General features: G+C 44.3%; 4 protein-coding genes and 1 long non-coding RNA gene across 10 annotated transcripts; 1 reads left to right on the top strand and 4 right to left on the bottom strand.

Annotated features, from left to right (window-relative positions):
* The first annotated feature begins 23,925 nt into the window (after positions 1-23,925).
* Positions 23,926-29,121, top strand: LOC123189908 (uncharacterized). Of its 4 annotated transcripts, XR_006496044.1 has the most exons (8): positions 23,933-24,025; positions 24,119-24,224; positions 24,866-24,915; positions 27,414-27,656; positions 27,729-28,013; positions 28,087-28,169; positions 28,250-28,423; positions 28,919-29,121. It is a non-coding gene; the product is annotated as an uncharacterized lncRNA (long non-coding RNA). The 4 variants fall into 4 exon arrangements; XR_006496042.1 differs by having other exon boundaries at positions 27,729-28,169; XR_006496043.1 differs by lacking the exon at positions 24,119-24,224 and having other exon boundaries at positions 23,926-24,025; positions 27,729-28,169.
* Positions 24,335-29,075, bottom strand: LOC123189907 (very-long-chain aldehyde decarbonylase GL1-7). The gene is made up of 10 exons (XM_044602425.1): positions 28,973-29,075; positions 27,793-28,016; positions 27,412-27,644; positions 26,647-26,866; positions 26,069-26,450; positions 25,887-25,994; positions 25,521-25,721; positions 25,333-25,431; positions 24,859-25,029; positions 24,335-24,711 (listed from the first exon to the last, which is right to left on the bottom strand). The coding sequence occupies exons 1-10, from the start codon at positions 29,030-29,032 to the stop codon at positions 24,550-24,552; spliced, it is 1,860 nt and encodes a 619-aa protein (XP_044458360.1). The 5' UTR covers positions 29,033-29,075; the 3' UTR covers positions 24,335-24,549.
* Positions 29,122-31,770: 2,649 nt separating the features above from the next.
* LOC123189906 (very-long-chain aldehyde decarbonylase GL1-7) lies at positions 31,771-35,509 on the bottom strand. Of its 2 annotated transcripts, none has more exons than XM_044602423.1 (10): positions 35,380-35,509; positions 34,978-35,201; positions 34,674-34,906; positions 34,109-34,328; positions 33,545-33,926; positions 33,361-33,468; positions 32,913-33,113; positions 32,656-32,799; positions 32,316-32,486; positions 31,771-32,162 (listed from the first exon to the last, which is right to left on the bottom strand). In XM_044602423.1, exons 1-10 carry the CDS (start codon positions 35,437-35,439, stop codon positions 32,001-32,003), a joined length of 1,905 nt encoding a protein of 634 aa, XP_044458358.1. In that variant the 5' UTR covers positions 35,440-35,509; the 3' UTR covers positions 31,771-32,000. The 2 variants fall into 2 exon arrangements, with proteins under 2 accessions (XP_044458358.1, XP_044458359.1); XM_044602424.1 differs by having other exon boundaries at positions 32,701-32,799.
* A 3,517-nt stretch (positions 35,510-39,026) lies between these two features.
* Positions 39,027-42,191, bottom strand: LOC123189905 (actin-related protein 2/3 complex subunit 2B). Of its 2 annotated transcripts, XM_044602422.1 has the most exons (12): positions 42,071-42,191; positions 41,846-41,950; positions 41,577-41,681; positions 41,367-41,433; positions 41,058-41,265; positions 40,820-40,965; positions 40,665-40,742; positions 40,455-40,581; positions 40,289-40,380; positions 40,126-40,182; positions 39,834-39,885; positions 39,027-39,475 (listed from the first exon to the last, which is right to left on the bottom strand). In XM_044602422.1, the coding sequence occupies exons 3-12, from the start codon at positions 41,633-41,635 to the stop codon at positions 39,279-39,281; spliced, it is 1,083 nt and encodes a 360-aa protein (XP_044458357.1). In that variant the 5' UTR covers positions 41,636-41,681; positions 41,846-41,950; positions 42,071-42,191; the 3' UTR covers positions 39,027-39,278. The 2 variants fall into 2 exon arrangements, with proteins under 2 accessions (XP_044458357.1, XP_044458356.1); XM_044602421.1 differs by lacking the exon at positions 42,071-42,191 and having other exon boundaries at positions 41,778-42,040.
* A 5-nt stretch (positions 42,192-42,196) lies between these two features.
* Positions 42,197-45,942, bottom strand: LOC123189904 (protein BREAST CANCER SUSCEPTIBILITY 1 homolog). Its single transcript, XM_044602420.1, has 14 exons — positions 45,680-45,942; positions 45,395-45,448; positions 45,244-45,314; positions 45,058-45,165; positions 44,672-44,940; positions 44,439-44,544; positions 44,292-44,353; positions 44,077-44,177; positions 43,722-43,908; positions 43,517-43,611; positions 43,298-43,427; positions 43,035-43,200; positions 42,677-42,795; positions 42,197-42,591 (listed from the first exon to the last, which is right to left on the bottom strand). Exons 1-14 carry the CDS (start codon positions 45,757-45,759, stop codon positions 42,286-42,288), a joined length of 1,854 nt encoding a protein of 617 aa, XP_044458355.1. The 5' UTR covers positions 45,760-45,942; the 3' UTR covers positions 42,197-42,285.
* Between the last annotated feature and the right edge of the window lie 24,603 nt (positions 45,943-70,545).

Here is a 70,545-nt window from a genome sequence, read left to right as displayed (position 1 = left end):
TGCTGTACTTCCTCAGCGGATTCAAGAGTTGAGACGGGCCCAAGCAAGAGCCGGAGCAATAGCCGCTTTGAGTCGGGCCAAAGCCTGGTTACCAGAGCTAGACCCGGCCGACATCGCTCTTGGGTATCCAAGTTTAAAGGAGGATGGCACTCCATTTGATGAAAAGGATTTCACCACCTGCGTGAGGGGTATACGCCCTGTGGCCACTCAAATTGGAAACGACACTGACCTCACCAAGTATCAGCTGGGTTATGACAAGAAGAATTGGAGAATCCCCAAGCTGCATTATGACGATGTCAGCTTGATCCCTCTAATCCGTAAGCACACCTTTGCCCCTGAAGTCGACCCAACCGGTTTAATAGATGATGAAGCTGAGTTTGAGGCCTTGAGTGGCATTGACTGGGCCTCATCATCCTTCCAGGACAAAGCAGCCGGCGGAGAGGCGGAGAAGGATAACCCGGAGGCTTCAAGTCAACCCCAAGAGTAGATTGCCAGGCGCCACCTGCTTATGTCATTGTAGAAAAACAATGCCGCATCATTCAGACTCGGGGAGTCTTGTAACAGAGTAGAAAATACTTTGAGTTTTTCTATGCCTTTGCGCACGCTTATGGCCCTTAATACTTGCATAAGACGCTGTCACTATGCACTTTGTAGTTTATATGAATCTGTTATGTCCCTTGCAGAAATGTCTTGCATTGCCCTGTGATGCTTACGACTGCTTTTCTGGCTTATATAAGCCAACCCCTGAGGGTAAGTTTAACTCCTGAAAATTGGCACATAAAAGTTCACCTGGTGCTTAACAACCTGATCTAACCAATATTAATCCTGGAGGATTGCAATGTATTCCATTGTATTTTCAAGAGGGTCGCAAGATATCCAATGTTGATACTTGTAAAATATGAGGAACAAAATTCAAGGGTTTCTGATTCAAATACGATCAGTGAACCGTTCCAAAGGGGTTGAGCTAAGATTCGGATACGATCTATTAGCCCTCAGTGGTTGTGGCGATGCCGATCAAGTGGGTATCGACAGCTATGTTCTCTTTGGTTCGAATACGACCTATGTTTGAAAAGGAAGCCCCCAAGTGACCATAAGAGTTGTTTAATGACGCTGATTCGAATACGATCCACGTCAGACCCAAAGGGGTTAAGCTATGATTCAAATATGATCAAGAAGCCCCCAAGTGGGTTTGGCAGTATGCCGATCAAGGGGTATCGACAGCTATGTTCTCTTTGGTTCGAATACGATCTATGTTTGAACAGGAAGCCCCCAAGTGATCACGGCTAGATTCAGATATGATCATAAGTCAGACCAAAGGAAAGCCGGATTCAGATGTGATCCGCTTCTCCTTGGTTATCTCCACCACCTGACAAAGCAAACACATAAACCTTTTTTGGGAGTGGAGAAAAGGACAGAGGTCCTGCTTTATTGCTTTATGTAATATACATAGTATAAGTATATACACATTAGAGCCGATGGCTCAAGTATAATAAGGCCGAAGATGAGCGATATTCCACGACCGACGGGTCTCCTCCTCCGACTTACGTGAGTCTTTGTGCTCCCGAACGTCGATAAGGTAGTATGATCTGTTGTTCAGATTCTTGCTGACCACAAAGGGTCCTTCCCAAGTAGGGGATAGCTTGTGCATGTCAGATTGATCCTGGATGAGTTGGAGCACTAAGTCGCCTTCCTGAAAGGTTCTGGACCTAACCCGGCGGCTGTGGTAGTAGCGCAGGTCTTGCTGGTAAATTGCCGAGCGGGCTATTGCCAAGTCTCGCTCTTCATCCAACAGGTCAAGTGCGTCTTGCCGAGCTTTTTCATTGTCTTCCTCAACATAATCCGCCACACGGGGTGAGTCATGATGGATGTCACTTGGCAGGACCGCCTCTGCTCCATACACCATAAAGAAAGGCGTGTAACCCGTAGATCTATTAGATGTAGTATTGATGCTCCAAAGTACAGAAGGTAACTCCTCCACCCAACAACCCGGCGTCCGCTGCAAGGGGACCAAGAGCCGGGGCTTGATACCCCTCAAGATTTCTTGATTAGCTCGTTCTGCTTGACCATTGGATTGAGGGTGAGCCACAACTGAAACGTCAAGCCGGATATGCTCTCGTTGACAAAACTCTTCCATAGCTCCTTTGGAGAGGTTAGTGCCATTATCAGTTATAATGCTGTGTGGAAAACCAAAGCGAAAAATCACCTTTTTCATAAACTGGACCGCCGTGGCTGCATCACACTTACTGACTGGCTCCGCCTCCACCCACTTTGTGAACTTGTCAACCGCCACCAAGAGGTGCGTCTTTTTATCCTTAGACCTTTTGAAAGGCCCGACCATATCAAGCCCCCAGACTGCAAACGGCCAAGTAATTGGAATCATCCTCAATTCTTGAGCCGGCACATGGGCTCGTCGTGAGAATTTCTGACATCCGTCACATTTACTGACCAGGTCTTCTGCATCAGCATGAGCCGTCAGCCAATAAAACCCATGACGGAAAGCTTTGGCCACAAGAGATTTTGAGCCGGCGTGATGACCACAATCGCCTTCATGAATCTCACGAAGGATCTCCTGACCCTCTGTAGGTGACACGCAACGTTGAAACGCTCCAGTGACGCTGCAATGATGTAACTCGCCATTGACAATTGTCATGGACTTGGACCGCCGGGCGATTTGTCTTGCCAAGGTCTCATCTTCAGGCAACTCTCCCCGGGTCATGTAAGCCAAATAAGGCACTGTCCAATCCGGGATAACATGGAGAGCCGCCACCAGCTGTGCCTTCGGGTCTGGTATTGCCAGATCTTCCTCTGTAGGTAACTTAACAGAAGGATTATTTAAAACATCAAGAAAGGTGTTAGGCGGCACCGGCTTACGCTGAGATCCCAGCCGGCTTAAGGCATCAGCCGCCTCATTCTTCCTTCGATCAATGTGTTCCACCACATAACCCTTGAAATGTCCTGCCACAGCATCGACTTCACGATGGTAAGCCGCCATAAGGGGATCTTTAGAGTCCCACTTGCCTGACACCTGTTGAGCCACAAGGTCTGAGTCTCCCAAGCATCTTACCCGGCTCAAGTTTATCTCTTTGGCCATCCGGAGACCATGGAGTAGGGCCTCGTACTCAGCTGCATTGTTAGTACAAGGAAACATAAGCCGGAGCACATAAGAAAATTTGTCACCTTAAGGGGAAGTTAACACGACTCCGGCCCCCAAGCCTTCCAACTGTCTGGACCCATCAAAGTGAATAGTCAAATAAGTGTTATCGGGCTTCTCCTCAGGTGACTGTAGCTCTGTCCAGTCGTTGATGAAATCCACCAAAGCTTGAGACTTAATGGCAATGCGTGGTACGTACTTCAGACCATGAGGCCCGAGCTCAATGGCCCACTTGGCGACTCATCCTGTAGCCTCTCTGTTCTGAATAATATCTCCCAAGGGGGCAGAGCTTACCACAGTGATAGGGTGACCTTGGAAGTATTGCTTCAGCTTCCGGCTTGCCATGAACACCCCATAAACAAGTTTCTGCCAATGAGGATATCTTTGTTTTGACTCAATGAGTACCTCACTCACATAATAAACTGGCCGTTGAACCAGATGTTCCTTACCAGCCTCCTTGCGTTCTACCACAATTGCCACACTAACGGCTCGTGAATTAGCAACCACATATAACAGCAAAGGCTCTTTGTCAATGGGAGCTGCAAGAACTGGCGGCTCAGATAACTGCCTCTTCAAATCCTCAAAAGCAGCATTAGCAGCATTACTCCAGACAAAGGTGTCTGCCTTCTTCATCAGTTGGTACAGCGGTAGGGCCTTCTCACCTAACCGGCTTATGAACCGGCTTAAAGCGGCAACACGACCCGCCAGTCGCTGAACATCATTGATACATGCCGGTTTAGCCAAAGAAGTGATTGCCTTAATCTTCTCCGGATTAGCCTCGATGCCCCTGTTTGAGACCAAGAATCCCAAAAGCTTGCCTGCAGGCACACCAAATACACACTTCTCCGGGTTAAGCATCATTTTGTAAACCCGGAGATTGTCAAAGGTTTCTCTGAGATCAGATATCAAGGTTTCCGCCTCTCTGGATTTCACCACTATGTCATCCACATAAGCATGAACATTGCGCCCAATCTGATTGTGGAGACAATTCTGTACACACCGTTGATAAGTCGCCTGGGCACTCTTGAGCCCAAAAGGCATAGACACATAGCAGAAGGCTCCAAACGGAGTGATGAAAGCCGTCTTCTCCTGGTCCTTAACTGCCATCTTGATCTGATGATAACCAGAGTAAGCATCCAAAAAGCTCAAACGCGCACAACCCGCCGTAGCATCAATGATTTGATCAATACGGGGGAGAGCGAAAGGATCAGCCGGACAAGCCTTATTTAAGTCCGTGTAATCCACACACATCCGCCAGGTGCCATTTTTCTTGAGCACGAGCACCGGGTTAGCCAACCACTCCGGGTGAAAAACTTCGACAATGAACCCAGCCGCCAAGAGCCGGGCGACCTCTTCTCCTATAGCTTTTCGTCGTTCCTCATTGAATCGCCGCAGAAACTGCCTGACCGGCTTATACTTCGGATCAATATTAAGAGTGTGCTCAGCGAGTCCTCTCGGTACACCCGGCATGTCAGAAGGCTTCCATGCAAAGATGTCCCGGTTCTCACGGATGAACTCGATGAGCGCGCTTTCCTATTTAGGATCCAAGTTGGCACTGATGCTGAATTGCTTAGATGAATCGCCCGGAGTAAAATCAACAAGCTTAGTCTCTGCAGCCGATTTAAACTTCATGGCCGGGTCATGCTCCGTAGTCGGCTTCTTGAGAGAGGTCATATCCGCTGGGTCAACGTTATCTTGATAAAATTTGAGCTCCTCTGCTGCACAGACAGACTCGGCATAAGCCGCATCGCCTTCTTCGCATTCCAGGGCCACCTTTCGGCTTCCATGCACAGTGATGGTACCCTTGTAACCCGGCATCTTGAGCTGTAAATAAACATAACACGGCCGAGCCATGAACTTGGCATAAGCCGGCCGCCCGAACAAAGCGTGATATGGACTCTTTGATTTTTACCACTTCAAAAGTTAACTTTTCCACCCTAGAATCATGCTCGTCTCCAAAGGCCACCTCTAGCTCAATCTTACCCATAGGATACACCGACTTACTAGGCACCACTCCATGGAAGACGGTGTTGGAAGTCTTTAAATTCTTGTCAGTTAAGCCCATGCGCCGAAAGGTCTCGTAATAGAGGATGTTGATGCTGCTACCTCCATCCATGAGCACCTTAGTAAATTTATAACCACCAACCTGCAGTGCCACTACCAGGGCCAGTTGACCCGGATTATCAACCCGGGGAGGGTGATCCTCCCTGCTCCAGACAATAGGCTGTTCTGACCACCTCAAGTAACGAGGGACTGCCGGCTCAACAGAATTCACCGCCCTCCTATGAACTTTCTGATCATGTTTACACAAACTTGTGGTGAACACGTGATACTGCCCGCTATTTAGCTGTTTTCGATGGCTCTGATAACCCGACTGCTGCTGCTGCTGACCTCCTTGACCAGACTGTTGTTGATTATAACCACCCTGGCTTCCCTGAAAACCGGATCCTGAACCGCCGCCCGGGCCATGAAAGCCGCCAGCTCCTGAGCCGCCGCCTGGGCCTTGATTGCCATCAAATGTATTAGAATTCTTGAAAGCCTTCATGATGGTGCAATCCTTCCATAAATGAGTCGCTGGTCGTTCCCGGGTGCCGTGTTTCGGGCAGGGCTCATTGAGTAGTTGCTCAAGAGACGGACCTGACCCACCAAGCCGAGGGGGTGGCTTTCCTTTGCGCTTCTGATTGTTACCCTGTGCATTGGCCACAAATTCCGGGTTACTGTCCACCTTACGCTTATTGCCTCCTTGACTCGCCGGGTTATGCTGCTGACCCTTTCCATTACCGTTCTTCTTTCCCTTCCCTGTCTTTTCCTCGTCATATGCGGGATCCTTGGTACTATCAGAATCGGCATACTTGACTAAAGCCGCCATCAGCGTCCCCATATCGTTGCAATCACTCTTAAGGCACCCCAGTTTCTATCTCAGAGGCTCAAAGCGGCAATTCTTCTCTAGTATGAGAACTGCTGAGCCGGCATCCATCTTGTCAGACGAATGTATTATGTCTTTGACTCGGCGCACCCAATAAGTCGTAGATTCACCTTCCTCCTGCTTACAATTCGTCAGGTCCACAATCGACATAGACTGCTTGCAAGTGTCCTTGAAGTTCTGGATGAAACGGGCCTTTAGCTCCGCCCATGACCTAATGGAATTGGGTGGCAAACCCTTTAACCAAGAACGGGCCGTTCCGTCCAACATCACGGTGAAGTATTTAGCCATCGCTTCATCACTAACCTCCAGTCGCTCCATGGCCATCTCGTAACTTTAAATCCACGCCCCAGGCTGTAAATCGGCCATATAATTCGGCACCTTTCGAGGTCCCTTGAAATCCTTGGGCAGACGTACATTACGTAGAGCCGGTACCAGACAAGGAACTCCTCTGGTTCTAGTAGCAACACCCGCCTCAACGGAAGTCGTCGGGTAAGCCGGTGAGTCCTGTTGGGCTGCTAGCTGAGCCGCTAGCTGAGCCGCCCGCTCGTCCTCCTGACGTATCCGATCCTGAACCGGGTTATACCCGCCGGGCTGGTTCCGGCGCTGAGCGCTACTTGACAAGGCCTCTGACTCCATGTGTCTACTGTAACTCGGGCTCTGGTTTTGACGAGGCGGAGCTAACCAGGGCGGAGGAGTTGAGTGAATCTTGTCCCGGCTGTAGGAGTAGGTCTCTTGCTGAGCCAGGGCTGTTTGAACAAGTTCCCTGATCCTCCGGGTTTCCACCGCTGTCGGATCATCACCATCTACTGGGAGAGCCGCCAAACGTGTTGATGCTGCGATTAAGTTCTCCATGGGGTTGGAGAAGTGACCCTGTGGTATTGGTACATAATGGGGCGGTGCCATATTACCGTGAAGAGGCGCCGTCACTAGAGGCTGGACTGGGCCTCCCGCTCCGGATGTCATAAACTGATTTGCACCTAGCGGGTTACTTGGGCCGGCCCCGGGTGTAGCAAAGAGATTCCGAGGATCATAAATCTGAGGTAAACGGGACCGAGTTTTCTGATGTCTCCTCCTCATTACCTCATTAGATGCGTTCAAGCTCAACGTGAGCTGAAAGGCCTCTGCCTGAAGTTGTTGCGCCCGTACGTCCAAAGCCGCCTGCTCTGTGGCTAATCTAGCATCTTCAGCCGCTAAGGTTTCCCTGGCCCGGGCGATCTCATCACGAACCTGTGCCACCTCTGCCTCATGCTTAGATTGGTTTGCAGGGACGATTGTTGCAGTTAGCAAGGCCGTAAGTTTATCCATGAGATCCATTAGCACCTGAGCCGGTGAGCGCACAGGGCCTCCTGCCCCGGCTGCTCCTAACCCGGATGTTATCGCCGCTGAGGCCGTAGAATTTTGGCCGGGTTGAGTACCAGCCATGAAGACTCCTGCCCAGTTTGGCGACTCTGAGGGGTCCGGAATAGTGCTGCCATCGAAACAGCCCCCAAGCACACCATCTTGAACTTGATACAACGAATCTGTTGAGCCGGCGGACGAATCACCGTCAGAGAGGACGGCCGGCTCACCATCACCTTCAGATCCTTCAGAAAGTTCACCTCCGTGGATGCAACCCACAAAGGCACGCTTCACGACGGGTTGAGCTCGGACGGGTTTCGCACGCTGAGCCGTCTCGACGATGTCGGTGCAGCTGTCCGGCTCAGGGCCCGGCTCACCAATCCGGCCGATGAAGACGTGAATTCCGCCAAAGGGGACCCGGTACCCGTACTCAATTGAGCCGGCATCGGGGCCCCAGCCTTCGTCGTCGATGTAGATCTTGCCACGACGACTCTTGGTCATCCGGCCAACTGCATATCCCTTGAGCCCTTCGAAGCTGCCCTTCAAGAACTCAAATCCACCATGCGCTGGCCCCATGATGGGCGCCAACTGTCGTGGAATTGTCACGACAGATGTCCTTTTGCAAGAACTTAGTCGTGGAGCCATTGCAACTAGGAAGCTTAAAGGGGTTAATCGGGACAAGGACACGCGAGGTTTATACTAGTTCAGCCCCTTACGGTGAAGGAAGGCCTACGTCTAGTTGGGTTGGAATTGCTTGAGGTTTCGATGACCAGGGAGCGAGATACGCTATGCCTGGCTCTTGATCAGTTGTTTCTCACCCTAAGCCACTGGCAGGTTGTCCCCTTATATACACGGGTTGACACCCTGCGGCCTACAGAGTCCCGGCTGGCTCATAAACAGTGTCCGGCTCGGCGACTAGTTACTTCTACCTTACAGTACAAGTTATACCATCATGGTGGCTTATCTTTACGGGCCTCAGAGTCGCATGTGGGCCTTTAAGCCTTTTAGTGAACCACCACCTTCATGCCTTGGTCTTGGACTTCTGATGAACCTCTATTTGCGTAACCCGGCCTCTCCTAGATGGCTTACACAAATAGTCATATCCCCAACAGTAGTCATGTGAATTTGGTATTCGTTTGATATTTTGATGAGATGTATGTTGTCATCCCTCTAGTGGTGTCATGTGAACATCGAGTACATGACACTTCACCATTGTTTGGTCCTAGAGGGAGGCACTGGTAAGTAATAAGTAGATGATGGGTTGCTAGAGTGATAGAAGCTTAAACCCTAGTTTATGTGTTGCTTCGTAAGGGGCTGATTTGGATCCATATGTTTCATGCTATGGTTAGGTTTACCTTAATACTTCTATTGTAGTTGCGGATGCTTGCAATGGTGGTTAATCATAAGTGGGATGCTTGTCCAAGTAAGGACGGTACCCAAGCACCGGTCCACCCACATATCAAATTATCAAGTACCGAACGCGAATCATATGAGCGTGATGAAAACTAGCTTGACGATAATTCCCATGTGTCCTCGGGAGCGCTTTCCTTTATATAAGAGTCTGTCCAGGCTTGTCCTTTGCTACAAAAAGGATTGGGCCATATTGCTGCACCTTATTTACTTTATTTACTTGTTACCCGTTACAAATTACCTTATCACAAAACTATCTGTTACCGATAATTTCAGTGCTTGCAAAGAATACCTTGCTGAAAACCGCTTATCATTTCCTTCTGCTCCTCGTTGGGTTCGACACTCTTACTTATCGAAAAGGCTACGATAGATCCCCTACAGTTGTGGGTCATCACGCACACGGCTAGGCAATTGTCTGAGGTGTACTAGGCGCCCCCTCCTCATATATATAGGTGGGAGGGAGAGGGGAGAGGCCAAGGGGCGCTCCAAGTAGGTTTGAATCCTACTTGGGCTTCTGCCCTTGGCCGCGCCCCCTGCCATGTTTGTCGGAGGGGGGAGGAAAGAGGGGGGAGAGGGAAGGAATGGGGAATCCTATTCCACTCTTTCCTTTCCTTTCGCTTCCCCTCTTTCCTTCTCCTCCTAGACCGGCCCATATGGGGGGCGCACCAGCCCCTTGTGGGTGGTGTGTTTCCCCTCTTGGCCCATAAGGCCCATATCTTTTGTCGGGGGTGCCCGGAACCCCTTTCGGTGACCCGATATGTACCTTGTACCCTCCGGAACACTTCTGGTGTCCGAATACCATCGTCCTATATATAAATCTTTACCTATCGACCATTTCGAGACTCCTCCTCCTGTACTTGATCTCATCCGGGACTCCAAACAACATTCGGTCACCAAATCACATCACTCATATAATACTATATCGTCATCAAACGTTAAGCGTGCGGACCCTATGGGTTCGAGAACTATGTAGACATGACCGAGACACCTCTCTAGTCAATAACCAATAGCGGAACATGGATGCCCATATTGGCTCCTACATATTCTATGAAGATCTTTATCGGTCGAACCGTTATGACAACATATGTAATTCCCTTTGTCCGTCGGTATGTTACTTGCCCGAGATTCTATCGTCGGTATCTTCATACCTAGTTCAATCTCGTTACTGGCAAGTCTCTTTACTTGTTCCGTAATACATCACCTCGTGACTAACTCCTTGGTTGTTTGCTTGCAAGCTTATGATATGTATTGCCGAGAGGGCCCAGAGATACCTCTCCGATACTCAGAGTGACAAATCCTAATCTCGATCTATGCCAACTCAACAAACACCTTTGGAGATACCTATAGAGCATCTTTATAATCACCCAGTTATGTTGTGATGTTTGATATCACACAAGGCATTCCTCCGGTATCCGGGAGTTGCATAATCTCATAGTCGAAGGAATATGTATTTGACATGAAGAAAGCAATAACAATAAAACTGAACGATCATTATGCTAAGTTAACGGATGGGTCTTGTCCATCACATCATTCTCCTGGTGATGTGATCCTGTTATCAAATGACAACTCATGTCCATGGTCAGTAAACCTTAACCATCTTTGATCAACGAGATAGTCTAGTAGAGGCATACTAGGGACACGGTATTTGTTTATGTATTCACACATGTATTTAAGTTTCCGATCAATACAATTCTAGCATGAATAATAAACCTTTATCATGAATAAGGAAATATAAAATAACAACTTTATTATTGCCTCTAGGGCATATTTCCTTCACCATGTTCTTCCTGCTTTACAATTCTGCATTACATCTCTAAAATCAGCATCATGCACATATTGATTTTTGATGGTCTCCAAACCAAATATTTTGAAGTCAGGTTGTGAAAGCATAGTATAGCGACGAGACAATGCATCAACAGTAACATTTTCTTTACCCTTCTTGTGTTTAATAACATAAGAAAAAGTCTCTATGAATTCAACCCATTTAGCATGTCTACGATTCATTTTGGCTTGACTTTTAATATGTTTCAAAGATTCATGGTCAGAATGTATAACAAATTATTTAGGCCATAAATAATGTTGCCATGTTTCCAAAGTCCGAACAAGAGCATATAATTCTTTATCATAAGTAGAATAGTTCAGACTAGACCCACTCAATTTTTCAGAAAAGTATGCAACAGGTTTGCCATCTTGTAATAACACACCTCGTAATCCAATTCCACCAGCATCACATTCAAGCTCAAAAGTCTTATTAAAATTAGGAAGTTGGAGTAAAGGAGCATATTTCAACTTATCTTTGAATACCGTGGAGGCTTCTTCCTATGCGGTACCCCAAACAAAAGGCACATCCTTCTTTGTAAGCTCATTGAGAGGTGCAGCAACTGTTGGGAAACATAGCATGCAATTTCAAAAAAATTCCTACGCTCACGCAAGATCTATCTAGGAGATGCATAGAAATGAGAGAGGGAGAGTGTGTCCACGTACCCTCGTAGACCGAAAGCGGAAGCGTTTGAGAACGCGGTTGATGTAGTCGAACTTCTTCTCTTTCCGACCGATCAAGCACCGAACGTACGACACCTCCGAGTTCTGCACACATTCAGCTCGATGATGTCCCTCAAATTCTTGATGCAGCAAAGTGCCGAGGGAGAGTTTCGTCAGCATGGCGGCGTGGTGATGGTGATGGTGAAGTGATCCGCGCAGGGCTTCGCCTAAGCACTACGTGAATATGACCGGAGGCGTAAACTGTGGAGAGGGGCACCGCACACGGCTAACAACTGTTGATGTGTGTTCTAGCGGTGCCCCCCTTATATATATATATATATATATATATATATATATATATATAGGTTGGAGGGGAGGATATGAAGACAATTGGGCGCCCCAAGTAGGAGGAATCCTACTTGGGCGCCTCCCAATTCGGCCTCCCCCCTTCCATATTCATCCGGAGGGGAAAGGAAGGAGGGAGGAGAGAAGGAAGGGGGAGGCCGAATTGCTCCCCTTCCTTTCTCTCTTCCCCTCTTTCCTTCCCCCTTATTTTGGCCTACATGGGGCGCACCAGCCCCCTAGGGGCTGGTCTGTCCCCTTCTTGGCCCATTAGTCCCATGTAGTTGCCCGAGGAAAGCCCGGAACCCCTTCCGATGACCCGATATGTACCCGGTACCCCCAGAACACTTCTAGTGTCCGAATATCGTCATCCTATATATGAATATTTACCTCTCGACCATTTCGAGACTCCTCGTTATGTCCGTGATCTCATCTAGGACTCCGAACAACATTCGGTCACCAAATCACATAACTCATATAATACAAAATCGTCAACGAACGTTAAGCGTGCGGACCCTACGGGTTCGAGAACTATGTAGACATGACCGAGACACCTCTCCGGTCAATAACCAATAGCGGAACCTGGATGATCATATTGGTTCCCACATATTCTACGAAGATCTTTATCGGTCATACTGTAATGACAACATACGTTATTCCCTTTGTCATTGGTATGTTACTTGCCCGAGATTCGATCGTCGGTATCTTCATACCTAGTTCAATCTCGTTACCGGTAAGTCTCTTTACTCGTTCCGTAATACATCATCTTGTAACTAACTCATTAGTCACATTGCTTGCAAGGCTTATTATGATGTGCATTACCGAGAGGGCCTAGAGATACCTCTCCGATACTTGGAGTGACAAATCCTAATCTCGATCTATGCCAACCCAACAAACACCTTCAGAGATACCTGTAGAGCATCTTTATAATCACCCAGTTATGTTGTGACGTTTGATAGCACACAACGTATTCCTCCGGTATCCCGGAGTTGCATAATCTCATAGTCGAAGGAATATGTATTTGACATGAAGAAAGCAATAGAAATAAGACTAAACAATCAATATGCTATGTTAATGGATGGGTCTTGTCCATCACATCATTCTGCTAACGATGTGATCCCGTTCGTCAAATGACAACACATGTCTATGGTTAGGAAACTTAACCATCTTTGATTAACGAGCTAGTCTAGCAGAGGCTTACTAGGGACACGGTGTTTTGTCTATGTATCCACACATGTATCAAGTTTCCGGTTAATAAAATTCTAGCATGAATAATAAACATTTATCATGATATAAGGAAATATAAAATAACAACTTTATTATTGCCTCTAGGGCATATTTCCTTCAGCAATGGTGCTGAAATCTCTCACAAAACGCCTATAGAATCCAGCGAGGCCAAGAAAACTCCTCACTTGTGTGACCGTTTTGGGTTGTGGCCAACTCTCAATAGCTTCAATCTTGGCTTTTTCAAGTTTAATTCCCTGTGGAGTAACAACATAGCCAAGAAAAGATACTCGATCGGCGCAAAAGGTGCACTTTCCAAATGTACCAAACAAACATGCATCACATAGAGCAATAAAAATAGCACGTAAATGTTCCAAATGTTCCTCCAAAGATCTGCTATAAATCAGTATATTATTGAAATAGACTACCACAAATCATCCAATGAAAGCACGTAAAACTTCGTTCATTGATGTCATGAAAGTACCAGGTGCATTAGTTAACCCAAAAGGCATGACTGACCACTCATATAATCCAAACTTAGTTTTAAATGTTGTTTTCCATTCATCTCCCAATTTCATACGAATTTGATGGTATCCACTACGCAAATCAACTTTGGAGAATATTGTAGAGCCACTCAATTCATGAAGTATATCATCTAGCCTAGGAATAGGATGATGATAAGGAATAGTAATATTATTAATGCCTCTACAATCAACACACATACGTGATGTACCATCCTTTTTTGGCACTAGTCTAGTAGGAACAGCACAAGGACTAAGAGATTCGTGTATATAACCTTTGTCGAGCAGCTCATGTACTTGATGCATAATCTCCTTCGTCTCCTCTGGATTGGTACAACATGGTGCATGGTTGGGTAGTGATGCACCGGAAATTAAGTCAATCTAATGCTCAATCCCTCGAATAGGTGGTAATCCTGGTGGCACATCTTGTGGAAAGACGTCAGAGAACTCCTGCAAAATGTTAGTGACAGCAGGAGGCAAAGAGGAAGGCACGTCCTCGAATGAAAATAATGCCTCCTTGCACACAAAAGCATAGCAAACAGATTTGCTGAAATCTAGCTCATCAATATCAGATTTGGTGGCAAGTAAACATGAACTTTTTAATTTAATTTCATAAGCAACACTAGATGGTTTATTATTAGGCTTCATTTGTTGCTCAAATTCTTTTGCCACAATCTGATTTTCACTCTTATTTTTCTCCTGTTTTGCTTTATTAGCTCTATTAATATCATCTTTCAAAATAGAATCAGGAGCCATAGGAAGCAAAGTAATATGTTTATCCTTATGAACAAGAGTATACTGATTGTTTCTACCACGGTGTACATAATTTTTTATCAAATTGCCATGGTCTACCAAGTAATAAGGAACATGCTTGCATGGGTACCACATCACAATCCACACAATCAACATTTGTAGAGATACTAAAATGCACATGAACAGTACATGTTACCTTAACCTTGTCGTTGTTGTTGAACCATTGGATGTAGTAAGGATGTGGATGTAGTCTTGTGGTGAGAGATAGCTTCTCCACAATCCCATGCTAGCCAAGTTGTTGCAACTCCCTCCATCAATGATGACGCAGACAGAACGTTGCTTCACAACTCCCTTTGTATGGAGCAAATTATGCCTCTGATTTGGCTCAGCTTGTGTTACCTGCACACTCAAAACACGTTGAGCAACTAAACTTTCATACATGTCAGCGTCTTCAGTAGCCATGTATTGTGTCCCATGCTCAGAATCATCTCCACCGTGTTCTTCACTTGTAATAAGAGCCAAAGTCTCCTCATCATAGTCACTAGTAGACTCATACCCACCATCCTTAGTAGCAATCATCACACGCTGAGATTTGCATTCTCTCGCATAATGACCTCTCACCCCTTACAACAACCACAAATAATACCACTCGTGTGCCCTATTGATGCCATGAAAGAAGAAGAGCTCTGTGTAGGCTCGATAGGTGTGCTCTTGATAGATAGTGGTGGTGGTGCCTGATTTCTTGTATCACAGCTGGAGGTGGCAGCTAATGGTGGTGTCGGTGTAGCAGAACATGTGGAAGTAGAGGATGCACGCAGTGTCCATGATGAAGTTTGACCTGCAGTAAAGTTAGTCTGCGCCAATGCCCGTCGATCCTGCACTTCACGTTTAGCTTTGCAAGCAAGATGGAATAAACGAGTGATATTATTATATTCCTTGTACTCTAAAACAGTTTGAATCTCTTTATTTAATCCACCCATAGAACGTGCAAGCATAGCTTCGTTATCCTCAACAATACCACATCTAATCATGCCAGTTTGTAATTCCTGATAATACTCCTCTATAGAATTTTTTCCTTGTCTCAAACACTGCAGTTTTTGAAATAACTCACGTTGATAATATGGTGGAACCCAACGAGTATGCATAGCAATTTTCAAAGCATCCCAAGTAGTAGGGATATTATCATGATATAATCTACAATGTTCAGACCACCAAACAGAAGAAAAACTAGTGAATTCACAAACAGCAGCAGCAGCAACATGTCTATCCTCAGGATACAGTAAGCATGTGAAACGTTGTTCGGTTTCTAACTCCCAAGTAAGATATACACCAGGAATGTATCTACCCTCAAATGGTGAGATATTCAATTTTATTTTAGGAATATGGTCATAATCTCGTACCTAAGGTGGTGTTGTAGCCCTACCGTTGCAATTATATGCATGAGGTCGACCTGGTGGTGGTGGTGCTGGTGGTTGCACGTAGTTCTGATTTTGATCAACCTCATCCTCGTAATAGCCCTCCACCTCTGTAGTAGCAGCATGAGCTACAGAAGCATCAACGGCAGTAGCAGCGACACCAGAATTTTGTCCTGGCTCAAGAGGAACACGGCCCGCTCGGCGGAGGGCTGTTTCGCGACATGGAGGTGGTCGTTGTTGTTGTAATGGTGTAGCAGATGCAGGTGGTGGTTGTGGAAGACGCGCAAGTACTTCATCGAACTTGGCGTCCAACTTGGTGTCAATTGTCTTCTCAACGTCATCAATCCTCTCTGGTGCCTTTCCAAAGCTGGCCATGACGTCTTCCACCTGTTGACTCAACATTTGATGAAATTTATCATGAAGCTCCTTCTTTGTCATGTTCTCCCAGTCAATCTCGTCGGCTTGTGGTCCTGCCATGGTTAGCAGCAATAGAAACACACAATAATATGCTCCTACAGACTACTAAAAAGTGGTAGTGTGTCACAAATCCATCAAGCAAATCTCAAATTCTTATCAGTTCTTACCCAATAGCAGGTGGCGATCGGCAATCGTTGTAGTCAAAACTCTCAAAGCTTGGATAGAGGGATTACCAGGGAGAGTCAAACACACGACGTAGATGTATGTGGAGTTGGGAAGGCTTATAATATGGTAGCAAAAAGGGCCAGCAATAATCAATTCAGAGATGCAAAGTTGAATAAACGCTCAACGACGGTACTATGCTGGTCCTAGGCTAGACCATGCTAGAGATGCGAGCCTAGAACACTAACAAAATCACGGCGCTGCACATAAACAAGGGAGGAGCACACTCTGAATCTCTCTTTTATTTTTCCTTTTTTTCACTTTTTTGCACTTTTTTCCTCTCTTTTGTTTGCTCCGCAACAATTTTTTTCTTCGAGAAAGTCTATGAATCGCCTAAAAACTGCCTAGCCAGAATTTTCCAAACTTAGTTTTTTAAAACTGGAACTATTTTTCTTGTGCGCGTGGCACGGAAGTTGGGGAATCCGACTTGTTCATGACTCGTAGTATCGCGTGCTCTAGGAATCGAAAATAAAGGAACAAATACTGGACTCGGACTAGGACTGGTGGTGGAGATGAATCTGGCGGAACTCGGACTGGTGATGGTATATGACGATGGTATATGTGGATTCGGATTGGTGGTAGTATATGAACTCGGATTGGTCGTGGTATATGGACTCGGATCAGTGGTGGTATATGGACTCAGATTGGTGGTGGTATATGGACTCGGAGAAGTAGCGGATAAGCGGTGGTGGTATATGGCAGGGGCGATGATGATGGTGCGGCGGCGGCGTGACAACTTATGAACAGAACTCGAAACTCTAAAGAACTGGACGCTAAGACCAACAACTTGACACGATGATACAACCGCAAATTCAACAAAGCAAAATACTAAAAAGACTATGCAATGGCTCAGACTGGTTCGGATATGATGAACTAACCCTAATTTTTTTGGCTTTTTCGTGGACTGTAGGTATGAAGAACAGACTCGATCTAAACTACAAAAAACTGTAAAATCTCACCAAGCAACCTGGAAATCTGATACCACTTGATAGAGACGAAGGTGTCCCGATTTTTCGAGAGATAGCTATCGTTTTTTCTGGGAGTCGACTTTGACGATCCGACTACGAACGTGCGAAGACGTCGCACCTTAGCAATCGCTAAACCAACTTCCGAGGGGTTATTGAGTAGGCCGGAGCACGATCAACCTGACCACGAGGGTCTATTTCCCGCGAGCAAACAAAGAACAAGCAAGAAACTGAGATTGCAATCTGGATATTGCGAATAAAAGAGAAAAGTTTTATTAATGAAGGTAGGGTGCTGTGACATCTTGGTCTGGTCGTTGAACATGAACGAAGTACGAGAAGTTGCGTCTATGGCGAAGTTTAAATCTAAACAAAACCCAAAGTCTAAATGGCGCCCTAAGGGTTGTATATATGGAAGAAGAGGGGGATTTCGTGGACCTTAAAGGAGGGGTATGAAACCAACCCTAACTGTTGTTTCCCCACACATACAGACTCTAAAAATAGCCTATACTCAAGTATTTTGAAATTACATGGGTCTGGCTCAATAATAAGGTGACGCATCACCTATAATAGCCTCTAGACGAAATTTAGGAAGTGGCATGTTGTATATTTTGTCCAAGCCTTCATGCTCTTATTATGGTGGCTTCAAGTTTCTGAAATCATCACTTGAAACTCCATTCTTGTTCCCCTGGCGCATGCCATCATCCCCATGCTTGAACTTGCTCCAAGGTTCATCTTTCTTGTCCAAGCTAGGCTCTTCATTTATAAGCAAAACAAATGTATCCAATTTAGGCAGCATCATATTCTCATGAACATTACACTATTAGGAAAAGGGCTATAGATGAAATGGATACTAATGACGCACCTGACATGTGGTGCGCCACTACAATATAGCAGTGGCGCACCATGTGCAGGTGCGCCATTAGTGTGGAAGACACTAATGGCGCACTAGATACATGGTGCGCCATTAGTATGCGCACTAGATACATGGTGCGCCACTAGTAACAATTTTTTTTCATTTTTACAAACATACTAATGGCGCATCATGTAGACAGTGCGCCATTACTAGTTAAAACTAGTAATGGCACACTGTCCACATGTGCGCCATTACTAAGTTTTTCCCCCTAGCTATTGGCGCACCGCCAGGGGGTGCGCCATTAGTAATCTTCCCCCTGGCTAATTCGCTCGATCCATTCGTCCCTCGCTCCACTCCCCCCCTCGCTCCACACCCGCTCCGACGACCCCCGTGCCCCGCCTCGCCGCCGACCCACTGCGCCGCCGCCCGGTCTCCTCTGCCCGTAAGCCCCCCTCCTCCTCTGCCCGGCCTCCTGCCGCACCCGCCGCCGCCCCACCCATTGCGTCGCCGCCCGGTCTCCTACGCCTCCACGATCTCCGCGGTGAGTCCCTCAACCGTTCCCCCCTTCGATCCGCCTCCATAGGCCACCGTAAGCCGCCGACGTCGACCTCGCGCTCACCCCATAGCCGGCCCATGTGCCCCCGGGCTCCTCTGCCGCCCTACCAGCTGCTCCTGCCCTTGGGCACGCATCCGCCTGCGCGCCCCTGGCCATCCCTCGCCCGTGCTTGTCCGCCCATTGCCGCTCGCGCGCGCCCGTGCTGACTGTTGTCGCGCCGCCCCCGCTGCTGTTGTTGCTCTGCTGACTGCACTACTGCTGTTGTTGATGTTCGTTGCTTGGCACTACTGCTGTTGTTGATGTTCGTTGCTTGGCCGCTGCTTGCTACTGCCTTGGCATTGCTCTTTCCCGCTGCTGATCATGCCGCTGCTGCTGGGAAGAAGAGTAGGAGCCATTGTTGCTGTTGTTGTGCCTTTGGTCAGCGCCGAGCATGTGGTCCATGGAGTAGCAGGGTGGTGAGCTTGGTGTTTGCAGGTGGTGCTGGAAGGAGTAATCCTGGCCATTGGCCTATTAATCCTGCGGGCGTGCGTGCGGCGGCGGCTAAGTCAGAGAGTCAGGCCAGATGGTTGGATTGCCTTCTACATAGGCAGCAGCATGCATAGGCACTTGACATGTTCTGAGTCGTTCCTTCAATCCAATGCTCCTCATAGGATTAAGCAAAGCCAATTAAGCAAAAAGACAACACCATCATAGATCACACATCCCTCAAGGAAGAACCACTTTCAGCTATCCATGAAGAACCACTTTCCTGCTTGTCTGCAAAGTGGTTGTTGGAGTCCAGAACACTTAAATAGTTAGTCAAATGAATTGCTTGCTTGCTACTTTTTTAGCTACTATTTTATTAAAAAATTATTGGATTTTATATCATATATATTGTTGGCATGTATTTCATATGTTCTGTAGCATTAAGGCTACATAGCATGCCATTTTTGTGCCTTGTATTAATTGCTTTCCCTACATGTTTGCAGGTTTAAGTGAAAAAAGAGGAAGAAAGGAGAATCAGGGTAGGGTTTCATGGCTAGAAGATATATTGCTGGGTTTTGTCTCCGACCATCGTGTCGTGATGATATTGGGGGGTTTTGTCTCCGACCATCGTGTCATGATGATATTGTGGGGTGTTGTGGGGTTGCAGCGGGGCGGGGTGGGATAATGATTTTGCAGGTACCCCGAGAGGCCCTTGAGTTTGTCAGAATGTTGATTAACTTCCGTTTCGGCAAATTCGGGTACTCCATATGTCCTATTTTCAGCAAAGGTCATGCTGAAATTTTCCGTGAATTTTAGCATGACTTTGCTAACAATAGGACATATGGGGTACTTGCGACTAATGCATGGGCCTGGGTATCTTAGTACTTAATTAAGTAGGATCAACTGCCTCTTGTGTTATACATATAGAAGTGTGATATGAACTCATAGTTATTACTAATGTCAAGAGATGATGTAGTTTTGAATTATGAACGTAGGAAATGTCGTCATCGGACGACGAAAGTCTCCCGAGGGAGTGCGGCTGGTGCCACGACGATCAAGGTCTGTGCGACAGGCCTCACCTGGACGATAATCGGCGCTTCAGCATTAAGCTCGAGGAGACCTTCGAAGTTGAAACGATACACAACGACGACAATTGTTTTTTTCATAATTAAGCATGACTTCAACTATTTCAACGTGTAATTTTCATCTTTTACAATTCGAGTATAGCTTATCCCATGCCATGCAAGACGCTATGTCTTGGAGAGGATGGATTTTGAATACCATGAAATTTCTGAAACAAAGAAAATTCACCTAAGGACTCATCACGATGTGGACTTTGAAGTAAATCTGTATAATTCTGAGAGCGTAACCCATTTTGGTTGCAAATATTGGGAAGCATTTTGCAAGATGTATGGTTTTGATGAGGGTATGCTTATCACCATGGATCTTGGTAATCCTGACATCGACCAAGACAATATGGACATTTGGGTCCTTGTTGATACGCCTCCAGTTCTACCGCTATGTGAGTTTCTCAAACATAGTTATTAGCTAATTTATATTGTTTATTTCAAAATAGTTGACAGCTTATTTTTATTGTTCAAAGAATGTGTGGGAGATGGTAGACAAAACCCACTACACCGATGGCTCCGAATTAACAACTTACAAGGAGAAAAATCATCTGGTCGGATTTTGTACTGACATTGAGAATTACAATATCCACAATCAAACTCCTCAACATTATGGTCAATACGTGCCACTAGTGCATGTGTTCAACTACGGTAACTACCATGGAGATACCCTGGTAAGATTTTTACTATTACGACATCCATGCATCTTTTGCATATTTCTAAAACTAGTACATCATTGCTAACTATGAAGTTATTACTATGTTTTTCAACAGATAATCCCAGAGAATTGTGTGCCTCATTTGATGTATTAGAAAGGTAGTCTCAATGTTTTGAACATACAGCCAGGTCATCCTACGAATCTTAACTGTCCATACGAGATTTCTAAAAGAAGTGGAGACATGAAAATCAAAGGATGGAAAAAATGTATGGACAGTCGTAAGGAGGTTCTTGGAAGCAAAAGGAAGCGAAGCGCAAGAATTGGAGACAGGATGTTCTCCATTCTCCATAATGGAGAGTCGGGGTCTATATTGTTTTATGCTATTTTACCTTCAATATGATATTTAGGTCCTGCCTAATATTGATAATCATGTGCTAAGAACAATTAAGTAGGGTTGGTTCGATGACTATCAAGATGATGATCGTATAACTTGTTATTAATAACAAGTAGAAGTTGTATGATGATGATTAGTAGGACTTGTTAGGATTAGTATTACTTCCGACAAACTCGTTACTCGCGGTCTCGAGACTTGTAATGTTCTATCTTTGTTCGGTCTTTTGAATTCGGAGACTAATATGATGAATTGTATTCGGAGACTAATCTTCTATTGTATTCGATGAATCTGCTCTTGCTGTGTGGTGCTGTCTATATTCTGTCCAATAATATATTTTGCAACCTGTGCAAAAATCAGAAAAATAAAAAAAACCTAATATTCATACTAATGGCGCATCACCCCACGGTGCGCCATTAGTATGTCAGATACTAATGGCGCATGTTGGTCTATACTAATGGCGCACGGCATGGTGCGCCATTAGTATATAATACTAGTGGCGTGGTACTAGTGGCGCACCAGTAGTGCGCCATTAGTAGGCAAAACTGGTGCGCCACTAGTAGGCCTTTTCCTAATAGTGTTAGAATCGTTACCAAGAAATGAAAGTACCTGGTAATTCAATTAGCGTGCGCGAGCTCTAGTAATTGGTCCAGTATGTATAGCAGCAGGGGCTGTGGATGCAACAATGGTATCGATGTCCTCATCATGTGCTTATCACCGTCATAGGGCTTGTGATCTTGTGTCTCCGACGGGTCTTTTGGGACCCGCTCAATTTAGGTTTCAGGTGAATCTATCTGGATTCGGAAGGTTGTCGTGGACTTTGGAGTTTCTATAGACCCTTATCGGTGTTTTTTTCTCCAGGTCGGCAATTTTCTCTAAAGTGCATCGATGACTTTTCGTCCGGTGCTTCTACAAGCTCATGTGTGTCAAAAAGTTTGCTCCGCTGAGGCGAGGCCCTGAGACGGCATCGAGCTATGCTCACGGCGCACCGCCGGTGGGTGCAGGAGGAAGAAGACTTCTGCAAGCCTAAGGCTTTGAGTGTAGTTTTTTTTCTGCGTGAGTGCGTCTGTAAGGTCATGTGAAGCCTAATATATGGTCTTAGGCTTTACGCATAAAATAAAATATACTAGTATGTAAGTTGTTTAGTGAAAAATAAATTAATAAATAACCTTCCTCCCTCTTTACATTTGTCAAGGGGTGTTGGTTCAAATGCATACAACACCCCTCTCTCCTCATTTATTCTCTGCCACACATAACACAATCCATACGACGGATTTTACAAACGGCTTGCCATACAAGAATTGGAGATGGCCTTATAGTTGAAATAAGTATTGCAACTATAGATATCCGATCGGGCCAAATTTCATGGGTCGACATGTTAGCTTGCGTGCCCGGCACGTCATGGGCCCAACTCGACATAGGACTAAACCTCCCGTGCCTGTCCCGTGGCACGACATGTGTCATGCTCGTCTGCCGAGGAGAGGCTCGCTTATCGCATGGCACGACCCATTTAATTGTTTTCCTAATTTTTACGAGGCTATTGCCCCAAAAGGCCAAAAACAACTCAAAGGCCAAAAACAAGAGACCAACTAGTTGGCGAGTGCTTCTAGGGGTGGGCTGTGAGTGTGCCACTTGACGCGCTCTTAGCCGCCGTCACTTGTCACGCTCTGGGCGTTTTCTCCAGATTTTTTTATTTTTCCGCACCCATTTTTGGCTTTTAAAACGATTTCCCCTTTTTTTTGATATTTTGGTTTTTCATCGGTCTTCCTTAGCTTTTGGACCAAAAAATAATTATTTTTTTGTGCAAGAGGCACATTTTTGCTTTCGCGAGAGGCCCGGCCATGCCTCTCGGAAACGAAAAAACGCGTCTTTTATTTTTTTTCTTCCGTGAGAGGCATGGCCATGCCTCTCAGAAACGGGAAAAAAACACTTTATTTATTTATTTTTTCCCACAAGAGGCATGGGTTTGCTTCCGCAAGAGGCATGGGCATGCCTCTCGAAAACGGAAAAAGAATGTTTTTTTGTTTTTTTTCCTTTCACGAGAGGCACGTTTTGCTTCCGCGAGCCGTGCCTCTCGAAAATGAAAAAAAAACATTTTCTTTTTTTTCACGAGAGACACATTTTTGCTTTCACGAGAGGCACGGTCATGCTTCTTTTTCTTTCAGGAGAGGCACGATTTTGCTTCCACGAGAAGCACGGTCGTGCCTCTTTCAAAAAGGAAAAAAAAAGTGCTCCCGGTTCGGATTTTCCGTCCGGTTCTTATCGTTTTTTTCGTGTAAAAAAAATTCGTCAAAACTTATCAACATGGGATTTAATTTTGAAGATCTCGACGCAAGGAATCCAATGGTGAAAACGGTTCAAGATTTGGAGGCACGATTTAAGAGATAAAACGTTTTGAATAAACGGATGAACGGAAAAAAAAGAAAAACTCACAGGTTGCGGCAAGTGGCGCTCATGCAGTGCGTCACTTGTCGCAACCTGAGGAGGTGGAAGTGATCTTTGAAAGGAGTACCCCTTAATTAGTGATTTCGCAAAAATAACCAAAGGTCAAAAAAGCACATGGGCCAGCCTACACACGTGTTGTGTCGGCCTGCCCATTTCAGTTAATGTGGCGTGCCAGGCCCGTTTACGGCTGTGCTGGGCCGGGCCTGCAACCACGCCCCAGGCCAACCGAAACCGACCCGATAACCCCCAAGTCCTCGTCTCCACTCTTCTTTCTTCGTCATGCTCTGGCGTCAATGGGCGGTACTGGCGGGGATTCGGCTGGATCATCGACGACCATCTTCGCGAGCCCGCGCGACCGACTGCAGGTTCACCAATCCCCACTCCTCGCCCTGATCTCGCCTAGCTAGTCTTTCAATCGTCGCATAACTGATAGAGACAACGCCCAATGCCGAACATAGGTTCACATTTTTGTGGGATATCCGGGAGATTAGGGCTTGGGGGCGTGGGGCGGTCAAGTTACTACCCAAATCTAGAAGAAACACCAAGGCTGATAAGAAAACCGAGGTGCGTTGGATCTCTCTTCGACTTGCCTCATTCCATGGCCATGTACATAGTTCGAATGCCCCCCTCTGAATATCACTGATAATGCGGCACATGCTTTAATGAGTTCCTGCGAGTTAGTAATTCATTTATTCATGTATAGTACTGTATAAGATACTGTAGTACTCAACCATCGATACCGTGCTCAGGGATTTCTATACAGACATATGCGAACCCTGCTCACTGAAGCTAGTAAGCAACTAGGCTTATCTGACGCCCCATAACACTGAACCTCAGATTCGCATCATTATTGAGTAACATATCTGCCAGGATTCAGAAGAATCAGGCTTTACTCTTTAGACAGAGGAGTGAATCCGTGCTTAACAGCTGCCGACCAGACCTTCTCGATGTCCATCATATCATCTCCGCACTCGTGCATGTCCCAACCTTCTAGTGCGTGTACCATTCCAGCAACGCGCCATGCGCTCATCACCCTTCTTGGAAGCCAATTCTGTTCATAAAAAGGGAGTAGAAGCACATGTCAGTGTCAATCACATTATCTGTTTCAGTCTTGGATAGGGAGTTGCGTATGTCAAAAGATCCTATTTCGCCTTTCTCAAAATTACAGAACAACGTAATGAGAACATTTCATTAATACCTCACAGGTGTGGACATTCTGCATTGCCTCTGGGATCTTCATTGCAGGGTTGCTCAAGTAAGTGCAATCCTTGCGTATCTTTTTAAGGGGAAACTGTGATGTAGGAATAAAAGTTGCTCCTTTTGGTGCCCCCATTTGTTGCTTATCATCTATGATATCTCCTATCCAGATCTGTAGCAGTGAAGAAGTAGTCATTGAGTATATTGCTTTTCAGAGTGTTTGTTCCTATTTTGCTAGCTACATAGATTTAGAGTGTAATTTCTTGTCATTTGCTGGTAGATGATACTACAGCATAATGTGTGCTACACTGCTACTGTTTTCCGCCAAAAAAAATTGGGTGAATTAGTTCGACAAGGTTTATAGAAGCATTCACAGTCAGGTCTAATATCTCTACTAGTTATACCCCCACTTATGATATATCCACTCTAGGAAGCTTCTTGACGATTTTCATCCCTTTCCCCAGATAACTTTTACCTGTGGTGTTTCATCACTGGAGAATTTCAGATAGGCAATACTGGTATCTGGAAGTCGCAACTTGAGCATGTCATATTCCTTCTTTTGATTCATGATTACCTACACAAAATTGCATATAGAGTGAGATCAATTCATACAAAAAGTGATCTGCTAAACGAAATCAACAAAAATAGCAGGCTGATAGGTACCTGGACACCTCTTTCGCATAATGCTGTAGCTATTGCTTGTTCTACCTTAGAACTGCCTCCACAGAGAAAAACTCGCTTTGTATCTGAAGGAATGCTCTTGAGAACAACTGCTGTTGCTAAGCCACTTCCATCAACAAGTCGAACTCCTAATTTTGAATATTTATGTGTAAATAGTTCACCACTTCCATTGAGTTGTTTTGCCTGGAGCCAAGAATACGAGGGTTAATATCTTTGTGCTGACCATTTGTGTGAAATTAGAATGTGTTTGACTTTTTGCAACATGTCACTTAACATGCATCAGAAGCTAGTGTCATGTGGAAGCAAGTACAAAGAGGGAGTTGCGCAAGAAAAGTTCGGTCATCATGCCTGATTTAAGAGTCCAAGACTGAACACTTTGACCCCTCTTCCATCCGCATCTAATATTGCCATCTCAATTAACTTGTTGATGGATTCCCTCTCCCTAATCAGGCCATACTGCACATGGAGAAAATCCTATCAATTTGCAACTATTAAGCCATAAGATTCATACAACGCGGAAAACCAATTACTTGGAAGTTGTATCTTGGTATCACCCATGTTTGCATCTTGAACTTCTTCAGTTTGAGACTTTCGACGACAAATGCAGCGGATCCATAAACCCATGCCAGTACCATTGACAGCCATGCCATTGGCCATATCATCCACATATACCATACAGGGTTATCTGAGGGTTTAGAGGCTATAGAGGCAATCCCAACCCTTAGATGATAAGTTGATTGCAAGGTGGTCATATGCGTCAAGTGAACAACATCTGGTGTTTCCTCTTTTCCAATCAGTGTTCTCTCATACAGCTCGTCAGTTGACTTGTCCATGGTGTTGTATATGTAGTCATAGAACGGCATAAACAATGAGTAGTTTGTACGAAACTGTGTATGATGGAGAGAATGATACCTGTGGAGATGTGAAAAATACCTTTGAATAATTAGGTTTGTAGTTTTATGAAGCTATGACTAACCATTTTAACTTTTTGTGCATTGTTTGTAGAATCGACTGGTAAATTTTGTTAAGAATATAAGGGACCCAAATTCTATCACCTAATTGCATGTTAACATGATTGTAAGGTTGAGCTTAAAATGTTTGTACTTACGATGGAGTATACATGAGATACTTCAGAGGAGGGAAAACTTGGAAGATCCACTTTGGGAGCATCTCAAAATTGCAGTGTCCCATATTATTCATGAAGTCGATGTAAGCCAGGTATAGGACAATGCCCAGGATAGAACCATATCCCATAAAAATTGGTATCAGCATGGGGATCGAGAATAAGAGGAAGTAAGCTAAGATTTCAGCAAATGGATGAACGACAGCTGCCAATCATATGGTAAAATTTCATTAGGTTAAAAGAGAGTTGTGCATTAGCTTCATAAATACCACATCAACAAGCTTTCTGCAAAACAGAACACTAATTGTTAACGTAGCAAGCACTTGGCGATTCATTAAGCAATAGAACATGTAGAGAAATCTGAACTGGATTTTTTTTTTTTTGGAAAGACCAAGATGGTAACACCTTATTTCCGAACAATATTTTTAGTCTCAGAATGTTGTCCATGAGACTTCTATGTTTTTCTTTGGACATATCTATGCTTTGAATTCCTTATGCTCCTGGAATCAGAATGGATATTGTAACATGTGCAGATGCTTTCAGATGTCACTTATCTTAAAAAAATAGTGGTTTTGTCAGTTTTTATATCACAAATTGGCCAAATTGTTTGCTATGCATAATCTAGACACTTGTGAACTTAATGCCACTAGTGATGAAATGCTTTTTTGTGTGTGGTCCACTGTTTGTTCTTAAAGATGGTGGAACTATTCATCATGATGTTAACCCTCTATTCTGAATGCTACTACTTACAGGTTATGGGCTCTGTGACGATGGAGGCATGGTGGTGTGAGTGGTAGCGAGAGTAGAGGAAATGGTGGTGCAGCGCCCTGTGGAACCAGTAGTAGAGAAACTCAACAGGTCCTATGTGAAGCAACGCCATGATGATGGCTCCCTTTGTTTCCCACATTGGCATGAATCTGGTACTCGGTATGGCTGCATAACCCAAGTAGAAGAACAGCCCAGAGAGGATGATCTGGTCATCCCTGTACAGAGTGGTAAGGACAACTTAGCATTACACACAGATAGCATATTTTAGCATTCGATTGTGATGGACCATTGTATTTCAGGTATGTGCCAGTTAATTTGAGTGTGATAGAAGTGAATAGCAGGATGTGCGCATATATGACTTACCAGGATCTCTCCCGGTCCACCTGCTCGAATTCAAGACCGCGGTCAACGATGATGTGCTTCCTGCGTGCGGTTTGGTGGTGAGACAAGCTGATCCAGATCTGGTTGTGGATCATCCTCAGAAGCAGAGCTGGTAGCATGGCGGCGTATGCTGTATCCATGTCTCCCCACCCACTGGTGACCACCCTGTGCGCAGTGTGCAATGCCGCAGGTGCGAAGACCAGGTACTGCTTGCAGTGCATGGTTAGAGTATCATGTGACATTGAGGGATGGGAATTAATCAGCGGTGTATAGCAGGTGGTAATCAGATCTTTGATTGTTCGGAAGCTATTGCCGTGGCTTCAAGCTTGAAAACTTCTACGTTTTGAAGAGAAAAGGAGGTTTGTGTATGTCCATTTAGTTGGTTATTATGTACGTGAACTACGTGAAAAGTAAAGCTATTGTCGGTGGTTCATATTAGGATCACAAGGCCAATGAATGCAAACGGTTCAAGGTTTCATGAGAATGGCATGAGCTGCCCAGCAATACATCTTTATGATTTGATTGCTGCTATCAGGGATTTTACCGGTGCCTATGTTATCATACTCTGGTCGCTATCCACCGTGCAAGAAGCATGCAAAGGAATTTGTCAAAGGTCCCCTTCCTCTCTATCTTTCTTGTGTGTGTTTTTAAATGAGTCAGAGCATAATAGAATGGTAATATAGTTTACTTCCATCGTTTTTCTTGAAGCAGTTTTTCTGGATAATGTGAAAAACTGAAAAGTACTCAGGGAATCAGCAACATGGGACTGGAACGCTTATGCTAGAATATACTATTTACAATTCAAAATACAGGGTAGTTTTATTTAATTGATAACAGAATAGTCTTGAGTGTTCACTGCGACATGCAACTTTTACTGCAATTCCTGTTCCACTTGGCTTCAGTACTGGGACATTATGGTGCGTATAAAACTTTATTTTAATGCATACTTTTTGAAGGAAATATATAAATATATGAATGACCTCATTGAAGTAGTTAGTTTATTTTTTGGTCGCTCAATCATACGATGTTCCTAAATTTGTGAACATGAATTTAGCTAGATAAAATAAAACATTATGTCCTACTTTTCTGAACCAAAAACAAATATCAGAGAGGAACTCCAAACGGACAGTAGCACGTAAAGTGCAGACAAGATGTGACATACCTTGAAGCTGCCCATCCAGTGCCATGGCCATTGGGTCAAAGGGCCCGGCTGTGCTGCCATGGTAATGGATGCACGACCACTTTCCTCTCTTCCAAGGTAAGCAGCTCCCTCAGCAAGCAAGCTCTGCTACGAACTTCAAGCTCCGGTTGCATTTTTATATGCATGGACGGTTGTACAATATGTTCTTGCAATATTGTGTAAATAAGTCATTTTTTTCATGCGCCCATGCATGTTTCCGTTCCCATTACCAGTCTTTATTTCTTCACAGTATCTACTTCCCCAACTGTATTTTTCTGTGGCTTGCCTTGGAAGGTACATTCTAGGCAGAAATACTCAAATCCAAATCATGAAACATGCTTTTTTAGTGCGTCCGATCACACAAAACATGCTGTTGCTTGCTATTGGCATTTGTGTTACTTTGGCTCCTGTCTCCTATTCTTCTTATATTGCCTTCTTGGGCTTCATTTTGGAATTTGGGATGTGGGTCCTTTGTCATTCATGCGATTCACGCTTTCTGATTATGAATTTTATCTTTCTGGTCAATTCAAGAGAGACTAAACGTAAATGATAGAAAAAAACAGAAACATGAAATGATGTAGTCAGGTGGGAACAAAATGATACTCCCTCCGTTCCTAAATATAAGTCTTTGTAGGAATTTCACTATGAACCACGTACGAATGTATATAGATGCATTTTAGAGTGTAGATTCATTCATTTTGCTCACTATGTGGTCCATAGTGAAATTCCTACAAAGACTTATATTTAGGAATGGAGGGAGTAATTAATAAACATGCGCGTGTGACATGAGCTGCAATTTGTGTAAGCAAGTTAGTCAAGTCAAACTGTGAATGTACAGAAACTTATTTACTACTTCCTCTGTTCCACAATATAAGGTGTATTGTTTTCCGTGTAAGTCAGCCATTAGAATATCGGGCTTGCTAAAACTCAGTCGATTGAGATTTAACAGTCGACCTTGCAACATTTTGTCCCAACGTTTGCAACTTTTTTCCCTATCAGTTGCAGCATCCGTCTTGTTGTTTGTAGCATGTTGTCGCTCATCGATTGTAGCACATCGTTTCACCGGTTGTAACATCCGTCATTGACGGTTGTAGCATTTTAGTCACACCTGTTGCATCATCAGTTGCCGTTGTTTGCAAAACCGTCGCAACTCTTTTCATCATCATTTGTAGCATCAGGCCATGCCGCTTGCAGCAAAAACAACTACACTGACGTCACTCGACCGAGACTTCGTTAAGTCTCAATCGACTGAGTTCTAGACAGACCCTTAGAATATTTGACCAAGATTATAGAATAAAATAACAGCATCTGTAATACCTATTAGATCAAATATGAAACTACTTTTCATGATGGATCAAATGATATAAATTTTATATCGTGAATATTAATATATTTTTCTATAAACTCGGTCAAACATGCCCTCGTTCAGCCTTATATAAAGGAACGGAGGGAGTACTATACTTGATAAAATAAGGACCCTCTTAGCTGGCGAACGTTCGCTGGGAAGGATGGCAATTGCGAACGATTTCGATGGCAATTTTAGTTGTAGGGGGTGGCAATTTCTTCAGACTAGCATGTCAATTTCTTCTTAGAGAAGGCAATTTTTCCCCAAAACTGCCATCATTTGATCTCGATCAAACGGCTGCGAGGGCGTTTGCTGGGAGTTCCTTCCCGACGAACGTTCGCCAGTTAGCATTACCGTAAAATTAAGGACAGACCGCCAAATCTTAAAGATCAATCACTTCTAGGATAATTTACAAGTCAATGTTAGCCGTGTTCAATAGAATGTCCAAGGAAGCATGGGCTGCACTGAATTTCGACCGCAAATGGGTATTGGCACGTTCTTGCTTAGCATGTGAGTCTAGTAAATGATTCTCCACAGACTGTTTAGTCTTTGACATAGGAGCTGATGATATCTCGGCCACCAGCGGGCCATATGCCGCCACCTTGAGGTGTGGATCAACACCAGGAACCCCACTCCACAGACATATCCTCCATCTCTCGCCACCTGCTGTAAGCTAGGATGATGGCACATCAAAGGCTCAAAGCTGGTGGTGACCGAGGTGCCCAGGCCTCCGGCAAGGTGCCCACCAGCACTAGCATTTGCATCACAATAGTGGGTTTGTGCACATAGAACGGATTTCTAGATAGAGAGAAATAGAAAGAGGGTAAAAGGGAGAAGAAAGGAGAAGATATGGGGTACAAGAAAGCTGACAGATGGGGTCCACTCGTAGCTCAGCACAGTGTCCACGTAATCATGCCATGTAGGTTCTGACGTGCCAGTCCAGCATGTCAGTTCCACTGTCAAAATCCTCGGTGTTATTTGTTATGGTGTGTTCCAAACTTGAAAATTTTACGAAAAGTGCCGGTTATGTGACATAGGTGCCCTCAACATGATGGTTTTGTTTCTAGTTTATACCCTCTAAAAGACTCCTTTCTCATCTGCTGTAGAAGAAAACTCCTTTCAGGTCTCAAATAAGAAGTTTCCTTCATGCTTCGATGGGCGGCGCCTAGAGCGAGGGTGTGCATTCAGAGCGACTGGCTGTAGGTTCACCTATCCCTCATCCTCGCTCTTGCCTCATATCGCTGGTCTACCCATGCGTCCGTGTTATTTACAAAGATTGTGCACACACCATCTAGTTAGGGCACCAAACCACTGCCATGTGCCCCTTTCTATAAATGTAGAGGAACCACAAAGGCTGAGAAAACCTGAAGTCACTGGACCTCTCTCCAGCTTACGTCATTCCTACACTGCTTGATTTTATCTCTGAAGATCACGATAGTCTGATGATTGCTTTGATAATTTTCTACAAGTTGATTACTCATACATACAGTATATACCTATGAGTAGTATGGATATCACACTTATGGCTTTCTATCTAGATATATGCGGACCCTGCTCGATGAAGCTAGCAAGCTGATAAGCATATCTGACACTCCTTATTCTTTTAACACTGAATCTTAACTTTGCATCATTGCCGAGTAACATTTCTGCCAGGATTCAGAAGAATCAAGCCTTTGACAGAGGAATGAATCCATGCCTAATAGCTGCCGACCAAACCTTTTCGATGTCCATCATATCATCTCCGCACTCATGCATGTTCCAACCTTCCTGAGCATGTATTATCGCGGCAATGCGCCATGCGCTCATCACCCTTCTTGGAAGCCAATTCTGTTCACATGGCGAGTAGCAACACATGTCAGTGTGGATCACACTATCTAGGCCTATTCAAATGTTAGGTAAACAGTTTGTGTACATTAAATAGTCGTATTTTGCTTAGCTCAAAATTTACTCAAACAGGTAATGATAACATATTGTCAGTACCTCACAGGTGTGAACGTTCTGCATTGTCTCCGGGATCTTCATTGCTGGGCTACCCAGGTAGGTGCAATCCTTGCGTGTCTTCTTAAGGGGAAACTGTGATGTAGGAATAAATATTGTTCCACTTGGTGCCCTCCGTTGTTGCTTATCGTCTATGATATCTCCTATCCAGATCTGTTGTAGTGAAGGAGTAATCATGAATACTCTGCTTATCGTTGCTCCTTTAGTTATTTCTTATCTTTACTATGCTAGTTACATTGGTCTTCCGAGTAATTTCTTATCATTTGTTGGTGGGTGATATAGCAATACTATGTTAACAACCAAAATTATGTGAATAATTCACCACTTCCATTTGGGGTTCCGATCCCTGTTTCCAGATAACTTTTACCCGGGGTATTTCATCACTGGAGAATTTCAGATAGCCAGTGCTGCTCTCTGGAACTCGCAACTTGAGCATGTCATATTCCTTCTTTTGGTTCATGATTACCTACACACAAAATTGAGTGTTGCAATATTTGGAGTACAATTAGAGCCAATATTTTTAATGGACATAATATGAGCTAACAAATGAATTCAAGAAAAGAGCAGCCGGATGGGTACCTGGACACCTCTCTCACATAAAGCTGTAGCTGTGGCGTGGGCTACCTTAGAACTGCTTCCACAAAGAAAAACCTGCTTTGTATCTAAAGGGATGCTCTTGAGCACCACTGCAGTTGCTAAGCCACTTCCATCAACAAGTCGAACTCTTAATTTTGGATATTTTTTTGTAAATAATTCACCACCTCCATTGAGTTGTTTTGCCTGTACCAGCAACAAGGGATTAACTCTTTTCCCTGCCCAGTTTGTGTGTGTGCTGTGCACTAAACTTTGGCAACACTTTTGTTAAAATACCCTATTAATCCATATACTAGTTAGAAGTAATCAAAAGGTTGTCCCTACATCCGTTTTGCCAATGTGTGTGAATATGTTCTAATCAGATCAGAAGTTAAGTGCCATGTGAAAGCAAGTACAGACAGGGAATTATGTGAGAAAAGTATGGCCGTCATGCCTGATTTAACAGTCCTAGACTGAGCACTCTGACCCCTCTTCCATCAGCATCTAGTATTGCCTTCTCAATTAAGCCGTTGATGGATTCTCTCTCCCAAATCAAGCCATACTGGACAGGAATAAGATGTTAGCAGCCTGCGAAACTGTTAAACCATATGACTCACACAGAACCAAAAACCCATTACATGGAAGTTGTATCTTGGTATTGCCCATGTTTGCATCTTGAACTTCTTCAGTGTGTGATTTTCAACGACAAACGCAGAAGATCCATAAACCCATGCCAGTACCATTGACAGCCATGCCACTGGCCATATCATCCACATATACCATACAGGGCTTTCCGATGGTCTGGAGGCTATAGAGGCAATCCCAACCCTAAGATGATAAGTCGATCGCAAGTTGGTCATATGCGTCAAGTGGACAAGATCTGGTGTTTCTTCTGTTCCTTTCAGTGCTCTCTCATACAGCTCGTCAGTTGAGTTGTCCATGGTGTTGTATATGTAGTCATAGAACGGCATGAACAACGAGTAGTTTGTACGAAACTGTGTATGATGTAGAGAATGAAACCTGTGAAAATGTTGGACAAAATAACGGTAAATAATTTTGTCCGTGGTTCTATGAAGCTATGGCTAACCATTTTGACTTCTTGTGCATAGAATCCACTAGTCAGCTTTGAGTAAGAATTCATTAGCCCAAGTCTCATCATCTGGACGAGATGGTAAGTTTTGCTGTGAAGATATTACACTTACGAGGGAGTGTACATGAGGTACTTGAGAGCAGGGAAGACATGGAAGACGCGCTTTGGCACCAGCTCAAAATTGCAGTGCCCCATATTGTTCATGAAGTCGATGTACGTGATGTACAAGACAACAGCCAGGACAGAACCACAGCCCATAAAAATTGGTGTCATCATGGGGATCGAAAATAGCAGGAAATAAACCACGTGTTCAGCAAATGGATGGATGACAGCTGCCAATTATAAGGTAAAGTTTGTGTTAGAATTCAAGACAGAAACACTAAAAAAAATTTTAAAGAAGAAACACTAATTGTGAACATAACAAGCTTTAGAGTTTTTTTTTTCTCAAGCACACATCAAAGAGCATGTCGTTTGTATTAGAAGAAGTATGCCCGAGAAGGCGCAAAAGACTTGCACGCGCCTTTTTTCGGATGTAAATATGTCCCGGTTCATATGTGATCATTCTTTTTTCTTATGCAAAGCTCTTGGATTCCTTGAGCAGTGCCACTAAGGTAATGAAACTGGTTTTTGTGGGATCCACTGTTTGTGCTTAAGTTACTCTGAATGCTATTACTTACAGGTTATGGGCTCTGTGACGATGGAGGCGTGGTGGTGTGAGTGGTAGCGAGAGTAGAGGAAATGGTGGTGCAGCGCCCTGTGGAACCAGTAGTACAGGAACTCGACAGGTCCTATGTGAAGCAAGGCGGTGATGATGGCTCCGTCTGTTCTCCACACCGGCATGCGACTGACATTCGGGACGGCTGCGTAGGCCAGGTAGAAGAACAGCCCATTGAAGATGATCTGGTCATCCCTGTACAGAACGGCAAGGATTACTTGTCATTACAAGATATCTGCACATGTGTGATTATGGTGGAGACTTACCAGGAACTCTCCCGGTCCACCTGGTCGAATTCAAGTCCACGGTCGACGATGATGTGCTTCCTGCGTGCGGTCTGGTGGCGAGACAAGCTGATCCAGATTTGGTTATGGATCATCCTCAGAAGCAGAGCTGGTAACATGGCGGCGTATGCCAGGCTCATGTCCCCCCACCCCTTGGTGACCACCCTGTGCGCAGTGTGCAACGCCGCAGGCGCCAAGACCAGGTACTGTGTGCATGGATAGGGCATCAGGTTAAGAACGTAAGTACTGATGGATAGGAATAATATGAGTTGAACACAAATGAAGTTCTGTTGCTTCTTCATTAAGGTCGTGTCATTGGCTTAATTTCTGAACCCAGAACGAACACCAGAAAGGAACACATGAAAAGCTAACAAGATATCATACCTTGAAGCTTCCCATCCACTGCCATGGCCATTCAGTCAAAGGGCCCGGCCGTGTTGCCATGGCGATGGATGGACGATGCCCTTCCCCACTTCCAAGTATAAGCAGCTCCCTCAGCGCTCTGCCAAGTGCTTTGTGCACTGGTTGCAGTTTTATATGCAAGGACGAATTGATATCACAGAGAACACCCCATAGGTATGGATGTCTTCTGGAGAGACCTTGAGACCTTTTTTTTTGTAAATCTCTTCTTAGAGAAAATGATAAGGAAATTAACTACAAAAGTTACAAAGTAGATTTTAATGTCCATAGGTTGGTATTCATTCAATTTTATTACCTACATATAACATTTAGTTTAGTCCGAGAACGAGCAAGCAAGATGGAAAATACTGAAACACAACTTTTTTGTCAATTCCTGCATTCCAAACATGCCCTTGAGTGTTTTTTACATGTGTGATGTTGGTATATATGGTATACTAATGGATTGGCAGAAGACCAAGTGAGACAAGGAACCTGGACACTGTGCATTTATTTAAAGCTAGCTCGTTGTTTAGGTGCACGCATTTTGTATATCTTTTTGATAACTTGCCTGGTCGGTTTTACATTTACTCGATATCACCCTGACTTGATAGGCCAAGACATGCTTTGTTTTTATGCGCTGAGGTCACTTGAGATGACCGATACTAATCTTTCAAAGAGTACTTGCACCATTCAGTCTGCACATTTTTCCACTGGTATCAAGTATGTTTGCCATGTTGCAGTATACTCGAATTTGAGCTCCTGCTTCTTATTTACTAAAGATATACTACTATATATTCTATATTTTTTGCAACATTGTGCAAAGGGAGTCGTTTTTTTCATGTGCCGCTGCATGTTTCCTTTCCATTAGCAGTCTTTGTTTATTTACTGTATTTTACTGCACCAACGGTACTTAACTGTGACTTGTCCTTCCAAGGTACTACCTGAACAGAAGTAGAACATGCTTTTAGGGTGTTTTGGTCACACAAAACATGCTGTTGCTTGCTACTGACTATTCTGTTAGGCGAAAGCTTCCGTCTCTGAATTCTGTCTAAGTTGCCCCCTTGGGGCTCATTTGGAATTTGGGAATGGCGTCCTTTTTCTCGTCAGATTCCTGTAAAATTCACGCGTTCCTACTATGAATTTGTTTTATCTAGTCAATGCAAGAGTAACTGTAAATGGAATAGCCAGTGAAGAGCAGAAAAGAATATACATATGCTTGTGACGCCAGCTGAAAGAAGTTGGTCAGGTCAAACTGTCAAAAGTACAGAAAATTATATTTCGTAGTAAAAGTTAAGGACATATCGACAGGCTTAGAGATCAGGCAATCAATCATTTCTAGGAAGTTGCACAAGTCAAAATGTAAAGCATGTTCAAAGCTAATACTCCGTAGATATCATGAACTAAGCTGACGAAAGAAATGTAAGCAGCGTTACCATGCTGCCATTGTATAACATAAGTACTCTCTCCGTTCCTAAATGTAAGTCTTTTTAGACATTTCAAATGGACTACAACATACGGATGTATGTAGACATATTTTAGAGTGTAGATTCAATCATTTCTAAAAAGAGTTATATTTAGGAATGGAGGGAGTATATGTCTGATAAATAACAGGAACCTGTCACCTATATTTAATTATTTATTTGAAAGAGCTGCCACCTTTACTTGCTTATCCATTCTCTCCTTCATACATGTGCTGATGTACGCTGACAGTGATGGAGCATTAGATTGATAAACGAAAGAAGGGGGGGGGGGGGACCAAAGAAAATCACCAATGCTTAAGCATGGCAAAGTAGTGATATTACATACTAGTCGAATTCTCGGACGTTGTTTAATTTCACTACTTTTGGATGCAGTTCAAGAACTGAGTGAAATTCCGTTCCGTTTGCGTCTGGTCGAAGTCGTTTGACCTTAACTAAGGCAATTTTTAAGCCGTTCCTCCCTCGCTTAGAGCATCTCCAATAGGGTTTATGCTAGTTTGTTGGTAAATATGATTATATTGTCAACCACCAACTTATCATACAACTATTCCAATGAAATGGATTTTCTTAGAGAAAAGGATAGAGACGAGACGGCTTTGAATTAACGATGTCATCAACCGGTCAGGATTACAGCCAACATCATCACCTAACTGAAACAGGAAGAAAGACCAATGGCTAAAAGATACATGGGTATATAGAACACAATTACACCACCATACAACAAGCAAACAGAATGCAAGGAAAACCAAGAAGCTCTGCTTGTTGAAGGGCACGCCCTGCAAGCTCGACAACCGTAGCAGAAGACATGAGCAAGGAGATACCAGTTGCCTTAAAAACGATCTCGCCCAACACTTAGGCGTTAGCGAGATCGTTTTTAAGGCATGCCCACCACGGCTATCTCTCTGGAATGGAGTCAAGGGCTCCAAGTGGATTTGAGTCGGTGGCTCCAAACAATGTAAAATTTAAATGTGCGGAAAGGTTTGAGTGATTTTGGGGTTTGATCTCTAGGCACTTTGAAAGAAAAGTATCACCTCACAAACTTGAGCACACATATGGACTCAACGTAATCTTTAATCACTAAAAGCTATAAATAGATGTCCTTAGCCTTGCCAACATTTGGTCAACAACGGTCTTTCCAACTTGCATCTTTTGAGACTTGTTTTGAAATATACTTGAACAAACTTTAGTCCCTTTAATCAAGTTATCATATATCACCAAGAATCCACTAGAGGGCAATGGAGCACTTTCACCAACTACGAAGAGACCTGCGGTCACCGACACCCAACTGAATCGCCTTGATTACCTGCTAGCAATGGAATTTTAGAGCTAACTAACACGGTCATGTCTATGATAGTGTGTATGGCTTCAACGGCTCCTGGCTGATCTTGGTGTCATGTGGTGCACCCACCTTGCTTCTATGTGATAGTGTTGATGTTGTTCATATTGTCTATGATCCATATAAGCATAAGCTGATCAAGCATATTGGCGTGGATTCATGGTTGATGTGCTCCCATTACCAACAGCCAACTATTTGTCTCCAATATGTCCCGCCAAAGATTCAAGCAGATTTCTTCATCAAGGCTGAGACTATAGAACAATATAGACTTTGTGTTCTCAAATTCAATATTTTTAGATCCATTTTGAGTTTGAAAGGGTGTTAAGAGTATTAGTTAGGGCATCTCTAGTTGAAGCTCAAAACTTAACTCGTAAAAAGCCAACCCCAAAACTTAACTCCCCCCAAAAAAAACTGTTTTTTTAGGCTGCATTCATACCGATCCCCAAAACTTAATTCCCTAAAGTTTCCTCCGCTATATCTCACTTCCTTTAGCAAACTTCAAATCCATTCAACTACTTTTTGGCAACATATTAATTCACACATTGATTTGAACAATGCAAACATTTCAACATCACTTTAAACTTATTGTTTTCAAGTTTTAGAATCCAAACACAATAAATGGTTCGGATGAAGCAATAAATGGTTTTTGTGAGTTAAGTTTTTTCTTTTGGGGTGTTCGAGTAGTGATGCTCTTAGGTGCACATCTTTTATGTGTAGAAGAAAGTATTATGCCCATTTAGCTTTGTATATCCTCTTGCTGTGTGACAGAAGATTGATTTGGCCATCTCTGTTTTGTTAATGGGTACATGAAAAGAGCATGAATCCCTTGTGCGGCATCGATCTTTATAATTATCCAAGTGTCCATTCTCTGGTCAGTAGGTTACATGAACTTCTAGATCCTCCTAGAAATACAGCCAAGTCATGTCTAGCTTTTAGCATGTAAGTACATGCACCAAAACAACCTGCAAAAAAGCTCTTGTCCTGAAGAAAATTCATATACCGGATTACCGCCTCCTTATCTGATTGCCCATGCTTGAGGGTGTGTCCTGACATCAGAATGGGGTCTTTGTTCATGCTCCTAGTCTGAGGTAATTATGCTTCTTCGTAGCGAGCTTGGGCACGACGAAGCACCGCCTGAACCGGTCCAGAGCTTTCACTCTGATTCTCAGCCGGAGCCGCTTGATCCCGTCAATGACAGCCCTGAAACCCTTCTGCAGTTTCTTGGCCTTGCCGAGGCTGAACAGTCTTCTCTTGCTCTTCTTCCTCACTGCGGGACAAAAGGAAAAGGCTTGATGATCCCATGTACCAAAGATACCATACCTGCATCTGATGCATATGTTGTGTTTGCATGGTCCTAGCTATCAGAATAATGTTAGCACCAATTAATGATTCGGTTCTTATCAGTACTCCCACCGTAAAGAAATATAAGAGCGTTTTGGTCACTACTTTAGTGATCTGAACGGTCTTCTATTCCTTCACAGAGGGAGTAATTAATATCATTTGGGTTCAGCTGCGGAACTAATCACAGCCAGCATTCTCCTTTACACAAGTAGGTGAGGTTGCAGTATCTAGGACTTGTATGAATTATGTTCAAGAAGAGAGCATAAGTGTGCAGCTAAAGTCACCTTGTGATTTCTTCTTGTCATCGCCTCCCCTTAGCCTCGCATTTTGGATTACCTGCAGCCCAATGAGCAAATGATTTAGCACAATCACTAGAAACTTGGCTTCAGCCACGGCAGCGTCCAAATTCCAAACTCTTTCAGTAGTCAGTGAAAGTTGTCAGCCACGGGAGCTTCTTTTTTCAGAAAGTATAGAATGGGAGTGTATTACGCGTGTGGCATAAAGTAACATTTTCCCTGCACTTTTCTTGGGTTTTATCTATGCTTTTTTTTCTGTAAAGATGGGGGGAAGTCGTACCTCTGCCAAGCTCTCCTGCCGCTTTCTCATCCTGCTCTGAATGTAGTTTCGGGTGCACTGCATCCACGGGTTGGCTGTTACCGTCAGTAAATCCAGCATGGTGATCAACACACAGATATCACCAGCCAGCGTTCACTGGGACCCGATCGTCGAGCCAACTAACCTTGATGTGGTACTTGACGTAGGCCTGGAAGTTGAGCAGGATCCACGCCGTTTTGGCGGCCCTCTTCCGCTTCACGTGCCGCTCGAAGATGTCTGCACGCACATGACATCCAGCACGTCGGAAAACTCCAATTACAGGCGACACAAGAGGGGGCAACGCAACGTACCGAAGGAGACGAAGCCGCCGTTGGTGGTGAGGTGCTGCACGGACTCCCCGCGCAGCTCCGGCGGCGGGATGGCCGACCAGCTGCACTTGGGCGCCTTCGCGTACGAGTTCCCTGCGTCCTGCAGCTCCTGCACCCGTACACCTCACTCAGGTCGAAAAAGCAGGTGGGTGGGTACTGAACTAGTACTGATGGCTGGTGTCGGGCACCCACCTGGAAGAAGGAGGTGGCGACGGCTATGTCCGTGTCGTCCCGGAAACGCATGGGGAAAATGGCCTTGATCTTCCCCGGCTGCAATGGCCAACACCATCAGCGAACCAAACACACCGAGCTTCGTCTCCACCAAACTCCGGCGGGGACGTACGTACCGTCCTGCTGACGAAGAAGGGGTCGCGGTGGTTGTACACGAGCTTGGTGGCGCCGGAGGAGCCGAGGCTCCCCAGCAGGTGCTTCAGCTGCGACCCGAGGACGACGGACTGCAGCAGCGACACCTGCCTAACAGCCTTGGCGCGATCTGCACAGCACCTCCAACAAAGGCACGCAAGCTGCTGGTGATTACTCTGATCATGGCTGAAAGACGGCGAGAACGCTTAGCTAGGCGCCTACCTTTTGGCCGGGTCAGGCCGGAGAAGTTGAGCTTCAGGGTCAGAGCATACCCTTCCTTGGACGGCTCCACGATCTCCGCGAACTTGTGGTACATCTTCCTCGCCTCCTGCAGCGTGAACTCCGGCAGGCCGGTCGACGGCGACGCCTCGTGGGAGAGGGACGGCGTCGATATCAACAGATACACGTTCTCGGGGTCCGATGCCGAGGCCTGCACACACATACGATCAGCTGGCAGATTCTGAGAGCACCGCTCACAACAAATATACACATGGTTTGTGAGTGACTGATTCAAGATGAGATCATATTCACCTGTACATGGTATCGCACTGATCCGAACTCGAAGAAGGTGTGATCCACCGGCATTGGTCTCTCGGCGCTGCAACATCCAAGCATGGACACGGTATCAGGACTAAGCATTGAACACCGCAGCTCTACTAAGCACTGAGCTCAGAACAAAACAACTCAACACAACTCTGCTTCAGTCCAAATAGTGTGAAAGATGAGCTAGCGGCGACACACCTCTGGAACCTCGTCAAGATTTCGACCAGCGCCCGCGACCCGCCGTTGAAGAACGCCATGGCTTTGCCGCCGGGGATCCACGGGCGTCGTCCCTTTATAATAGCCCTGGTGATGATGGTGGGAAAACGAAGAGGTTCAGGAGTTGTTTTGGCATGAGGCAACACCACACCAACAATTAAAGGACAAGGGTGACTATCTGACTGGTGAGACTGGAGAGCTTGAAGGGGACCTCTCCATGTTATTGGTGGACTGCTTCAGAAGCAACCTACCTAGACGCCTAGTGACCTCAGCCTCCCTTCACCCTTGCTTTGTTTCCAATGCACTCCACAATCATTCCATGCTTCTCTCCCACTGCTCTAGCACTGAATGATCAGCTGCGTAGCCAAATTCAGAAATTTTTGGAACGGCACCCAAAGGTGTAGAACGAAATTTCCAGGTTAAAATCCACCCAACCGATGGGTCTTTTAGAGCAAACCTAATCCTACAAGTTTCACCTCTTGTTTATTTTTGCAGAAGAAATAGTAGACCAGCTGCACCTGTCACAGTCGGTAGGTGAAACATAAGATTTTCTTTTATTAGGCAAGAAAGGTAAGAGTGTGACAACACAAAGTCACCGACGATAAAAAGAGAAGATCTTTCTTTCATTTGATTCGGTGCTCATGTTACAGCATTTTGAACATATTCTCGATCAAAAAAGGTAGATACAATGTCAGATGGGTTGAAGAGTGCAGGATGCTATGCTATCCAAAACCCATGTATGAGGAACAACCCTGCACCCAAATGTTGTTGCCAGGTCTAGAGCCTCAGCTTCCCTCTTACTGAAAACCTCATCAACGGCGTCTTCGTTACATCCCTTCGGAACTTCCTTGTTGTAAACAATCAGGGATGTGCTAGAGAGATCAGCCTTGCCCAAGATAGATCCCCCTGCTGCGGCAATCAATTCATCAAGCTCAACCTTGAATGTCAGAGGATGGCCAATGAAGTAGAAGGTCAACCCTGAAAACAGACTTGGTGCCTACAGAAAGAAAGATGTGCACTCATAGCCTGTTCAGATTTTATTTTACATTTTGCTAATTTTCTCAACGAATTTCTATACAAACCTTTTGCATTGCTCGTAGCCTTCCTATACGGGGGCCATCAATCGCGCCATGGACATCAGAGCGAATCTCATAGGGCTCTTCTGGGACTGGTTTTTTAGCCTCCAGGCAAGCACTCAGCCCTAAATATCAGAAAAATGCTGTATAAGAACTTCCTTCCAAAAAGGGTGCAACGAGGGAAACCAAAGTAAATTCAGGCACAATGTCCACACAGCAAGTAATGTTCTGCTAAGCTCAATAGCCAGGATAAATACAAAACAAATTGACCACATGTAAGCAAACATTGTGTCTAACATGTGCAGTGGTCAAGGAAAAGTGGGACCAATCAAGAGAACTTGGTCATCAGAGGACATGTACTTACAATTCACATTGACAACCCATTTCCCAGCAAGTATGGCCAGGAGAACCTTTCGTGTCCTACCACATGCTCCATCTTCATTGGTATTGGCAAGCACATGAGTTACGTTTGAACTCCAGTTATTGGTTGTTGTGACGCCTGAGTGGTACTCAAACTGATCCAAGATTTCCTGTTAAGTTTCCAGAGACACCAAGACAACTTTGTTATCAGAGCAGTCACACGAGGTAATAGTATGTGAATGGTATAATCAAACAAGCAAGAATTACCTTGTCTTGATCAGAGAGGGCAGATCCACATATCACCCATTCACTTGTCGGACAAAGTGAGGTCCAAAGTTCATTCATCTCCATCGGGAATGGTGAGTTTGAATCACCAAGCACTGTTTCAGAAGATGGCCTGGCAAATTGAGGAAAGGTGAAGTCCATCAAGACACAGATGCAGATATAGCAAAATGCAGCAATAAATAACATGCGCATAGAACACACTGTTGCGGCTGGGCGGCCTTCTTGTTTTTTGACTTCGATCTCTCACATGGCAGCCTCTTTGATGAATGGGTAGGACACAGCATAACAAACTCTCCCTAAAGCACATCACATTCATTTGATTATAGGACTTGACAAAATGTTTATACCAGAAAAAGGAACTGCACTTTAACTTAAATGCAGATCAAAAAAAGGATGCAGGACTTACTTCGTCCCATCTGCAGCCTGAGACCCCACGGGCACATGGTAAATGGTAGCTCTTGCGGCAGCTCTTAAAAAGGCAGCCCAGTGCAGCACCTTTTAATCCACAAATACCACACTTCATCTTCGAAGAGCGGACTAACTCAGACTCCAACTTTTTAACCATATCACCTTCAAAGTATGCTTGAGGAGCCCTGTATTAGTATTGTAATAACTTAGTAATCACGACACAGATACTAGAAACAGAAGCCATAAGACAAACAAAACCACAAAAATGTGAAGTGAAATGTATGTTTTCAGTCAGAGAAGTAAGCTTTTATGTAAATACAGAAAGATAAGCTCAAATCTTGCATGGAACATACCATTCAGCACATTTCTCATGGACATGGATAACATTTGATTTCCATGCTTGATCATCCTTCACTAGTGCTTCATCCAGACAATGCAACAAAGGGCCAGTACACTGAGTTTTGAAAAGTACATTAGATTATGCAGTATACAAACAGTCAGTGACATGGCTAGTCAAACAGTGGTGGGTGAATACAGCACACAGATCAAATTTTGCCCATTGTCTGACCTCGCTGATTTCGGAAGAGTGACAAAACTCGCATTTCCATGCAGCATTCATACTTGGTTGTTCTGCATTGATGTTTGCAATCACATTAGTGTCTTCCATTTCTGGAAATTCAGAAAGGTAACTAGTTAGAAACTAAATAGTACTTACTTTCACTCTGATCTGAGGATTTTTGCCTCTTCAATCCTCTAGCACTGTCATCTGTTACATTTGGCCCTCTTTTCAAAGTACTCTGAGGAGGTGATCCGCTTGTTATCTGACAGAATGACCGGTTTCATGAGTGAGATTTTTTATTATAAAGAGGATATACCAGATGCAAAGAGAGGAAAAAGCAAATTTGCTTGTAGAAACAAGTTATTACTCTGCAAAAGATAGAATATTACCAACTCTCCTTCAAGGTCATTGCTATCACATTCCAGATCCCCAGAGCCAACAGGAGTTTGAGACCCACACGGTCCTGTCTGTACAATAACCATTGGCCCAGCTGCCACATCATTAGTTCTGTTTCCTGGTGCAGGATCCATTGCTTGCACACCGTCAACATTTTCATTTGCAGGTCCAGATGCTTGGCTACATGGCAGCTTTGCAGCAACCAGGTTGTAAGAACTTGTCGTTCCTGATTCTGGAGTTCCTTGAGATGTAGCCTTTGCAACTGACCAAAATAAGAATTTTCCAAATCAATCAACATACTAGTATGGTCTCACAGCTAGAAGAAACCCTGTGCTTGTTATTCTGAGAGCACAAAAACAGGAATTGGTCGATGGTGTACCAGGAATGGCTGCTTGAGTCCCGAGCTGCAGAGACATGCTGCTGACCGTGGAGCTTATGCTCCTCTGAATGTTCACCAACGCCTCAATTTGAGAAGCAGGTCTTAAATCTGCAAGTGGTTTCGATATCAGGTGAGCAATTAGTGAAAATTCCGTAACCAAACGCCTGGGTTTACAGCGATGTGTACCTTGAGGATGGTAGGCTAGCTTGCAAATGGCGCAGCTGTGGCCATTCATAGCCTGCGTAGTGGCACATTTGCTGAAAATATTCAAGAAATTCGTCACAAGGCGATGTGAGTAGAGAGAATTGCACATCGGTTAGGTTGTCAGAGTAGTAACCTGCAGCATGTGTGGCAACATGGCAGCATCGTAGGCGCGCTGAGCAACTTCAGGCTGCAAAAAAAAAGAAAAATTGAGATCGCCAGTCGTTACAAATCAAGGAGGCCAAGCTTTACCCGGACCCAAATCTAGCAAAGTCCACCTTTTTTGTATGCAAGTATTATCGGCGCTCATATTTGTATGGGATCCTCGCGAGAAGCATACAAAGTTGTAGCCTCGATCCGCATCTAGATCCAGAGAACAAAGACGGGGGGTGGGGGGAGAAGGGAAGGCGAGGTGGTGTACCAGACGGGGCAGGTGAGCTCCAGCTCCATCTTCTGCACGCTGAGCTTCAGCGGGTTGACGAACCTCCTCATGCCCTCCATCTCCGCCGCTCGCGACCGCGCTCCTGTCTAGCACTCTCCAGACGAAGAAGGATTGTGCTGTGATGGCGCGAGGACGCTAGCTCTGGAGGCGGTGAAATACCCGGGCCAGCTCTGGAAATGGCGGGGAGGAAGTGGCGCCAGCGGGAAGGAGGAAATGTTTGGAGGGCGCGTGGACGCGGCTCGGAATTCTGGCGCCATCCGCGGGAAATTTTCGGGCCGGGCGGCGGGGGGGAGCGAAGCTTCTGTGGGAAAACTGGCTGCTTTCAAGGATTGGCGGCGACAGCAGGAAGACCCGAAATCACTAATCAAGGAGTACTTGTGGAAAAGAATATTTTAATTTTTCAAGTTGTGATAAGTGATGCATATGCAGCGCGCTATTTGTCGCAACTTGGGAGTTTTCTTTTTTTTTCATAGGTCCGTTTATTCAAAACGTTTTATCTTTTAAACCGTCATCCAAATCTTGAACCGTTTTCATCATTGGATTCCTCGCGTGGAGATCTTCAAAACTAGATCTCATGTTGATAGATTTTGACGAACTTTTATTTTCATATAAAAACCGGACAAAAAAACCGAACCGGGGCACGGTTTTTTTCCTTTCCGAAAAAGGCGTGCCTCTCGCGAAATCACACCCGTGACTCTCGTGGAAGAAAAAAACAACCAGAAAACGCGTTTTTTTTCGTTTTCGAGAGGCACGACCGTGACTCTCGCGAAAGCACAACCGTGCCTCTCGCGGAAGCAAAACCGTGACTCTCGCGAAAGAAAAAAAACAGAAAACGCGTATTTTTTTCCCTTTCTGAGAGACACGGCCGTGACTCTCACGAAGCACAACCGTGTCTCTCACGAAAGTAAAACCGTGACTCTCGCGAAAGAAAAAAAAAGAAAACGTGTTTTGTTTTTCCCTTTCCAAGATGCACGGTCGTGACTCCCGCGAAAGCACAACCGTGCCTCTCGCGGAAGCAAAACCGTGACTCCCACGAAAAAAAACAGAAAACACGTTTTTTTCGTTTCCAAAAGGCACGGCTTTGACTCTCGCTAAAGCACAACCGTACCTCTTGCGAAAAAAACCATGATTTCCGCGAAAGAAAAAAAACGCATTCTTTTTGTGCAAAAATATATTTTTTTTAATTTTTTATCGAAAAGCTAAGGAAGACCGGGAGAAAACCAAAATGTCGAAAAAACTCAGGTAAAAAACCGTTTAAAAAGCCGAAAACACATGCAGAAAAATAAAAATAATAAAATTTGAAAAAAGCGTACAAAGCACGGCACGTGGCAAATGGCTGAGAGCGCGTCAAGTGACACTAATCGTTGCGAGGCTCCCGAAAGAGCGCTCGTTAACTAGTTGCTCTAGGAAGACCTAGCCACCAATTGCGGAGCGCGGCCTAGCAAAGCCCGGCCCACCTCCGGCGGCAGCTGATTTTTTTTTTTAGCACCCGGCAGCAGCTGATGGAGTGGAGACCTCCTATTCATTGACCTGCGCGGCGGGTAATGCGCAAACGCGCACCCCCGCATGCTTTTCGGCCAGCCCATGCGCGGGGCGGGCGCCCTGTTTTTTTGTTTCTTTCTGGCTTTGTAAAACAAAGTGCTTCATTATTAAAGAAAATGTTCAGGGTTTCACCAACAATCGAATTTGAAAATCTTCAGCAATTTCAAAGATGCTGTCAGATTTTTAAAATGTGGAAAATAATGTTCTTGAATTCATAAATTGTTTCCAATTTTCAAAAATGTTCGTGAATTTCAAAAATGTTCCCAAATTTGGAAAAAAATGTGAAATTGAAAAAAACATGAATTCAGAAAATATTCATCGGTTTTAAAAATATGTTCATGGATTTCAGAAAAAAAATTATGAATTAAAAAACGTTCACAATTTTCAAAAATATTCAAGATTTCAAAAAATGTTCCTGGATTTTAAAAAGAATGTGATTTGTTTTGAAAAATCATGATTTCGAAAAAAAATCATGAGTTTTATAAAAATATTCATGGATTCCAGAAAATGTTCGCAAATTCAAAATCAAATTCATGACTTGTAAAAATGTTATATGGATTCAAAAATATCCGTATTTCAAAAATTGTTGAGAATTCTAAAATAGTTCATGATTTAAAAAATGTTTGTGAAAGTGTAAAAAAAAGTTCACAATTTGAAAAAATAACATGAATTTGTAAATACATGTTCATGATTTCAAAAAAATGTTCAAGGGTTTAAGAAAATCACAATTAAAATAATGTTCATGATTGTGAAAAAAATGTTCATGATTCTGAAAAAAAATGTTCACGATTTCAAAAGGCATTAGTGAATTTGAAAGATGTTCACAACATGAAAAGGAACAATAAAAATAAAAAAGGAAAAGAAACGAAAAAGAAACATGAAATAAAAAACGAAAAATAAAAAGAAAAAATGGTACACACTACTTGGATCGGCCCAAATTCCTGTAGCTATCACCGGCGGGTGCGTGTTTGGTCGACAACCTTCAACCTACACGATAAATAGGAACCACCAACTGATGTGTCAACAAAGCCGGCTACCTGGGTCGTGCCAGGCATACCCGGCATGTGATGGGCCCACACGGCACATGGCTAAGTGGGTCGTGCTTGAACCTCCACGCGAGGCCCGCGTGACGGCACCACGTGACCACTTTATTATTTTTTTTCTGATATTTATAGCAAAAAGTAGGCCCAACTGACCAAAAATGGCATAAGAACAGCCTAACCGGCCCGAAAAGCAAGTGCCCCGTTAGGACTAAACGTGTCGCGAGCTGGCCCGTTTAATACATGTGTCGTGCCTGGGCCTAGTGGCGAGACCTGTGCGTTGGCACGACACGACTCACTTATAAACATGCCCACACGGACCTTGTCGTGCGTGACACATTAGCATGGGCTCGATTGTGTCATGCCAACCCACTTGGGCAGGTTGTGTGTCACTCGTGTCATGTCTTTCTCAGAAAATGTAGTGTCATGTTTTTTGTTTTAGATCTATAAAATGTCATTATTATTCATGGAATAACTAATTTGGAATGGATTTGGTGAAAATGAAAATGTTGGGTATGTTCTTTTTTGTGGAAAAGGCACAATGCCAAATATATTGTATAAACAAGCCCGTACAAAAATAAGAAATTACATTCAGATCCTTGAAATAAACAACACTGTTTTCCTTCTGCATCTCTTGTTGCCGCCTCTTCGCCCCCGCCTTACTGGAGCAACCTTATTTAAACTCGAGAGGTCACCAATGTAGACCAAAAGACGTAGGCAACTGCAATATGAGCATATCACCGTCCCGGAGAAGTTGGTGCCAAGAAGGGGCATAGGAAAAAATGTTACCCAAAAAAATAGATTATGGATGTCCTTGCATTGCACCCAATTCTTCAAGTCATACTTTAGTTCCGTATAGAGTTCTAGTATGCATGCATTTGAAACGTTTTCCTATGTTTTCTCTATATGAGGCTATTAGGGGGCGACTGCTCATCCCCTCAAACCATCAGCTTTGTCGCGGGTACCCCTAGCCTCTATTGGCATTGCGTGTGTGGAAGGATGAGGGACCCTCTATTTGAGTGTTTGGGCCAGTGGCGGAGCTAGAGAGGAAGTTCATGGGGGCAAATGGTAAAACATGTGGACTTGAGGGGGCTAATTAATTCTTCGTCGCTTGTGAAGTTTGGGCAGCGACGCCATGAAGATGAGAATAATGGTTCCTCGATTTTCCCATGTAGATGTCCTTCCTCATAGTGGCTTCGACGAGTCATGGTGTCGATCGTATGGTACTTGGCCTGTCGTGATTAGCTGCTGATCACGACGGTGGCATCGAGCGAAGGGCACTCGGCTTCATCGGCAAACTTGTGGGGTTTGCCCCCCCTTCTCTATCTAGCCGGAGTTGGGATTGTCTTTTGGCCCTTCTCATTTTTCGGCTCCCTTGGGGCGACATTCTATCAAAATCGTTTTCGTCGGCGCCTTCTAGTCTAAATCGACAACTCATCGGATGTTGCTTCTACAGGCTATTGGGTTTCAACTGAATTACTCCTCTGAGACGGAGGCCCAAAGACGGGAAGGAGTTTTGGTCATGATGCGTCGCTGGTGGATACACAAGGAAGACGATGTTAAATTCATAGAGGACTTGACTCTAATTTTTGACTATTGTAAGGAAGATCTTGTAAGGGGTGGTTTTATTTAACATATGGCCTTCGGCCTTTCTGCAAAGAAAAGATTGGTAGAAAGTTTTTTATTTCTTAGTTGTAGAGAGACCATCTCGTTTCCAACTCATCATTTTCATTCAATTTTCTTATTTTTCGCCAATGTGTTTCCTCTTGCCCTATTTTTCCCCAGTCATGCACACCAACTCCTTTGCTTCATAACCACATGATATATGTCCTCCCATGACCCATTGTGGTTCTCTTTGAGCTTGTCATAACCACTTCTTTGTTTTCTAAAACCCAACATCACAGTCATGCAAAACATTATGGAGTTGTTGATCTCTCGAGTACAGACCATGGCTTCAACTTTATCTCAGCAATATCGAGCTGCTCCTTCCTAATGCTCACTTTTGTGCTTATGCTGTAGTTGGTCAATCTTTTAGGCCGTTGGTAGTAGGTTGTTGGCCTGCGTTCCTATTATTGTAAAACTATTTATGTCGGTTGATTCCCGATGGGGATGCTGCTACTTTTGTTATGTTCTGTTGGTTGTATACTTTGCCTGGTGGCTTTATTTATAAAGTCGTGTGTGTGTCTTTTCTCCAAAAAATACATCCACATGAAACCAGTAAGCTTCAAAGCAAGATGAATCTTCCTGCCTACCCCTCCCCGCATCTTGAGGAATAGTATTTAGTGCTCATAAATGATGGTAGGTGGTTGGAGTGAATAAACTCCATATTCATATTTATCTATTCATAATTGTTTGATCCAATAGCTCTTTTGGCCTTCCTCTTGTCTAGGTGAAAACATCACCAATATAATCGACGACATATAATGCACTATCACTCAAGGTTTCACAAAAAACCTGTATATACTATTTTAATCACATCCTCCTTTCGATGGACTGTTTTCTTTAAAACTCCATAATCAGCCATGGCAAATTTTAGTCTCCATGCAAAAAGGGCCTTTGTCCATTTTTAGTTTTCATGAAATTTCAATACAAAGCAATGAACTGCTATTTGTTGTCTTGTTCTTACTCTATCATGACATCAATAAAGGTTGGGCACAAAATATTGGTTGGCATATCATTTCGCTTTTCAAACAAAATAACCCTCGTTCCACCATATTCATCATTCATTAAAAATTAGTTTATTGGATTTTAGCACACTATCAAAGTATTCCAGAGGTTGAGATTTTTATTGTTGGAGGATCAATCATGATCACCTCCCTTGACTTGATGGGACTAGACATAGTGTTCTCTAGGTGTTCATTTTCCAGGGAGGTATTATCCAATATTAGATCTACCTCATCCCCACATTTTTACTCTCCCCGATAGTGGACATGCACACCCCGAGTACTTGTCATCATGATCAAGAGACACAACCACTTTTGGCAAATACATGTGTGCTTGCCAAGTCTCCTTATCGTCAAGCCTCTTTGATGTAGTTTCATTGCCTAGTCACCTGATGGATAGAAAAGGTTGGGTTGCATACAAGCCATGATTGCATCATACTACTTGGATTGTGGATCTTGTTTGTGCCCAATGTATTCTTCTTGTCCTTCACCCGCTGCAGTGAGAGGGCGACTTCTAGTTCTTACTTTCCACCCAATTAGCTGAACCATCATGTTGCTCTTATGAGTTGAAGAGAAACCTTGGAAGCACGTCGGATCCATGTCACTAATTATCCCATGATATGTTTTTCGCCAATGAGTTCCCTCGTGCTCTAGTTTTTTTTCCTAGTTTTGTATGCCAAATCCTTGTTATCTTTGTTATCATTTGGCATGAGTTCGTGCATCACCCATTGAAGTTCTCTTTGGGGTTGTCATAATAACTACATAGGATTTTATTCCAAAACCCTAACATACTAGATTTGTGCATGGGAGTAGACCTAACTTGGATAGTATTCCACCCCTCATGGTCATGCAAGGACGATTATTCGCACACGCGCCACACCACCTCATTAAATCCATCCCCACAAAACCGGCAAGGCTTCAAAGCGTCACAAATTGTCCCACATACCACCCATCTTGAGGAATAAGTAATATTCAATTTTCATTAATGATGATTGGTGGTCACTGTGATTAAACTCCATATGCATATCCACTCCAACTATTTTCTTGTCATTCATCTTCTCTAAGTGAAGACACCGCCAATATAATGAGACAATATCTGTTCCAAAATCAATCAAACTTCTGCAAAATACCTGCATACACTTTGTGACCCACCCTCCTTTTCCTGGATTATTTCATCAAGGACACCATAATCCAACCAAGGAAAATCAAATGTCCATCCAAGTCAGTCCAGTGAGGACGCATTGTATCTGACATAATTGTTTTCCGCCCCCAAATAAGGAGGTTGGCATGATAACATAGCAAGGACATATCCTCGCCTTTGTTTACACCCCCCGAAAGGCGTCAGAGGACGTTGCAGACTTTTCAGACAAACATGACTTCTTCTAATGCTACAAGACCACGACAGACACTTCAAACCAGAGCATGCCATGAAAGAGGAAATGGAGCATCCTTTAATATGTGTGATTATTTAGATGCATGTTGCACCACCTCATTAAATCCATCCTGATGAACTAGCAAGCTTTAAGCAGCGTGAAACCTCCTGCCTATCATACTGCCCATAGGAAGACTATTTATTGCTCGTTAATGATTTTTAGTGGTTGGATTGATTAAACTACATATTAATATCCGCTCCAGTATTTATAACCATGTGATCCAACCGTTACCTTGTCCTTCCTCTTCTCTGGCTGAAAACATCACCAATATAAACCAACAACATCTACTCGTGACCACTCGAAGTTTCCTGAAAAAAACTTGCATGCATTGTTTAAGTCCCACCACCCTTTTCATGGTGTATTTCATTAATGTCCCCATAAACAACCATGGCAAATCACAATGTCCATACAAAAAGAATTTGTCATTTGTCTTTTTCCATGAACTCTCAAATACAAACTATTGATTTGCTAGAAAATCATGTTGTTGCTCCATTCAAACATCAATAAAAGGTTAGCTACAAATTATAAGTTGAATTGTTGCTTACCTTTTTTGGAAACGCCTCCACTTGCATTAATTAATTACCTATTTTTCACAGTCGTTCCTTACAACATACACCATGCATGGCAGAAAACTATTAAAAGGACAACCATATGATCTCCTATCGAAGCTAAATCTAGCAACCACATGAGCCACCATATTAGCTTGATGATTAATCTTCGAAAGCTTAAAGCTTAATCTTGTTGTTTCCCTTTGAATAGAAGGACCCCTCGTTTACCGTTACTTGCCAAGACTATTTAACTCCACACTCATCATTCGTTGCAAAATGGTCTACCGGTTATATATTGAGGTGTGTCTCCAACACCACAACATTGGGATGGCAAAACGTCGAGACATACAGAAGTACGGAAAATCTTGAAGCATTCCCCAGGTTGAGGTTTTCGGTGTGGGTGGATCAATCATGATCACTCGCCTTTATTTTGCAGGGGGATAGATAGTGTCCTCTTAGGTATTCGTTTTCTAGAGAAGTATAATCCTTTGCTAGATCAAGCTCACTCCTTGATATGCCTCCAATGTATCTATAATTTATGAAGTATTAATTCCATGTTTAAAATAATTTTATATGTTTCTGGTATGATTTGAATGGAACTAACCTGGACTGGCGTGGTTTTCAGTAGAACTACCATCTTGTTGTTTTTGTGCAGAAATAAAAGTCCTCGGAATGGGTTGGAAATTTACGGTGATTTTTTATGGACCAAAAGAGATCTCCGAAGCTTCGTGGAAGGACCAGAAGAGCCACTAGGATGCGACGAGCCTGGTAGGCGCGCCTTGGGGGATAGGGAGGGTCTACCAAGCTTGTTGCTCCCTCGTGGACCCCCTTGATGTGAAACCAACGCCAAAAATTCATATAAATACCAAAAACCCAAAAAGAAACCTAGAACTTCCACTCCGCCGCCATAAGCCTCTGTACAGAAGCAATCTCATCTGGAGGCCTTCTCTAGCATCCTTTCGGAGGGGGAAATCATCATCAGAGGCCATCTTCATCATCCCGGCGATCTCCATGATGAGGACGGAGTAATTCACCCTTGGGGCTGAGGGTATGTATCAGTAGTTATGTGTTTGATCTCTCTCTCTCTCTCTCTCTGTGTGTGTGTGTGTTTCTCTCTGTCTCTCTCTCTCATGTTCTTGATTTGGCACGATCTTGATGTACCGCGAGCTTTGTTAATATAGTTGGATCATATGGTGTTTTTCCCTCTCTATCTTGTTGAGATGAATTGAGTTTTTACCTTTGAGGTTTCACTATTATTGGATTGAATACATTTTTTATTTGAGGACACTTGATGTATGTCTTGCATGTGTATACCCTTGGTGACAATGGGGTGTTCTATTGATTCACTTGATATATGTTTTGGTATTCAACTTGCGGATTATCATGACATTGGGGTAATCTATGTATAGGGGTTGATGCATGTTTTCGTCTTTCTTTCTCCGGTAAAAACCTTGGGGCACTATTTGAAGGTATTTGTGTTGGATTGAATATTATGAATTTGAAGTTGTTTGATGCATATCGAATAATCAACTCACGGATACTTGTGGTGGCATTGGAGTATCTAGGCGACATTAGAATTTGTTGATGTGTATCATATGGTGTTATTTTAGTATGAACTCTAGGGCTGTTTGTGACACTTATAGGAATAGCCCAATAGATCGATCAGAAAGAATAACTTTGAGGTGGTTTCGTACCCTACAACATTTTCATCTTATCTTCTCCGCTAGATGTGAACTTTGGAGTGACTCTTTGTCACACGTTGAGGGATCGTTATATGATTCAATTATGTTAGCACTATTGGGAGATTCCACTAGTGAAAGTATGAAACCTAGGCCTTGTTTCTAAGCATTGCAATACCGTTTGTGCTCACACTACTTGCTACCTTGCTGTTTTTATATGTTCAGATTACAAAAACCTATATCTACTATCCATACTACACTTGTATCACCATCTCTTCACCAAACTAGTGCACCTATACAATTTACCATTGTATTGGGTGTGTTGGGGACATAAGAGATTTCTTGTATTTGATTGCAGGGTTGTTTGAGAGAGACTATCTTCATCCCACGCCTCCCACGGATTGATAAACCTTAGGTCATCCACTTGAGGGAAAATTGCTACTCTCCTACAAACTCTGCGCTTGGAGGCCCAACACAAGTCTACAAGAATAAGTTGTGTACTAGACATCACTCCTCCATTTGTACTTACCCTGACCATTGATGGCTACAACACCAATCGTCACCCTCCTTATATAGGGTGACTACCAATGATGTCAGATACAATGTGTCCTTTCTATGTTCGTGCAAATTCTCCTTATATTCGAGAGTTTTCATGTTTTTCCTTGGTCTCCTTGTAGCTATAGGCAGGGCATGGTTGCATTGCATTGCATGTGCTCCGGATATTCTTGGTGTCCTCCTTCACTAGTGTGAGTGCAACTTGTAGTGTTGATCTCCATGAGCTTCCATTGAGATTTGCTACTTGTGAGCTGCGTTGGGATTTTCCCTGAAGAGGAAGGTTGAAGCAATATATTAGTGATAAGTATTTCCCCCAGCTGGGAACCAAGATTTGTTGAACTCGAAGGAGCACAAACCAAATCCTAGTGAACAACACATGCACACGCAAAAGCAAATACTTGCACCCAACACGGGCAAGAGGGTTGTCAATCCCCTTGAACTCGTTACTTGGAAGAATCAAATCTTGTATATGTAGATAGATAAAGTGCAAAACAAAATAAAAGTAAATAAATTATAGCAAGGTATTTTTGTTTTTTATAATATGATTAAAGTAGACCCGGGGGCCATAGTTTTCACTAGAGGCCTCTCTCTCGAAACAATAGCATACGGTGAGGGAAACAAATTACTGTTTGGCAACTGATAAAAAAGCACATAGTTATGACGTATTCATGGCACTGATCATGTATATAAGCATCACGTCCATGACAAGTAGACCGACTCCTTCCTGCATCTACTATTATTAGTCCACCAATCGACCGCTATCAACATGCATTTATGGTATTAAGTTCATGACAAACAGAGTAACGCCTTAAGCAAGATGACATGATGTAGATGAAGTAAACTCAAGCAATATGATTAAACCCCATCGTTTTACCCTTAATAGCAACACTACAAAAAAGACACATCCAGGACATTATGGCCCGAACAAAAACTTTTTCTGTCATGGTTCTGAGAGTTCTAACGATAATTGTGACAAAAACACTTATCATCATAGATGTGGTGGGCTCCTACTTCTATGACAAAAAATCATGACAAAAATGGGCTTTTCGTCCTTGGTAGGCCGGAGATACACATGCATGACATTCTTTGGGCCGTTCATGACGTAAAAAATCATGGTAGAAGTGAGGGTGAGGAAAATTTCGGTGAGTTCCTGGTTATGGTGGGTGGTCAGGGCCGAGCGATGCAATGTGGTTTGCACGTTTCTCTCTCATACGCGTGTGTGTGCGAGGCGTTCGCTAACTGAATCCGAGTGAGACATTGGCTTACTGAGCCTGAGCGATCGCACTAGCTACATACTGAAGCCGATCGATCCCTTCGCTGCTAATTGAACTCGAATGATTCCTTCGTCGCTAACTGAACCGACTCCTTCGTTGCTAACTGAACCTGATCGATCGTTACTGCTACTTACTAAAGTCGATCGAACCCTTGTGCAAGATGTAGCTAGCTGGTTGGGTTGCCTTTGGATGAACAGTGTCCCTTGTTGCCACACGCGTGATACGTAGAATGAGTCAGACGTGGCGAGTCCAGCCGATTGGTGGTTGTGGATGAACAGTTCCCGGTGGGGTTTGGATGAACATGACCCTGTTCGCATGTAGGTGGTTGCCGCTGGATGAACAAGACACTAGCCGTGTGTAGGCGGTTGTCGCTGGATGAACATGACCCCAAGGAAGCCGCCACACCCCAGCCGGTTGGGGCTGGATGAACAAGACCCCGTGGAGGCTCTATGAGCAGTAGCTGGTGGAGGATCTATGAACAGTAGCCGATGGAGGCTGGAGGAAGTTGACGGTGGATGAACAATAGCACGTGGAGGCTGGAGCGAGGCAGTAGACGGTGGATGAACAGTAGCCCGTAGAGTCCGGTTTTGTAGTACGCCACAACCCTCCCGATGAACAGGACCCCATTTTGATTGTAGGCGGTTGGCGAGAAGTTTGTTTCTTCCATTTTGCGGTACACCAGACCCCTCCCGATGAACAGGACACCGCTTCGACCGTAGGTAGTTGGCCAGAAGTTCGTTCCTCCTTTTGCGGTACGCTACCCCCCTTCCGATGAACAGGACCCCATTGCCATCGTAGGCGGTCGAACAGAAGTTCGTTTACTCCGTTTTGCGGTACACCAGACCCCGTTTCAGCTATTCTGTGCAAGCCGATTAGCTCCCGATGAACAGGACGCATTCCGACCCAGTCGGTTGCCTCCCGATGAACATGACGCTGTTTCTCAATTCTGACCCAGCCGGTTGCCTGCCGATGAACAAGATGTCGTCGTTGTACACGTTCGAGACCACGCCCATATGTGCGTACATGGCCGTCTTTTTTGTAGTGTGGTTGTACATATATGTACATGATTTAGACGGGACTGCCTGAACTGCTACCGCTCCTTACTCGGCCCCGGTCGTCGTGGCAGACAGACCGATCGACCAATATGTACGTAGAAATTTGTGACCAGACAGACAATGCTATGTACACTTCGACCGGGTGGGTCCTAGATGTCAGGGAAGATAAGGACGCACTTCCTTGCGTGCGAAGATATAGTTGGTGGGTCCTGAAGGAAATATGCCCTAGAGGCAATAATAAAGTTATTATTTATTTCCTTATTTCATGATAAATGTTTATTATTCATGCTAGAATTGTATTAACCGGAAGCATAATACATGTGTGAATACATAGACAAACAGAGTGTCACTAGTATGCCTCTACTTGACTAGCTTGTTGAATCAAAGATGGTTAAGTTTCCTAGCCATAGACATGAGTTGTCATTTGATTAACAGGGTCACATCATTAGAGAATGATGTGATTGACTTGACCCATTCCGTTAGCATAGCACTTGATCGTTTAGTTTGTTGCTATTGTTTTCTTCATGACTTATACATGTTCCTATGACTATGAGATTATGCAACTCCCGTTTACCAGAGGAACACTTTGTGTGCTACCAAACGTCACAATGTAACTGGGTGATTATAAAGGTGCTCTACAGGTGTCTCCGAAGGTACTTGTTGGGTTGGCGTATTTCGAGATTAGGATTTGTCACTCCGATTGTCGGAGAGGTATCTTTGGGCCCTCTCGGTAATGCACATCACTTAAGCCTTGCAAGCATTGCAACTAATGAGTTAGTTGCGGGATGATGTATTACGGAACGAGTAAAGAAACTTGTTGGTAACGAGATTGAACTAGGTATTTAGATGCCGACGATCGAATCTCAGGCAAGTAACATACCGATGACAAAGGGAACAACGTACATTGTTATGCGGGTTGACCGATAAAGATCTTCGTAGAATATGTAGGAGCCAATATGAGCATCCAGGTTCCGCTATTGGTTATTGACCGGAGACGTGTCTCGGTCATGTCTACATAGTTCTTGAACCCGTAGGGTCCGCACGCTTAACGCTTCGATGACAGTTATATTATGAGTTTATATGTTTTGATGTACCAAAGGAGTTCGGAGTCCCGGATAAGATCGGGGACATGATGAGGAGTCTCGAAATGGTCGAGGCGTAAAGATCGATATATTGGACGACTATATTCGGACTTCGTAAAGGTTCCGAGTGATTCGGGTATTTTCGGGAGTACCGGGGAGTTAGGGGAATTCGTATTGGGCCTTAATGGGCCATACGGGAAAGGAGAGAAAGGCCTCAAAGGGTGGCCGCACCCCTCCCCATGGGCTGGTCCGAATTGGACTAGGGAGGGGGGCGCCCCCTTCCTTCCTTCTCCTTTTCCCTTCCCTTTCCTTCCCTCCTACTCCTACTACTTGGAAGGGCTCCTAGTTCTAGTAGGAAAGGGGGAATCCTACTCCCGATGGGAGTAGGACTCCCCTAGGGCGCGCCATAGAGAGGGCCGGCCCTCCCCCTCCTCCACTCCTTTATATATGGGGGCAGGGGGCACCCCAAAGATTCAACAATTGATCTCTTGATCTCTTAGCCGTGTGCGGTGCCCCCCTCCACCATAATCCACCTCGATCATATCGTAGCAGTGCTTAGGCGAAGCCCTGCGTCGGTAGAACATCATCATCGTCACCACGCCGTCGTGCTGACGAAACTCTCCCTCAACACTCGGCTGGATCGGAGTTCGAGGGACGTCATCGAGTTGAATGTGTGCAGAACTCGGAGGTGCCGTGCGTTTGGTACTTGATCGGTCAGATCGTGAAGACGTACGACTACATCAACCGCGTTGTTATAACGCTTCCGCTTTCGGTCTACGAGGGTACGTGGACAACACTCTCCCCTCTCGTTGCTATGCATCAGCATGATCTTGCGTGTGCGTAGGAATTTTTTTGAAATTACTACGTTCCCCAACAGTGGCATCCGAGCCAGGTTTTATGCGTTGATGCTATATGCACGAGTAGAACACAAGTGAGTTGTGGGCGATATAAGTCATACTGCTTACCAGCATGTCATACTTTGGTTCGACGGTATTGTTGGATGAAGCGGCCCGGACCGACATTATGCGTACGCTTACGCGAGACTGGTTCTACCGACGTGCTTTGCACACAGGTGGCTGGCGGGTGTCAGTTTCTCCAACTTTAGTTGAACCGAGTGTGGCTACGCCTGGTCCTTGCGAAGGTTAAAGCGGCACCAACTTGACAAACTATCGTTGTGGTTTTGATGCGTAGGTAAGAACGGTTCTTGCTCAGCCCGTAGCAGCCACGTAAAACTTGCAACAACAAAGTAGATGACATCTAACTTGTTTTTGCAGGGCATGTTGTGATGTGATATGGTCAAGACGTGATGAGATATAAGTTGTTGTATGAGATGATCATGTTTTGTTGAAGTTATCGGCAACTGGCAAAAGCCTTATGGTTATCTCTCTATTGCATAAGATGCAAGCGCCAAATAATTGCTTTACTTTATCGCTATGCAATAGCAATAGTTGGTGAGACGACCATGTGACGACACATTGATATAGATCAAGATGATGGAGATCATGGTGTCATGCCGGTGATGATGGAAATCATGACGATGCTTTGGAGATGGATATCAAAGGCACAAGATGATGATGGCCATATCATGTCACATATTTTGATTGCATGTGATGTTTATCTTTTATACATCTTACTTTGCTTAGTTTGGCGGTAGCATTATAAGATGATCTCTCACTAAATTTCAAGATAAAAAGTGTTCTCCCTGAGTATGCACCGTTGCCAAAGTTCGTCGTGCCCCGACACCACGTGATGATCGGGTGTGATAAGCTCTACGTCCAGGGTGCAAGCCAGTTTTGCACACGCACAATACTCAGGTTAAACTTGACGAGCCTAGCATATGCAGATATGGCCTCGGAACACTGAGACCAAAAGGTCGAGCATGAATCATATAGTAGATATGATCAACATAGTGATGTTCACCATTGAAAACTACTCCATTTCACGTGATGATCGGTTATGGTTTAGTTGATTTGGATCACGTAATCACTTAGATGATTAGAGGGATGTCTATCTAAGTGGGAGTTCTTAAGTAATATGATTAATTGAACTTTAATTTATCATGAACTTAGTCCTGGCAGTATTAGCATATCTATGTTGTAGATCAATAGCTCGCGATGTTGCTCCCCGTTTATTGTGTTCCTAGAGAAAAACTATGTTGAAAAATGTTAGTAGCAATGATGCGGATTGGATCCGTGATCTGAGGTTATCCTCATTGTTGCACAGAAGAATTATGTCCTTGATGCACCGCTAGGTGACAGACCTATTACAGAAGCAGATGCAGACGTTATGAACGTTTGGCTAGCTCAATATGATGACTACTTGATAGTTTAGTGCACCATGCTTAACGGCTTAGAATCGGGACTTCAAAGACGTTTTGAATGCCATGGAGCATATAAGATGTTCCAAGAGTTGAAATTGGTATTTCATACTCATGCCCATGTCGAGAGGTATGAGACCTCTGACAGTACTTTGCCTACAAGATGGAGGAGAATAGCTCAACCAGTGAGCATGTGCTCAGATTGTCTGAGTACTACAATTGCTTGAATCAAGTGGGAGTTAATCTTCCAGATAAGAGAGTAATTGACAAAGTTCTCTAGTCACTATCACCGAGTTACTAGAACTTAGTGATGAACTATAATATGCAAGGGATGACAAAAGTAATTCCCAAGCTCTTCGTGATGCTGAAATCGACGAAGGTAGAAATCAAGAAAAGCATCAAGTGTTGATGGTTGACAAAGACCACTAGTTTCAAAAAGGGGAAAGGGAAGAAAGGGAACTTCAAGAAGAACGGCAAGAAAGTTGCTGCTCAAGTGAAGAAGCCCAAGTCTGGACCTAAGCCTGAGACTGAGTGCTTCTACTGCAAAGGGACTGGTCACTAGAAGCGGAACTGCCCCAAGTATTTGGCGGATAAGAAGGATGGCAAAGTGAACAAAGGTATATTTGATATACAGATTATTGATGTGTATTTTACTAGTGTTCGTAGCAACCCCTCGGTATTTGATACTGGTTCAGTTGCTAAGAGTAGTAACTCAAAACGGGAGTTGCAGAATGAACAGAGACTAGTTAAGGGTGAAGTGACGATGTGTGTTGGAAATGGTTCCAAGATTGATATGATCATCATCACACACTCCCTATACTTTCGGGATTAGTGTTGAACCTAAATAAGTGTTATTTGGTGTTTGTGTTGAGCATGAATATGATTTGATCATGTTTATTGCAATACGGTTATTCATTTAAGTAAGAGAATAAATTATTGTTCTGTTTACATGAATAAAACCTTATATGGTTACACACCCAATGAAAATGGTTCGTTGGATCTCGATCGTAGTGACACACATATTCATAATATTGAAACCAAAAGATGCAAAGTTAATAATGATAGTGCAACTTATTTGTGGCACTGCCGTTTAGGTCATATTGGTGTAAAGCGCATGAAGAAACTCCATGTTGATGGACTTTTGGAATCACTTGATTATGAATCACTTGATGCTTGCGAACCATGCCTCATGGGCAAGATGACTAAGACTCCGTTCTCCGGAACAATGGAGCGAGCAATAGATTTGTTGGAAATCATACATACTGATGTATGTGGTCCCATGAATATTGAGGCTTGCGGCAGGTATCATTATTTTCTGATCTTCACAGATGATTTGGCAGATATGAGTATATCTACTTGATGAAACACAAGTCTAAAACATTTGAAAAGTTCGAAGAATTTCAGAGTGAAGTGGAGAATCATTGTAACGAAAATAAAAGTTTCTACGATACGATCGCAGAAGTAAAATATTTGAGTTACGAGTTTGGCCTTCAGTTAAAACAATGTGAAATAGTTTGACTACTCACGCCACCTGGAACACCACAGTGTAATGGTGTGTCCGAACGTCGTAACCGTACTTTATTAGATATGGTGCGATCTATGATGTCTCTTACCGATTTACCACTATTGTTTTGGGGTTATGCATTAGAGACAGCTACATTCACATTAAATAGGGCACCATCTAAATCCGTTGAGACGACACCATATGAACTATGGTTTGGCAAGAAACCTAAGCTGTCATTTCTTAAAGTTTGAGGTTGCAATGCTTATGTGAAAAAGTTTCAACCTGATAAGCTCAAACCCAAATTGGAGAAGTGCATCTTCATAGGATACCCAAAAGAAAATGTTGGGAACACCTTCTATCACAGATCCGAAAGCAAGATATTCATTGCTGAGAATGGATCCTTTCTAGGGAAGGAGTTTCTCTCGAAAGAAGTGAGTGGGAGGAAAGTAGAACTTGATGAGGTAACTGTACCTGCTCCCTTATTGGAAAGTAGTTCATCACAGAAATCTGTTCCTGTGACTACTACACCAATTAGTGAGGAAGCTAATGATGATGATCATGTAACTTCAGATCAAGTTACTACCGAACCTCGTAGGTAAACCAGAGTGAGATCCGCACCAGAGTGGTACGGCAATCCTGTTCTGGAGGTCATGTTACTTGACCATGATGAACCTACGAACTATGAGGAAGCGATGATGAGCCCAGATTCCGCGAAATGGCTTGAGGCCATGAAATCTGAGATGAGATCCATGTATGAGAGCAAAGTATGGACTTTGATTGACTTGCCCATTGATCGGCGAGCCATTGAGATTAAATGGATCTTCAAGAGGAAGACGGACGCTGATAGTAGTGTTACCATCTACAAAGCTAGAATTGTCGCAAAAAGGTTTTCGACAAGTTCAAGGTGTTGACTACGATGAGAGTTTCTCACTCGTATCTATGCTTAAGTCTGTCCGAATCATGTTAGCAATTGCCGCATTTTATGAAATATGGCAAATGGATAACCAAAAATGCATTCCTTAATGGATTTATTAAAGAAGAGTTGTATATGATGCAACCAGAAGGTTTTGTCAATCCTAAAGGTGCTAACAAAATATACAAGCTCCAATGATCCATCTATGGACTGGTGCAAGCATCTCGGAGTTGGAATATACGCTTAGATAAGTTGATCAAAGCATATAGTTTTATACAGACTTGCGGTGAAGCCTGTATTTACAAGAAAAGTGAGTAGGAGCACTACAGCATTTCTGATAAGTATATGTGAATGACATATTGTTGATCGGAGATAATGTAGAATTATTCTGCAAAGCATAAATGAATGTTTGAAAGGAGTTTTTTCTCAAAGAAAGACCTCGGTGAAGCTACTTACATATTGAGCATCAAGATCTATAGAGATAGATCAAGACGCTTGATAAGTTTTTCAATGAGTACATACCTTGACAAGATTTTGAAGTAGTTCAAAATGGAACAGTCAAAGAAGGAGTTCTTGCCTGTGTTACAAGGTGTGAAGTTGAGTAAGACTCAAAACCCGACCACGACAGAAGATAGAGAGAGAATGAAAGTCATTCCCTATGCCTCAGCCATAGGTTCTATAAAGTATGCCATGTTGTGTACCAGACCTATTGTATACCCTGCCCTGAGTTTGGCAAGGGAGTACAATAGTGATCTAGGAGTAGATCACTGGACATTGGTCAAAATTATCCTTAGTGGAATAAGGATATGTTTCTCGATTATGGAGGTGACAAAAGGTTCATCGTAAAGGGTTACGTTGATGCAGGTTTTGACACTGATCCAGATGACTCAAAGTCTCAATCTGGATACATATTGAAAGTGGGAGCAATTAGCTAGAGTAGCTCCGTGCAGAGCATTGTTGACATAGAAATTTGCAAAATACTTACGGATCTGAATGTGGCAGACCCGTTGACTAAACTTCTCTCACAAGCAAAACATGATCACACCTTAGTACTCTTTGGGCGTTAATCACATAGCGATGTGAACTAGATTACTGAATCTATTAAACCCTTTGGATGTTGGTCACATGACGATGTGAACTATGGGTGTTAATCACATAGTGATGTGAACTATTGATGTTAAATCACATGACGATGTGAACTAGATTATTGACTCTAGTGCAAGTGGGAGACTGAAGGAAATATGCCCTAGAGGCAATAATAAAGTTATTATTTATTTCCTTATTTCATGATAAATGTTTATTATTCATGCTAGAATTGTATTAACCGGAGACATAATACATGTGTGAATACATAGACAAACAGAGTGTCACTAGTATGCCTCTACTTGACTAGCTCGTTGAATCAAAGATGGTTAAGTTTCCTAGCCATAGACATGAGCTGTCATTTGATTAACGGGGTCACATCATTAGAGAATGATGTGATTGACTTGACCCATTCCGTTAGCATAGCACTTGATCATTTAGTTTGTTGCTATTGCCTTCTTCATGACTTATACATGTTCCTATGACTATGAGATTATGCAACTCCCGTTTACCAGAGGAACACTTTGTGTGCTACCAAACGTCACAACGTAACTGGGTGATTATAAAGGTGCTCTACAGGTGTCTCCGAAGGTACTTGTTTGGTTGGCGTATTTCGAGATTAGGATTTGTCACTCCGATTGTCGGAGAGGTATCTCTGGGCCCTCTCGGTAATGCACATCACTTAAGCCTTGCAAGCATTGCAACTAATGAGTTAGTTGCGGCATGATGTATTACGGAACTAGTAAAGAGACTTGCCGGTAACGAGATTGAACTAGGTATTGAGATGCCGATGATCGAATCTCGGGCAAGTAACATACAGATGACAAAGGGAACAACATATGTTGTTATGCGGTTTGACCGATAAAGATCTTCGTAGAATATGTAGGAGCCAATATGAGCATCCAGGTTCCGCTATTGGTTATTGACCGGAGACCTGTCTCGGTCATGTCTACATAGTTCTCGAACCCGTAGGGTCCGCACGCTTAACGCTACGATGACAGTTATATTATGAGTTTATATGTTTTGATGTACCGAAGGAGTTCGGAGTCCCGGATGAGATCGGGGACATGACGAGGAGTCTCGAAATGGTCGAGACATAAAGATCGATATATTGGACGACTATATTCGGACTTTGGAAAGGTTCCGAGTGATTCGGGTATTTTCGGGAGTACCGGGGAGTTAGGGGAATTCGTATTGGGCCTTAATGGGCCATACGGGAAAGGAGAGAAAGGCCTCAAAGGGTGGCCGCACCCCTCCCCATGGGCTGGTCCGAATTGGGCTAGGGAGGGGGGGGGGCGCCCCCTTCCTTCCTTCTCCTTTTCCCTTCCCTTTCCTTCCCTCCTACTCCTACTACTTGGAAGGGCTCCTAGTTCTACTAGGAAAGGGGGAATCCTACTCCCGGTGGGAGTAGGACTCCCCTAGGGCACGCCATAGAGAGGGCCGGCCCTCCCCCTCCTCCACTCCTTTATATACGGGGGCAGGGGGTACCCCAAAGACACAACAATTGATCTCTTGATCTCTTAGCCATGTGTGGTGCCCCCTCCACCATAATCCACCTCGATCATATCGTAGCGGTGCTTAGGCGAAGCCCTGCGTCGGTAGAACATCATCATCGTCACCATGCCTGTAACACCCCGGATGTAACTTTCCCAATTTGTACTCCAACTCTTGCCGTTTCTGGCGTTAAGTTAATTTATTATCTCGGGGTTGGGTCTTTCTCTCCATGTGTTGTTATTGCTGTCATGCATCTCATATCATGTCATCATGTGCATTGCATTTGCATATGTGTTCATCTCATGCATTCTAGCTTTTTCCCCGTTGTCCGTTTTGCATTCCGGCGTTTCATTCTCCTCCGGTGGTCATTTCTACCTTTTTTTCGTGTGTGGGGATTAAACATTTCCGGATTGGACCGAGACTTGCCAAGCGGCCTTGGTTTACTACCGGTAGACCGCCTGTCAAGTTTCGTATCATTTGGACTTCGTTTGATACTCCAACGGTTAACCGAGGGACCGAAAAGGCCTCGTGTGTATTGCAGCCCAACACCCCTCCAATTTGGCCCAAAACCCACCTAAGTCTTCTCCATCATCTAGAGCGTTCGATCATGATCGCGTGGCCGAAAACCGCACCTCATTTGGACTCTCCTAGCTCCCTCTACCTATAAAACTAGCCCCTCCTCCGAAATTCCGGATCCCCCTCGTCCGCAAACCCTAAAATCCACCTCGCGCCACGCCGGACGTGTCCGTTCCGGCCGGACACGCCGCAGCCGCCGCCCGCAGCCAGTGGCAGCGCGCCACGTGGCCGCCGTACCACCGCCGCCGCCGCAGCCCGCTCGGGCCCGGGGCAGGCCCTCACGGCCTAGCCGCCCCGCGAGACGCCCGCGTCGCCTCCTTGCGCGCCGCGCCGCCGCCTCCCTCGACTCCGGTGGCCGCGCCGCCGCATGCCATCGCCGCCCCACCGCGCAACCTCGCCGGTCGCCGCGCCATCGCCGCCACTCCGCCGCCCGGCCGCGCCTCGGCCTCGCGCCGCCATGCCGCCGTCTCCGGCGCTCCGGTGGCCGCCGCCCGGAGCCGGCCTCGCCTCCCCTCCTTCCTGCAAGACCCCGACGCCGGCGACCTCGGACCCGCCGCCCATGAACAGTGCCGTGCGCCAGATCTGGATCGGGGTGAACAGTAAACCCTAGGTGAAATTCATCTAAGTCCTCGGAATTTTCAGTTCAAGTGCCCCTGTTCGTAGCTCCGTAACTTCGCATCCGTAGCTCCGATTCATGCCTATAGCATATCAAAATGTTCATCTCAGAGAGTACATCATTTCATTCCATTGCATCATTTTCATTTGAGTTCATATTGATGCCCGAAATGCTGTTAGAAGAGGGCTACTTGAGATAATTGTCAGATCTGCTAATCCGTTTAGGTTTTTGTCATTTTTGCCATGATTAATGTGTGCATGCTATGCCCTGATGCTCTACATATGTTTTGTTAAGGGTTTTGTCATCTTTCCAGAGGTGCACCCATGTATTTTTGTGATGTGTGTGGTGACTTGTGCAAGGTTGCAAAGTGATGCACTTGCTAATTCTGTTTTCAGGGACTTAGCAATTTCACTAAGTCCTGGAGCTGTTTATCTCATGATGCCATATGTTCATGTTGTTTCCTAGTGATCCGTGCCTCTTTTGAGGATGATCAATAAAGATGTTTTGTTAATATTGTACTACTCTATCCACCCATGTCTTTGTTTGCAATTATGGAGCACCCTAGCTGGAGTCCATCGAGCTCTACTTTTGCTACTTCGTGAATCTGGGCAGGTTGTCAACTTGTTTGCAATTTTGCCGATGATGTTGTAGTTGATCTGTGCATGCTATGCTATTGTTCTTGCCATGTCTAGCTTGAATTTTGTGCCTTCTTGATGGGTGTGTTCTTTTCTTGCCATGACTTGCACCGTAGTGAGTGCATCGAGCTCGTAAACATGCCTACTTGAGTTATATTTCAGCATGTGTCAGTTTTTCACTGTCTGAAAACTGATTATGTTTTTACTATGTTCACATGCTTGCAATTGTATTTTCTGATCCTTTTTGGCTCAAGGTCACTAAGGGACTTTTGTTAAGCTCTTTGAGTAGCTCCATGCCATGATTTACTTTGCCATGTTCAGGTCCTGTAGCATGTAGTTTTGTTGCTCCGAAGAGTGCTGCCTGATCTGAAATTCCAGACAAGTGTTAATTTTACTAAGTCTGAAATCTGTTTGCCATATGCATTTTTGCCATGCTTGTTTGAACCTATTAATGGATGAATTGGTCGTAGCTCAGTGCTAGACTTTTTTTAAGCATCTTGTGTGCATCCCTGCCATGTATTTTGTTGTCCTGTTTGGGTGCTGTAGCGTGTTCATCTCATTGCCTTTAGATGGCTACTTGCTGTAAATCGTAGACCAGTGTCATTTCTGAATCGCTTGCCATTTCCAAACCGTAACTCCGATTCCGGCGTTCTTTATATCGTTTTCAAGCGATTTCATCTCATCTTTCCAGTGGCACACTTGTATTTCCAAGTTGAGGCCAGGTTCATGCATTTCCTTGTTGCTTGTTTATCTTGTTTGGGTAGAGCCGGGAGACGAGTTCGCTAACGAGGAGCCCGTTGAGTTTGCTTTCGAGAATTCAGTCAACTCTGACAACTGTGCAGGCAAGATGATCATACCCTCGAAATCACTACTATCTTTGCTATGCTAGTTTGCTCGCTCTTTTGCTATGCCATTGCTACGATGCCTACCACTTGTTTTCAAGCCTCCCATATTGCCATGTCAAACCTCTAACCCACCTTGTCCTAGCAAACCATTGATTGGCTATTTTACCGCTTTGCTCAACCCCTCTTATAGCGTTGCTAGTTGCAGGTGAAGATTGGAGGTCATTCCTTGTTGGAACATTTATTTACTTGTTGGGATATCATTATATTGCCATGTTATCTTAATGCATCTATATACTTGGTAAAGGGTGGAAGGCTCGGCCTCTCGCCTAGTGTTTTGTTCCACTCTTGCCGCCCTAGTTTCCGTCATATCAGTGTTATGTTCCCGGATTTTGCGTTCCTTACGCGGTTGGGTTATAATGGGAACCCCTTGATAGTTCGCCCTGATTAAAGCTTTTCCAGCAATGCCCAACCTTGGTTTTACCATTTGCCACCTAGCCTTTTCTTTCCCTTGGGTTCTGCAGACTCAAGGGTCATCTTATTTTAACCCCCCCGGGCCAGTGCTCCTCTGAGTGTTGGTCCAACCGAGCAATGTCCGGGGCTACCAGGGGCAACTCTGGGCTGGCCTACCCGACGTCTGGCTCATCTAAGTGTGCCCTGAGAACGAGATATGCGCAGCTCCTATCGGGATTTGTCGGCACATTCGGGCGGTGTTGCTGGTCTTGTTTTAACCTGTCAAAGTGTCTTGAATTACCGAGATACCGAGTCTGATCGGAACGTCTTGGGAGGAGGTCTATTCCTTCGTTGACCGTGAGAGCTTGTCATGGGCTAAGTTAGGACTCCCATGCAGGGGTTTGAACTTTCGAAAGCCGTGCCCGCGGTTATGGGCAGATGGGAATTTGTTAATGTCTGATTGTAGATAACTTGAACCTTAATTAATTAAAATGAATCAACTGAGTGTGTTACCGTGATGGCCTCTTCTCGGCGGAGTCCGGGAAGTGGACACGGTGTTGGAGTAATGTTTGCGCAGGTGGTTCTCTAGTTTCTCGCTTGCGCTTTGCCTCCTCTTCTCGCTCTCTTTTGCGTATAAGCTAGCCACCATACTTGCTAGTCGCTTGCTGCAGCTCCACTCATATTTTTACCTTGCCTTACCTATAAGCTTAAATAGTCTTGATCGCGAGGGCGCGAGATTGCTGAGTCCCTGTGGCTCACAGATTACTATTACACCAGATGCAGGGCCTGATGATTCCGCTCCAGGAGACGCGTTTGAGCTCAAGTGGGAGTTCGACAAAGACTCTCAATGTTACTATGTTTCCTTTCCCGATGATCAGTAGTGGTGCCCAGTTGGGGGGTGAACGGGACCGTTGTCGCATGTTGGGTTCTCTTTTATTTTGGCGCCGTAGTCGGGCCATGAGTGTTTGGATGATGTAATGTTATTTATGTACTTGATTGACGTGGCGAGTGTAAGCCAACTATGTTATCTCCCCTTTATTATTCATATTACATGGGATGTTGTGAAGATTGCCTAACTTGCAACATATGCCTTCAATGCGATTATGCCTCTAAGTCGTGCCTCGACACGTGGGAGATATAGTCGCATCGAGGGTGTTACAACACCATCGTGCTGACGAAACTCTCCCTCAACACTCGGCTGGACCGGAGTTCGAGGGACGTCATCGAGTTGAACGTGTGCAGAACTCGGAGGTGCCGTGCATTCGGTACTTGATCGGTTGGATCGTGAAGACGTACGACTACATCAACCGCGTTGTTATAACGCTTCCGCTTTCGGTCTACGAGGGTACATGGACAACACTCTCCCCTCTCGTTGCTATGCATCACCATGATCTTGCATGTGCGTAGGAATTTTTTTGAAATTACTACGTTCCCCAACAGGTCCCAACTGTCAGGGGAAGGAATCATTTTTTTCACGTAGTATGGAGGAACCTCTTTGCGTGCGAAGATGTAGCTGGTGGGTCCAGCTATCAGGCTCACCA

Source organism: Triticum aestivum, chromosome 2A (assembly GCF_018294505.1).
Source record: "Triticum aestivum cultivar Chinese Spring chromosome 2A, IWGSC CS RefSeq v2.1, whole genome shotgun sequence".
Taxonomy (NCBI): Eukaryota; Viridiplantae; Streptophyta; class Magnoliopsida; order Poales; family Poaceae; genus Triticum; species Triticum aestivum.
This window is presented reverse-complemented; position numbering and strand designations above follow the sequence as displayed.

Bases quoted from the DNA above. Each gene is read 5' to 3' on its own strand.
- LOC123189904 (XM_044602420.1), bottom strand. From the start codon at position 45,759: ATGGAGGGCATGAGGAGGTTCGTCAACCCGCTGAAGCTCAGCGTGCAG. The intron at 43,201-43,297 runs GTAATTCTTGCT...GAAACTTAACAG, and splicing joins CCCTCTCTGATCAAGACAAG to GAAATCTTGGATCAGTTTGA. The intron at 42,796-43,034 runs GTAAGTACATGT...TCTGATATTTAG, and splicing joins ATGGGTTGTCAATGTGAATT to GGCTGAGTGCTTGCCTGGAG.
- LOC123189906 (XM_044602423.1), bottom strand. From the start codon at position 35,439: ATGGCAACACGGCCGGGCCCTTTGACTGAATGGCCATGGCAGTGGATG. The intron at 33,114-33,360 runs GCATGACGGCCA...TTGCTGGTACAG, and splicing joins GTCTAGGACTGTTAAATCAG to GCAAAACAACTCAATGGAGG. The intron at 32,800-32,912 runs GTACCCATCCGG...TTTTGTGTGTAG, and splicing joins TATGTGAGAGAGGTGTCCAG to GTAATCATGAACCAAAAGAA.
- LOC123189905 (XM_044602422.1), bottom strand. From the start codon at position 41,635: ATGGCGTTCTTCAACGGCGGGTCGCGGGCGCTGGTCGAAATCTTGACG. The intron at 40,582-40,664 runs GTGGGTGCCCGA...GTACGGGTGCAG, and splicing joins TCGCCACCTCCTTCTTCCAG to GAGCTGCAGGACGCAGGGAA. The intron at 40,183-40,288 runs GTTAGTTGGCTC...CCGTGGATGCAG, and splicing joins ACGTCAAGTACCACATCAAG to TGCACCCGAAACTACATTCA.
- LOC123189907 (XM_044602425.1), bottom strand. From the start codon at position 29,032: ATGGCAGCACAGCCGGGCCCTTTGACCCAATGGCCATGGCACTGGATG. The intron at 25,722-25,886 runs GCATGATGACCG...TCTTGGCTCCAG, and splicing joins GTCTTGGACTCTTAAATCAG to GCAAAACAACTCAATGGAAG. The intron at 24,712-24,858 runs GTATTAATGAAA...TTTTATGAACAG, and splicing joins AGAATGTCCACACCTGTGAG to AATTGGCTTCCAAGAAGGGT.